The 72,089-nt window shown below is 32.6% G+C and overlaps 1 protein-coding gene across 1 annotated transcript; it reads left to right on the plus strand.

Annotated features, from left to right (window-relative positions):
• The first annotated feature begins 24,834 nt into the window (after positions 1-24,834).
• On the plus strand, positions 24,835-54,408 carry LOC107498648 (ADP/ATP translocase 3-like). The gene is made up of 2 exons (XM_036231050.1): positions 24,835-24,940; positions 53,429-54,408. The coding sequence occupies exons 1-2, from the start codon at positions 24,835-24,837 to the stop codon at positions 54,406-54,408; spliced, it is 1,086 nt and encodes a 361-aa protein (XP_036086943.1).
• Positions 54,409-72,089: the final 17,681 nt, after the last annotated feature.

Genomic DNA, 72,089 nt, shown 5'->3' on the forward strand with positions numbered 1-72,089 from the left:
GAGTAATTCTGTCCTACTTGTCTTTCCCTAATAACATGACAATTTTTAGCACATTGTTCTTTTTAAAACATGTTATATTATATCATTTCTTATTGGTTGATATTTAGAGAATTTCTAATTTTGGTTTGTTTTTGTTATTTTAAAACCATGCCAGAACTGAGTAGTCTCATATTTACATCCTAGCACACTTATTTGATTTGTTTTGTTTTGTTAACAACATGAATTGCCAGTAGAAATATTCCTGGATGAATTTAAAATATAATAGCTACCCAGTTACCCATCCAAAGACGAGGTCAGCAAAAAGAGAGGTTAAGGTCTGCTGTTCCTCAAATCTGACACCAGGACATACCTAATCTCTCCCCAGGAATTTAGAGACCAATCTGAGATGCAGATGAATGCAGGCGATGACTGAAGATTAAATTATTTTTAATCCAAATGAATAGTCTGAACTGAGAAATTAACTAATAGCATTGGCTTTCAAATTGGAAATAATTATGAACTGGAAGCAGGAATTTAGGAGAATTTATTTTTAATGTCTCAAGACTATGTCAAATTCAGTGCAGAATTAAAGAAAGGTTGAGTTTTTGTACCCTCAAGATTTGTAAAATTTTATAACAATACTTTTATACAATATCCCACACTTATTTAAATTTGAACCCTTTAATTATGAACAATTTGAGCCTTTCTTTTTCTGTTTGTCCACTTATGATCCATCATCTTATCCCCTATTCTTCCATAAAGTTGTTGGGTTTTTTTGTTAGTGTTCTACATTAAAAAATTGAAACTTTTTATTATCATTATGTGTAATGCAAAGCATTTCCCAATATTGTTGTTTGTATTTCACTTTCTTTAATCTTTTTATAAATAAATTTTAAACTGTTATGTAGTTAAATTTATCAATATTTCCACTGTGGTTTTGTAGTCTATGTCTGTTTTCAAAGTCTTCCCACTCCTATATTACACTTTTTAATTTTAATTTACTATTTTTATAGTTTCTAGAAGTGTTAGACCCTTCTAGACTTATTTGGCTGTGCATAAGTAATGAGATAGGTATACAGATCAGTCTCTATATATTTTTTCAAATGGCTAGCTAATTACTTCAGTAATGTTTATTGAATGAAACATATCATGAATTCTAAATTTCACATTCATTATTAACCAAATTCTGTTCTGTTCATCTGACAAAAATTATGTGGGACCAGTTATTTATCAAAGATTAACAATGCATTTTAAAACTGGTATTGGAAATTATTAGTACTCTCTTTCCAGAATTTCAACATTACAGGATTAGTTTTCTATATTATTTAAAATAATTGAAATAAAATATGTCAATTTTTCAAAAACGCCCCCCCCCAGCAGAGTTGCAGAAACTGAGATTCAACATTTTCATAATAATTGGCCTTTTCTATTTAAGAAGAACGTACATCTTTCCATTCATCTAAGTCTTCTTTAGTGTTCCTTAGCAGAGTTTAAAAGTTTTATTTATCTTGTTAATGCATATTTCTTAAATTTATTCTTATGTACTTTACTTTCGTTATTGTCTGTAATGCAAAATAATTGGTTCCCTTTTATATGTTCTCATGGATCAGTATTTGCAGAATTGAAAATGGTTTCCTATTATACTCCTATTGCATCTATTTCTCTACTTAATTTCACTATGTGGAGTTTTATGATTATTTTAATAATAATATCTAAAGTTATCATCATCAGCTTATTCTTGACTTTAATGAATATAATGCTTTTGATCTTAATTAGTGGGACTTAACAATACTGGAGTACCTAAGTCTCTGACTGACTTCATGATTAATAATTTAGGAATTAGAACTTTCAGCATAGTCCAAAAGAATCCCACAGAGAATGTTATTTTAACCCCAAACCCTTCATTTGCATGGCTTAGTGTGCTGTGTTGTGGATCTCTCTGAGCCTCTTCATTTGCTATTTTTCACTGTGAGCACTCTGCTTTGATGCTATAATCTGCCTTCTGCCTACACCATTTCATGGTATCTTACTATTTACATTACATAATATCTGATTATTGCTACTTTGGCCTCCTTGAACATTTAAATTTTATAAGGAACAATAGTTATGGTTATTTTAATCAAATTTCATATGTTTTTGGAATAATACATTTTATATTAAATACAGCTTTTAGAGGAGATACAGGTTTTACAAGCCTAGAAATTAGTTTTACTTGTGTAAATATAATTATGTATATTGATCTAACATTGGGATGTTAAATATTTTACATTTAAAAAAAGTTCTTGCTTGAGAAAGTGGGCAAAAATGGTGTAGATGATAAAGGCTTTGTTCATCCCTCTTGTGACCACATCAAAGTTGCGACAGAAACATGGAGCAAACAGCACATAAAGTTGCCTGGAATCTAGATGAACAGAAGCACTACAACTAGAGAAAGAAATAATTAATCAACCCGCAATGATTGAAGGTAGGATAGGGGTAAGACGTGAGAATGCCCAGTCCAAGCAGCTCAGTGAGACAGAGCTGCAGACACTTCTTAAAGGGGCTATGTCTGTGAGTATACTTTCCCTGTGACAGATCTGCTAGCTCTGAGCACCAGCACAGGGTGGGCTGCATGGGGAACACCAAGGACTTACAGGGAGACACTGAGTTGTTGGAGTGAGTACTGGAGGAGGGGCTCTCTCTCTGGCAGAAGTACTGGTGGTATCCATTGTTCCTCTGCTGAGCCCTCCTCTCTCCCAGGGCGTGGACTGAACTCTGCCATAGCTGAGATGTCATCAAACTGGATAATAGAGTTCACTCTGCCCAGAAGATTCCCTGAAACTCTGCCTCCCCCAACTTGCAGTTCCACCCAAACCACATCCAGGTGTGTCCTCGGTGAGTCCGGTGCCTCTTGCAGAGCAATGCCAAAACACACTGGTGGCAGCTGGCCTTGGTTTCTGGTGTGGCCTCTTGAGGGAACTATAAGCACAGCATCTGTGGGTTGCTTGCTGAATCTTAACAGATGGCCCCAGAGGAGCACGGGTTGGGACTAAGTGTGGCCTGCAGCTGAACCCCTCTCAGGACTGCGCCATTGGACGCCTACTACACAAAGCCATGCTAATAAGACCAGGAGACTTAAGAGATTGACTTAGTATATAGAAATAGATACAGCCAAAATGGGAAGACAAAGAAGCAGAAATCATAAGAGAAAACAGAACAGAGATCCAGAAATAATGGAGTCAAGCCATCTGACAGATGCAGAGTTCAAAACACTGATTATAAAGATTCTCAGTGAACTTATAAGAAGTATAGATGAATTCTGTGAGAACTTTAACAGATTAAAAAAAAAACATAAAAAAGGAAATGGACATTATAAAAGGGAACCAGTCAGAAATGAAGAATTCATTATCTGAGATGAAGAGTTCATTAGAGGGAATCAACAAAGTGAATAAAAAAGAGGATTGAACCACTGATATAGAGGATGGAGAAGCCAAAGATGCTCAAACAGAATGGCAAGAAATAAAAAGCCAAGACTATAAAAATAATTTAAGGAGCCTATGGGGCATGATTAAATTTAAAAATATCCATGTCGTAGGGGTACCAGAAGGAAAACAAGACATCGGAGAGCTATTTGAAAAATAATGATGGAAAACTTCCCTAAATTGGTGAAGGAAATGGACATACAACCTCAGGAAGCTCAGAGAGTTGGAAGAAGGAGGAACCCAAAAAGACCCACACCAAGGCACATTATAATTAAAATACCAAAGGTTAAATATAAAGAGAGAATTTTAAAAGCAGCAGAAGAAAACCAGTTAGCTATTAACAAGGGAACACCCATAAGACTGGCAGCTGATTTCTCAAAAGAAACTTTGCAAGACGGAAGGGCTTGGCACAAAATATTCCATGTGATGAAAACCCAGGATCTACAACCAATAATATTTTATCCAGCAAAGTTATTATTTAGAGTGAAAAGACAGATGAAGAGCTTCCCAGACAAAAATAAGCTAAAGGAATTTATCAACACCAAACCAATACTATAGGAAATGTTGGGGGGGACTTCTTTTAGAAGAAAAATATGTATCAAAAACATGAAAAAGAGTGGCAATAAGTACATTCCTATCAACAAGTACCTCAACTGGAAAAGAAGTGCTCTGACTAAAAGATAGTGGCCAAATGGAAAAGAAAACAAGACTCCTACATATGCTGCCTACAAGAGACTCATTTTAGATAAAAAGATACACAGAGACTAAAAGGAAGGAGATGAAAAAAGATATTTCCCTAATGAATCTAGAGAGTATTGCACTGAATGAAATGGGTCAAAGACAAATATTGCATGATTTCACATACATGTGGAATCTAAAGAACAAATTTAGCAACAACAACAAAAACAGAAATTAACTCATACATACCTGGAATATTCTGAGAGCTACTAGACGGGAGAGGAGTTGAGGGTGGCCAGTGAAAAAGGGCAAAGGAATTAAGAAGTACAAATGGATAGTTACAAAAATAGACATGAAGATATAAAGTGTAGCATAAGGAAAATAGTTAATAATGCTGTAACAAATATGTAAGGAGAAAGAGGGGTACAAGATTTAGTGGAGTGATCACTTTGTGAGTTATGTAGATCTCGAATCACTATGCTGTGCAACTGAAACTAACATGTTAACTACAACTGAAAAAAAACTCATTGAATTGTACGATGTAAATACAAGTAAATGTCTATTATATTTCTATAAAGCTGGAAAAAATAAAAAAAAAATAAAAATAGTTCTTGATTTATTTCACAACTGGTTTGACCCATCTACTCTAAAATCAAAGATCAACTTGTTAAGTCATAAAATAAAACATTTTCAAATTTTAAGCATCAATCTATTAGATCAAAAACACCTTTGTCATGAATTGTAAATATTTTCAATTCAAATTGAGTCCTTTATATCAGGCTAAAGATTTTAATTGGCACATAAAGTGAAGCTAATGAGATATTTAATTACTCAACTTGATGGCTTGATTCAGAAGTTTTTAGATCAAAGATGGCAAAAAATAGAGTTACAAAGAAAAATAACTTTGAAATAGTGCAATGGAATACAAGATCTTTTCAATAGAATTATAAAGTGAAAGGAATTTAAGATCTTCACCATAAGCATCCAGGGGTCAATTCTTTGTTACGGAATTTAATTGAAATACGATTTTCAATTGACCTCTTGGAGTAATCCAAGCACCCTTGTCTGTCAAAGCTTCATGGTACCAGACAGAAGTAAGAAATGTTATTGAAGAGAACCAATTAAATGTTCTCAAAGCAAGACCAAAGCAAACAGCAATGAAAGATAACATAACCAGCTTAACTTGAATTAGAATGAAAATCAGCATATACTTTCCATTGACTTTGTTCTCTAATATGCAGTGGGAGGGCTAAATATAAACAGTGCCAAATAACACATAGGCATGAATATAAACTACTGGTAAAGACAAGGTTAAAATGTAACTGCAACAGTCTCCATGAGATGTATAATTAAGATAGTACCCAAATGAATACCATTATTTTCACTAAAGAGATTAATCATAAATCCCACAGTAGAATACCTTGGCACCGTTATCAAATGAAATAGAAATATCCAAAGGTAGAGAACAGAGGATACACTACTGTTTCAACCAACCAGAGATTATTGTGATTGATAGCAGCAAATTCAAATAAGATATTATTCAGAGCAGTAAAATACTACTGGATTTTCATATCTTTGTTAACAAATAATTGGAATTATCAACATTACTATCAAATACTACCTTTAGAGGAAAGTCATTTTAATGACAACACAATATTGTACAATAAAAAAAATTATAACTGATATGTTTCTGAGGAATGACATTCAGTGTCAATACGAAATAAAGAATCTAAGTGTGTGGGGCTACAATTGAAAAGAAAACCTTCCAACTGATTGAATCCTGCAAAATAGATGAAGAGTAAAAGAGCTATTAATAATTATTGCAGGATTGTCTTTTAAAGAAGAAATAATATTTCCTAATTTTATTATGAGAACTGATTTATTGTGATATCAATATTTTTTGTTAAAAAAGTAAATATTTATATCAGTGATAAAAACTACTCAATCCTCATGGCAATATGATGAATAGAATCTAAAAATTTCTAAGAGCCACTAAATATTTACATTTACAAAAAGCAAACAATGTAAAACAATGGTAATATTTCAAGGGTTAGAAAAAGATAGCAAGTAGAATATGTACTTCTATTTATTGTTTATGAAAACCAAGTAAAGATACTTATTTGACTTTCATGCAAGCATTAAAGTATTCTTTTAGATCAAGAAGATGTTATACAGGGAACAGACATGTTATTTGGGATAAGGTCAAGTTATATATGTTACATCTAAAGAAATATGCAAGTATGTGTGTTTACATACTTTATTTAGATATTCAAACGTAGTTACTTATTTACATCTGAAAGTAAATTTTTGATGTAGTATGAGTTAAGATGGAAAAAACTTTTTATAACTGCTTTTAAGACGATAAAAACAGTTCAGAGTTAAAGATTCTGCCTGCTAAAGAATACATTGAAGAATGTTGATTATAATAGTATTATGTGCTTAAAGTAAAAACTGGAAATAGTTGGCTATCACACATACAATTCTACTACTTAGAGGGATAGAGATGTGTATCTTTTTATACTTTGTTTTGTAATGGAAGGCTGAATAATAGCCACCCCACTCCAAGATTTCCATATCTTAATCCCAAATCTGTGAACTTTACCTTACATAGTAAAGGGGATCTTGTAGGTGTGATTAAGTTAACGATCTTGTAATGGTGTATTACCATCCTGGATTATCCAGATGAACACAATGTAATCAAGAAAGATCTTTATTAGAGGGAGGCAAGAGAATCTGAGTGAGGAGTAGGAGATATGACAATAGAAGAAAGCAAGAGTTTGAAATAATTCAACGAAGGGACCAAGAACCAAGGAATGCAGATGGCTTCTAGAAACTGAAAAAAAAATCAAGGAAACAAATCCTCTTCCAAGGCCTCCAGAAGGAAAGTATGCCTGCGGATTCCTCAATTGTAGATTTCTGACTCCAGAACTGTAAGAAACACCTATTGCTCATAGAATTAAATATTGTATAATATTCCATCATTTATATGCATCATAATTTATAAAACAATTTAAATTTTTTGGACATTTAGGTTGTTTCCAATATTTTGCTCCATAAGAATTCTGTGACAAATAATATTATTTACTGAGGATAGACTTCTTAAAAATGAATTTCTAGATAAAAAGGCATAAACATTTATCAAGCAAAATTTATGCTGAAAAATTACTTTTAAAGGAAGTTGGGTCTCTCTTCTTGGCTCTTTTTATTACATCCTCATAAGCACTGAGTGTTAATTCTAATTTTATCTAATAATTTCTTAAGTGAAAGAGATGGTATCTTGTTGCTTTGAAATTGCATTTCTGTTTATTGGTGAAGATGTTTTTTATCACTTGTACATTAGTCATTTGTAGGTTTCTTCTGTAAATAATTTGCCTACCCCTAATTTTTGAAGTAGTTTTAATAGTTTCTAAGAAAAAAAAATATTGAGGTATAATTGACATACATTACATTAGTTCCAGTTATACAACATAATAATTTGATATTTTGATACATTATGAAATGATTACCATAATAGGTCTAGTTAATATCTGTTACCATACATAGTTACAGACTTTCTTTCTTGTGAGAGAACTTTTAAGATCTACCCTCTTAGCAATTGTCAGATATGCAATACTGTATTATTAACTATAGTTGCCATGTTGTACATTACATACCCATGATATGTTCATTTTATAAGTAGAAGTTTATACCTTTTTACTCCCATTTGCCTACCCCTAACCACCTGCCTCTGGTGATGGACACTATTCATCTTTTGATGGACAGTTAGGTTGTTTCCATATCTTGGCTATTGTAAATAATGCTGCAATGAACATAGGAGTGCATATATCTTTTTGAGTTAGTGTTTTTAGTTTTTTCACATAAATACCCAGAAGTGGAATTGCTGAATCATATGGTAGTTCTACATGTAATTTTTTGAGGAGTTTCCATACTATTTTTCTTAGTGATACACCATTTTATACTCCTGCCAAAAGTGCAGAAAGGTTTCCTTTCATCCACATTCTCACCAACACTTGTTGTTTGTTGTCCATCTGACAATAGCCATTCTAAAAAGTATGAGGTAATATCTCATTGTAGTTTTAATTTTCATTTCCCTGACGATTAGTGATGCTGAGCATTATTTTATGTACACGATGGCCATCTATATGTCTTTGGAAAAATGTTTATCCAGTACCTCTGCCCATTTTTTAATCAAATTGTTTGGTTTTTTTGTTATTGAGTTGTATAAGAATTCTTTTATATAACAAAGAATGTAATATATTGTCTTTCATCATTATTGCAAATCTCTTTCCAAATTTAACCTTGTTTTGATATTGAATAGCAAAAATATTTTTAAGTATTATATAATAAATTACGGCAGCATTTCTCTTCATGAAGACTAAAAACACATTGAATATTTCCTATCCAGCAAGCACTTAAATGAGTCCAATATCATCATCTTTGTTTTTAAATTTTCTAAAATTAACTTTGAAATTTATTTGAGTAATTAAAATAAATCAATACTCTAATATTGTTTCTAAATAGACACTTTACCTCAGCATCATTTATTATTTTATCTAATTCTTCCACATTAACTTATGATGTGTCATTTGTGATACTAATATAAATCTTTTTTATCATTTCTTTGTAATAAAATATATATTTCACAGAAAATATTCTACATTACTACTCCACTGTTCAGATAATTTATTTGCTAGTCTCAGATATTTTTTATTCCTGAGAAATTTTAGAATTTATACATTACCTTTATGCACACACAAATTTTTGATTGAGACTTTGGTTGAACTTATAATTAACTTTGAAAAGAAATGAAATGTTGCACATTCAAGGTTCCTGAAAAAGAAATATGTCTCTTCATTTATTCAACATATTTTAATCTCACGGTGTATTTTTTATCCTTTTAAATCTTAGGTGCAGTCATTTCTCATTAGGATTAATTCTAATGTTTAATTTATTGGTTTGATTTATTTCTCTTTGAAAAAATTTTTGCATTTTACTTATTAAATGTTAATAACCAGTATAGAGAACATTTTTTTATTTTTGTATTTTTTTAAAAAACAGCTATTTTTCTTAATTTTTAAATAATTCTGAGTTTCTCCAGTGTTTCTGAATATATAATTATTTAAAAACGGTGATATTATTTTTTCCCATTATTTGGCTTATAAGTTACATTAGCAAAAATTTTCAGAGTGATGCTTGTTATAATGATGAACTGGTGGTCATGTTTGTTCATCAAAGCAATGATCTTAGTTTCTCCTCTAGTTCTAATTTTTATTACTACTTGAACTAAATCTTCTAAAAAATAATTGTAAATAGTAATGATGTTAGAGAGTATTTTTAATAGTAATGAGAATGACAATAAAAATTAATTTAGTAAATTCTATTGGCAGCTTTAAGATATACCGCCTCCCATTCCATTTTACAAACCCTTCTGCAGGACTGAAAAATTAAATTTGTAATGCATTTTTCAGCAGCTATTAATTTTTGCATGATGTTTTTTAGCTGGATGCACGAATATGTTGTATAAGATGAATAATAGTCATATCTGCAAATATTTTGGATACTGATAGACGGTCTCAATATTTTGAAATTATAATTTGGATGTTCTAAGTTAATAGTCATAGGGTCATGAAGAGATATTTTTAATGAAAGAATTTTATCAATTTTTTTGCATTAAAACTTTAAAAACTTATTTTGAGGTTCATTGCATTATGTTTAAATAAATGTAAAAGATCCGTTTCAAGGTCATAGATGAGTTCTTTATAGATTTGTATTTTTTTCTTTTTTCACAGATTCTAGAAAATGAGAAATAGTCTTTGTAAATGTGAAAATATTAAATTTGTGTTTTGATTAGTCTTCTTCATGATATAACTCAATCGTGTATTTATGTGTTTCTTGTCTTCCTTATCTGTATTTGACCCAAATAAGGATCCTGTAGTCTTGCTCACTGGTGTCTTTCTATGTTCATACTGTTATCTGTCTGGCTGCCACAACCAGAGAACTCTTTTGTTCTCTGTGTACCCTAAGAAACAAAGTATGTCCATGTCATGAGCACTCCAAGTCAGGTGAGACAGAAATCCCCCAAAAGCTGGAATTATTGATACATGTTCCACTCTTCTCCTTTCTCTCTCAAGTGAGAAACCATTGGCTTGGCATTTTCTCCCAATCTCTGTGAGCTGTGCCAGTTTCTGTCTGCCATAAGGTCTACTGCACTTTCAGAAGCTGCTGAGCTCTCTTTTGTCTTTCATGGTCCCTAGGCATCCAAACTGTACCAGTTTCATCCATACTCTGAGTCAGGCAAGGTAGAAACCAGTCCCTTGCATAGTCTCTCCAAAAGCCATAATTTTGGACATATGTTTCACCACTTTTCTCTTTTTCTCTCAAGGATGAAGCTATGGTTTGGGCTTTTCTTCTCCAGTGTGATCAATACCAGCTTGGGGGAGATGCTGACATAGTTCAAATAAGATGTATTTTCTTACCCATTTCAATGCAGCTGTTTTTGGCTTTGAATTTGAGATATTCTAACTGGTTTCTCAAGTTTTCATAAAGGCTTTTTAGACTGTATATTGTAAATAAGTCAGTATATCTGGGGAACAAAGTGTAAGTTTCCTCTTCTACCATCTTTCTGATGTCACACTATTGACCTTGATTTTTAATTCAACTCATGATCAGTTTCATATTAGTGAAAATATCTCCTGGAGTCCAAACAGAAGTTGGCGACAAGATTCAACATTTTGTGCTTGTGATTCTACCTCTATATTGTAATATATATTTTTGTGGAAATTTTGGACAGGCCAAAGCAAGTATTGCTAAAAAAAAAAAAAAAAGTCTTATCAATCTACATGTCGAGAACTGAAAACAAATGTTATTACTTTAAACATGGTATTAGAAAATTATTATTCTATCTACTCTTTATATGTATTTTACTGAGAATCTTAAGAAAACATGTTCCACTCACAGCCTAGAATAAGCATTTAAGACTGTACCAATTTCATCCAACTGACAGTGATTAATTGCTGGTTAATCTGTATTTTGGTTAACAATCAAATTTTCTTTCAAATTTTGTGTTAAGAAGCAGAGACTACAGAAAGTCAGATGATATTAAAATATGTGGTATATCTATAAGGTCACATAGGGCATGGGGCTGCAAATATTTTTCATAATTTGACCACATATGCTGAAGAGTAAACAGAGAAATAATATATGTCATAAAATATAGACTAACAAAGAAAACACAAAAAAGAACAGGTGCATTTATTAGTCTAATTTATCTATAAGTAACCTCATATATCAGTGGATTATAATAACTATAATTTTTTTGCATGCCAGTATGCATGTGGTCAGTGATTCATGCCAGGCAGGGCAGGAGAGGCTGGGCTTCAGGCTTCCAGGCTGATGCTATATGTTTCCAGATGTGTATGTTTTAGGGCCCAGGATAATGAAACAGTGGCTTTCTGAGATGTGCTCTCCTCATGACAGATTATAACAGTACAAGAGGCCAAACCAAAGAATGTAAATTATCCAAACCAAGGCAACCATGCTTGTTTGCTATCACTTCATTGGTCAAATAACTCTTAAATCCAACCCTAACATTAATGGGGTGACAAATTCTACTCTGCCCACAATAATGGAAGAGAGTATGAAAGCATGTGACAATAACCCTTGATATAATATAGAAAGAATAAAGCCTTGGGATCAACTATTCAGTGTACTATTGGAGAAGGAGGAAGAAAGAAAAAGATATAAAGAGAGAAGACAAAACAAATACATTTGATGATTTTTTAGTTCATATAACTCCTGCATTTACCTCTTGTACACTAAAGAACTAGAGATCTATGCATTCCCCCTGGAGTCTTCCTATATGAATTGAAATAGATCTCTATTCTTTGAAACAAAAAGATTACTGAACAAAGGAGACATTTAACCTTAGCTAATTTTGAATAGGATATATGTTAAGCGCAAATTATTTTAAATCTTTCCTAAATTTAACTACCTATAAAAAAGTGCAAAACACAGAATGAGTTGATCACATGTTCCTCTACATTGTCTTAAATCTTATTTTTGATGTATTTGCATGGCAACTCCATATCACTCTTCAGTTATTATGAAATATTTTGTTTTAAAAAAAAGACGCCCCTCCTGCCAATTTCATCTTCACAAAACTCTCTGATATGCATGAAGAAAGGAAGAAAGTACACTCTATTTTTACAATATTCTAATTAAAAGGAATCTTTACCAATCTTTTTCATAATGTTTATGAAATAAGTGATAAAGAAAAGTCATTAAAATCTTCACTCCATGCACTTTCCTACCTTACAAAGAAAGAGCAAAGTTTGAGGTTTTCATTGGGTATTTTTCCAATAATAGTGAGTCACAAATACAGAAAATGACTTAGAAAAAAGTTTTGAACTTTCTTATGACTTCCTTTGAAACTATAAGGCAAAATTGAGATTTGACCTAAGAATACAATGACTTAAGACTGAAAATTTAAAAATCAATTGGCTTTATGAGGCAACTTCTATGAAATCCAAAATGTGGCAATTTCTAAAATGAAAAAGCTTAATATTTTAGTGTTCAATTTTTATTGGTTTTTCTAAACTCCTAAAACAAAAGCTATAAAGGAGAACATAAGAAACAAAAAGGTGCCCAACACAAAATATTAATACAGTAATTTCTTGCATTTTTATTATTCCTTCAGTACTCCAAGTGCTTTTAAGGCAATATTTAAACCTTATATCACTTTGAGAAGGGCTATTGAGTTAGTCGTTAAGATCTAATTCTTTGTTATGGCCTCTATAAGAAATCTTGTCTAAAATTTAACCATAATTTCATAAAATTAATCCCATCGAACACTATATATTCTCATAGACTATATTGCTTAAATATTCTCTACTAGAGAATAAAGTAAAACGTGAAATAAAAAAATAGAGTACTGCTGCATTTTATACAAAGGTCATCCATAGACACTGAGTTCCATGAACATGTTAATAATTTAGTAACTGAAATGACAACCTGCTACATGATTTACCTGCATACTACTATCCAATTTTCTTTAAGTAAGAGGTTCTTAATTTTTTTGAGATTGGGAAAATTTTATCATTTGATTAAGGTAAAGGATCTTATTCCAAGGAGCACTTGCACACAACCTACTATATACAATTTAGGGGAGTAATGAACGAACCTCTGAGACCAATCCTAGTACTCTGCAAGTCCTTGAACTTCGTGTTCAGTGTCCCAGCAAGTTCAACCAGTCTAATTTCTGTGTTTCCTTCACACTCTTTTTCTTGGTTAAAAAAAAATTAAAAAGTATTTTCCAGAACCCTAAAGAATGAAAGCTATACTTCCAAAGTCTGAATGGTATTTAATGTAACAAATTAGTTTAAAAAAAAAAAAAAAAAAAAGAGGGGCTAGGAATCTCATTATTTATGCATATGACCCCAATCAGGAAATATTAGCTCTTGAGAAAGAAAATTAATAGGATTTATTTTCTATGAAATAACTAAGATTAGGTTAATTAGAGATTTACATATAGCCACTGGGAAAGTTAGGACAAATATTCAAATCTTCTTTGTTAATAGAAATAACTTTTAACTCATTTAGATGAAGAAATTAACTAAATTAAGTATACACAATACTATATATACAAAGTGCTTTTATAATCAATGTCTTTTGTTTTAATTGTTTTAATAAAATGGTTATTTATGTAAGGTACATGTTACCATTAGCCCCATTTTGTAAATGAGGAAGGAAAGAATCAAGAATCAAAAGGCTAAATAACTTGTCTAAGGTAATTCAAATAGTATTCTTTAGAACAGGGGCTCAGATATTGTTCTCTTATATCATGCTGCAATAAGATAAATTTAAATGAATGAATGAATTAATTAATTAATGATGCACTAGAATCTTCAACTTACTGCATATCTGTCCTATTTCTTGAAAAGCTCTTTTAGAAACATCTCTTTTTTATTCACTTATAGTTGTTGGTTGGCTGTCTGATTTGTGCCACTGTGCTTTAGATGCTGCTTATGGTTGAGATACAGCCCCAGCTCAATTGCAGCTTATGGTGGCTGTGGGCTATACCATCATGTTATTTGTCTGCTATGACTCATTTAAAGCCAACATATCAGAAAACTTATATTTGAAATACAAGTGAAATCTCGTTTAAATAATCTAAATTATACAATCATTTAAATTATGATGCTACTTTGACTATGGACCTAAAGGAACACACTAAGTAGAAAAATGTTTTCTAAATAGGTTTTCTGTAATGGTAATGAGATACACTGATTCTTCCACATTCTCTCACCAGTAGCTTTTGAGAGGGTTCTCAGTTTTTAGATTGTAACAGAATGAAGTCAACTGGCACATACAAGAATATGTAAAATTTTGAAACATTAATTTTGTTAAATTGACTGGAACTTGTTCAAATATCATAAGATTTTATAATGATTTCTTGGACTGAAGGATTAATTAGGTATTGCTCCTGTTTAAAAACTCTTCTATTGAAAATTTGAAAATGCTTAGGGGTTTACTTAATAAATATTTTCAGGTGGAGGAGGGAGGCAGCAACAAGCCTGCTACTAAAATCCATTGTTAGACGTCCCCATTCTATCAGACCTACCACCCCAGAGTACCGAGTGCTTCCTTCCATAGACAAGGTTCATTGTTAAAGGCGCTCAGATCAAGTCCTAATGAAAAAATAAATCATTGTTGATAGATCTCCACTTAGGCAAAAAAACTTCAAAGTCTCGAAAGACAAAGTCTAAATTAATTGATGAATATATCAACATATCAGTTATTCTTAGACATTCAACCTATTAGCAATCCAGGGTCGCCTATAGTAAACAAAAGTTGAGAATTTTTTTTAATTTAAAAGATTTTGAGCTACTGTTATTTATTCTTGCATGCCTACCAGAACAAAATCTTACAAAAAAGTTTATGATGAAACAGTGTATGCTCTTCATAACCAAATTTAAATTCTATGGGCCTAGATTTAAGAAATTTTCTTAGACTTGTTTTAAGTGCCTTGAGTAGCTAATTTTTTTTAATACTCTTTAATTCATCCTTTGAAATGACAATTTTGCCTTTTAATAAGAAATCTTCATTTCTTTCTTACATAGGAAACACAATGTCCTTGGCTTAGTTGTTTTCCAAAGAAATAGATCTTTTTATGTGTGGTAAAGACACAGATTGTGGCAAATGAATTTCAGATGTGCCAGACTGAAAATCTGTTTCTATAGTAAAACAGACTTTGAGTTGAGTTTACCAAACCATATTCTTCAAGTAAATAAGATATTTTATGGAAGTGTAACATGATGTCCCCATCAGGGGTTACTCTTTCATTTATTATTCCAAGAAAACCGCTTATGCCCTAACCCCATGGATGTTGAAAGTCTGTCATCTCTCCCCCATATACTGAGGTCATGGTCATCTATGAAGGTTGCTCCATCTGAGCTCACCTTGGCTCATCTGTTCCTTCTATATACTGTTAAAGTCTGCTGGGTTTCCTCCACATTTTTGCTACAGGGAATTATAACCATGCCCACTTTATTTTGCAAGGCATGAAACAACTACAAAATGTTTGTTACATTTAATAGACTTTTACTGGTTGAAGGTAAGAGATTTATAGAACAAAATGTGAAACAACTTAACCTTGATCAAACCCTCTATTCCTATAGATCTTCAATTTTCTACATCATGGGAGGCTATTCCTAGCCATTTCTGTCCACAGTGTAGCCTGAAAGCAGACTATTGGAACCCAGGTTCTCCTAACAGATAGTTTCCTCATTTCTTCTCTTTTCTTGACATCTGAGTTACTAATGATTGATCTCAACTGTTTTCTAAGTTAAACTTTATTTTACTTAGAGTCTGTGGTTTATTATATACATTCTTACATGTTTATAATTTTTATGTGGTCAATTCATCCATAATGTTCACGTGTGCTAGAAAAGAATGCATGTTTTTATGTAGCAGAGAGTTATATTTAAAGATATTTGATCAAGTTGGTTAATAGCGTTGTTTTAATCTTCTGCACTTTAACTAAATTTTAGGGTTTTCCTAATCCATAACTTTCCGAGAGAGTCAGGTTAAAAATTTCCCAGGATAAATGTAGATTGCTCAATATCTCCCTCTAAGTCTGCCAGTTTTGCAATGCACAGTTTTAAGCAATGTTATAAAAATTCTAGATATTTGTGGTTGAGATAACTCTTCAGTAAATTGTTTTTGTTTTTTTTTTTACTATCTGATCATTTCTTTCTTTCTCTTTACTAATATTTTACCTTAAATTCTATTTTGTCTGGCATTCAAATTATGACACCCAATTTCTATTGGGTAATATTTGTGAAATATAGCTTTTCCAACCATTCAGTGTAATTTTTTCACTATGTTTTTTATATAGAACATATAATTGGAGCTTTAAAAAATTATATGGTCTTTGTTTTTTAATAGGTGAATTCAATATGTTCATATTTATTTTTATTACTGATATATTTGGATATATTCCTGTCGTGTATTTTGAGTTTTCAATTTATCATGTCTTTTTTAAAAACTTTCTTACTTCTTTTTATTTTTTTGTATTCTGGTGAATGTAAACTATTTCCTTTATATTCTATTCACTCCTTTATTATAAACTATAGATTTCATTTAATATTCAGTGTGTATCTCTAAATTTTTAACAAATCAATCAAACTGTATACTTCTGTAACAATTCTAAATTGAGTCATCACCTAATTCTTCTTACAACACAAAAACAACACAAAACAGAAAATTTGCATTATTAAAGTACCTACTGAAGTACCCCACCTATCTTCCTTTTATATTTGACAATTTTAATTTAATTGTCAAACATAGAAATTAAGTAGTACATTCATTATAGCCAATGATTAAAGTGAATATATTTGTTTCCCTAATATCCATGACAATGCATCAGTTGAAAGCCCTAAGAGTTGCATTGTAGGTTTATATAAAATAGGCTATTTAGCCCCTCTCAGTATTATTAGGTGTCTAGTTAGCCCAAATACTCAGTCAATGTAGCACAACTTATTTCTGGCACCCATCCTCTAGCTACAAAGCATGTCACATTTGCAAGGTACCCACCTTTAGAATGAAACTTAGACTGTGGATGGTTAAATTGAGAAATAAAAGAAAATGGATCCTTGATTAGATTTGTTGTAGGGCCACAGAATCAACCCACCCAGAAATTTATCTTCCTCAGCACTTTCCAATTAGTTGACACAGAAATTCCCTTATTATTTATGAAGTAGTTTGACCAGGAAGTCTGTTACTTACAACCTAAAAGTTGCAGTAGTTAGATATAACATTTTTTGCAAATTTCTTTGTTTCTTTTCTTGTATCCCATTCTTGAATAAACATTTCTTAATGTGGAAATGCTTCCTCCATGAAGGACCTATGAAATAAATCTATAAAGGATCTATTAAATAAATCTATAACATAAAGATGCATATTTGTATTGTTTCTGAAATAATTATTTGCCCTCATAAATAAGAGTTGATCTAAAAATTGAATTATAAGTTGTCAGTTATTTCCCCTTATTCTATAAATGTAACTCTTTGGGCCAATATTGTTTCTGATGAGAAGTTTTCTCTAATTCTGTCACTCAACTGTAAACCCTCATTCTTTTCCCTTTTGTAATTTTTAGGTTTTTTTTTTTTACACTTGTTATGTTACAGTTTCACTGAACTATATTTAGATGCGTCTTTATCTTTATTTTCTTAATCATAGAGCAAGTTCAATCTGAAATCTTTATGTAGTTTTCAGCTATTATCTTCACATATTGATTCTCCAGCATTCTTTCTATTTTCTACTAGTGGAAATTCATTTACACATATGTTTCAGAGTCTCAATCTGTTATCATTTTTCACTACTATACTTTTATATTTTTGTATCTATCGCTTTATTGTCACTTTCTGGACAATTTCTTGAATGTTACATTTCAAATTTTCTTTCTTCGACTATGTTCTATTTCATTCTGTCTTATAGGTACTAGCCATGTATGCTTATTTAAACAAATTTATACTAATTATAATTAAACAAAATTAAAATTTTAGTTTTTCAATCACAGTAGCTATATTTGAATTGCTTAAAAGCCGGAGTGGCTCATGGTAGCCATATTGGACTGTGCAGATACAGAATCTTTCTGTTATCACAGAACGTTCTAGTGGATAAGCCTAGAGTGGATTTCTTATATTGGTTCTTTAAACTTGATTCCAAAAAAGAATGTTTATATGCTATATTCTAATTGATTCTCTTCCATAGACATCTATCTTTGACAAATTGCTGCTTGTTTTCTTGTAATGATTCATTTACTTTTATACATGCCATCTTTTAACTTTTAATGATTTAAAACTATGTATCTTAAAGCTATTTCAAAGCTGTTATTTTCACATCAGTGTAATTATTAAGTTTATTGGCTCTAGTTTCTAGTGTTATTTTATTTTTCAGGTCTTTTGTAGTATTCACTTTCTGGTTCATCTAATTTTGGTTTGTTCTATTTGTTTTTCTCTCTTTTGTTCCTCAATGTATTTTTCTGTCTGCTCAATCTCCAGCTTAGTCAAGAAGTAGGTAACACATAAGATTCTTGGCAGGTGTCTCATGGTGACACAAGAAATATCTCAAAAACCACTAATGGAAACAGCAATTGAGTTGGTATATATCCTGACTGGTATATATCCTGCCTTTATTTCGCTTGCCAGACTAAGTTTATGGGTCACAGCTATCAGGAACAATTATAGTTATGCTCACCATCGTTTCATGGATGGAGAATATCCATTCTAGATCTTGATTTCATATTGTGAGATTGGCTCTTTCCAATCCAAATCATCCATAGGGGTTTCTTGGGTCAGTTACACTAGGAAAGGGCCCAAGAAGGCAGCATTTACTTAATTCTAAATTTAATGCCAAATATATCTGAGGCTTTGTGCCTGCTCTTTAATTTCTAACCTATAGTGATTATAGTTCTTGTTTTTGAGCATGGCTATATATCTTAAATACCCAAATATTTTCTATTGGTATCATTTGGGATGGATAGGTGTATTTGAAAGTGTCAACTTAAGATCATTTTTGGTGGAAACCTCATGCTTTTCTCTTGAGAAATTTATTATTTTTTAAAACTTTCTGTTTCTAATTTTCTGTTTTTCTATTTGAAACAACTGTCTTTAATTTCTGTGATTAACATATTTTTGAGAATATCTATCTTCTACAAGAAATAAATTAGAGATAAGAATATCATTATTTACATTTTTGAAAAAAAATTAAATGTTTTTCTAAATAGCTAGATTTTTATGCCTACTAAGACAGCTTGTATTTCCTATCTGCTTCTGTGCTCATTCTGTTGTCTTTTATTGTTTTCGTTGAAGTATTGTAAGATACCCTCACAGATATGTAGTTGGAAAGAGTAGGGACATTTTATTAGTTTTTTCAAATCATGGTGGTATTGTTCTTTGAAAATTTTATTATCAAACAAAACTCAAATGCTAGTTTCTTAAAAGTTGTTTGCCATATATAATTGGATAAAATATCAACACATTTTTCATACTTTGTTAAATTAAAATTCTTGGCCTAACTGACATTATGAGTGGATCTTTTTCTCACACATTATTTTTAACATCATTCATTGATAGTTGGATCTCTTCTCCCCTAAGTTTTATGTGAGATGAAAAAAAATCATTAAAATGTTATATCTGGGCTCGAGTCAGTGCAGATAGAGATTTAGATTTAAAAAAAAAAAAAAAAACCTAAGTGGCAAATGAAAAATTGTTCTTTGGAAGGTGTGCCTACTGCATCCTATCTGTTGGTAACTGAAAAAAAGAACTTCAACCTAGGTGAATATCCCTACTTGAGAATCAGCCATCTTCAGATAATAATTAATAATAATAATATTAATACATCTTATAGTGAAATGCACAGTTATGTTATAAAAGCAAAGCAGCAAAAGGTTTCTCAGATGCCATTGGCTAAGAATTGAAGATTATATTAGAAAAGACAATATTTAAAAAACACTTGCTTTTCTTTTCCCAGTATGTTAACATTTACCAATCATAAATACACTTAAAACTGAAAAGTGTAAAGTGAACCAATATGTACTGAAGCAATGTCTTTATCTTTAGAAGGACTTATATATAATGCAGCAATTGAGATAAAGTTATGCTCTCTACAAATGTTTCTGTCATGTTCTAAGATAGTGTTCTTGTTGGTCACAATAAACTTTTAAAAATATGATATCATTTTCCTGAAGACATCATAAAATATTATGTATAAAAAATTTATAGATATTGTTTCCCTGAATCTCAAACATCAAGCAAAAAGAGAAGCCCTGGTTAAAAATTACTATATTAAGGATGGAGAAAACTACTATATCAAGGTAGAAGTTTAAGAAAGCTATTTTACCTGGCATGTTAGATTAATTATACACTTCTTTTATATGAAGACAATTACCCTTTTAGAGCACAAAAATGAATGATAACCCAAGGCCTTGAAATGACTAGAATTATTCAAATACAGAATTTTTAGATCTTTATTGATTTAAAAATCTGAAATGCATCCATTACATTTGTTAAGCAATGTAATTTATTAAAATTTTCTGGCTTTACAATTTAACAAAAGTATTGTAATAGCAACAAATACTAGCAACAAATTAGACCCTAGAGCAATGCACTGTTGGCCATCTTCCACATCCCTTATGACAATACATCAGAGTGTTATAGTCAATGTTGTATTTTGAAAAAAATACACAATAATTGGATTGTAGAAGTGATAGAAATAAAATTACATGCATGAAGTCAGAATAAACTGAGGCAAAAAGTTAGGGAAAAAATTAATTTTGATACTCTACTATACTAATGAATAATGACTAATAGCAGAATGCCCAAAATTGGAGGGAAGATTTAGTGGATAGTGTTTCATCCTGTTAAAAAAATAAACTGAGGCATATTAAAAGTTCTAAGAGTTTATCTGAGCAAAAATTGATTTAAACTGTGTAGCACCAAACAAGGAGTTAAGAGTGTTCCACTGACAGGAGCCCAGTGAGAGACTTTTATAAGGAAGAGACTGAAGCAAAGCAAGGAAATTATCACTTAATGCTTAGTTGGCTATTTAAGATCCTTAGTTTTTATTTTGTAACCTGAAGCATTTACAGGACTTAGTTTTTGCTTGCTTACATAGAATGTCATGGTCATTAGAGCCACCACAATCTGATAGCCTCTTTGTTTAATTAACTTTCTAATCCTGACTAACAAAATTGCCATATGAGACTTGAATTTACCCTATAATCTTTTTCTTAAATTAATAGATTGCCTTTTAAAATAGTTTCAGATTTACAGAAAAATTGAGCAGAGAGTACAGCGTTAACAATAGTTCCTTCCCTCACTCAGTTTTCTTACTACTATATTTGTTACAATTAATGAACCAATGCTGACACATTATTATTAACTAAAGTCTATAGTTTACATTATGGTTCACTCTCTGTATAGAATAGTTCTACAGGTTTTGACATACATGATGTCATGTATCCACCATTACAGTATCATACAGAATATCTTCTGAGCCTCAATTGTTCATCTTCTCCTCACCTTCAACCTTGAAAATCAATGATGTTTTATTAGCTCTATAGTTTTGCCTTTTTTATTATGTCTTTTAGTTAGAATGAAAGTGGCTTCTTTCACTTAGCAATATAGATAGATTTCTTCCATGTCTTTTCATGACTTGATAACTCATTTATTTTTGGCACTGAATAGTAGTCCATTGTATAGATGTACCCCAACTTATTCGTTCACCTACTAAAAATCGTCTTGCTTACTTAACAGTTTTTGGCAATTATGAATAAAGCTGTTATAAACATTCATATTCTGGTTCTTGTGTGGACATAAGTTTTCAGTTAAATTTGATAAATACCTGTGAGGGAGATCACTAGATCATATGGTAAGACTATGTTTAGTTTTGTAAGAAACTGCCAACTATCTTCTAGTGGCTGTTCCCATTTTGTGTTCCTAACAACAATGAATGAGAGTTACTTTTGCTCCACATCCTTGCCAGCATTTTGGTGTCTTTGTTTTAGATTTTCACCAAACTAATAGATGTGTAGTGGGACTTGATTGTTGTTTTAACTTGAATTTCCCTAATGTCATACAATATTGAGCACTGTGTCATATACTTACTTGCCATTTGTATATCTTCTTTGGCAAAGTGTCTGTTCAGATTTTTGTCCATTTTTTAATGGTATTTGTTTTCTTATTGAGTTCTTTGTGTATTTTGAATACAAATGGTTGTAACTAATGTATTTTGCAAGTATTTTCTCTTAGTCTAAGGATTGAATTTTATTCTTTAATTGTGCCTTTGGCAGACAAGAAGATTTTAGTTTTAATAAAGGCTAATTAATTTTTCTTTTATGGATTGTGACTTTGGTTTTGTACGCACATAGACCAGGACAAACCTAATGTTACACAGATTTTCTACTATGTTATCTCCCAGAAGTTTTAGAGTTTCACATTTTACACTTAGGTCTATGATTTATTTTTAGTTAATTTTTGTAGGAGGTTTAAGTCTGTGTCTAGATTAACTTTTTTCTTTATTTTGCATTTCAATGTCCAATATTCCAGCAACATTTGTTGAAAAGACTATCCTTTCTTCACTCAATTACCATTCATTGCATCTTTTTGAAGATCAGTTGATTTTATTTGTGTAGATCTGTTTCTGAGTTTTTTATTCTGTTTCAATGATCTAGTTGTCTACTTTTTCACAAATACCACGGTCTTGATTACTATAGTTTTACAGTAAACTTCATAACCAGTTAGTGTCAGTCTTCTAATCATCATTTTCTTTCTTAGTATTTCATTAGCTATTCTTTATCTTTTGCCTTTCCGTTTATACTTTAGAATCAGTTTGTTGGTATCCACAAAATAACTTGCTGAGATTTTCTTTGGACTTGCTTTAAATTTATAGATAAACTTGGGAAGAATTGATATCTTAGCAATATTGAGTCTTCCTATCCATGATCAAAGAATATTTATTATTTTCTGGTTTTCCTCATATAGATTATGTACATCATTTTCTACATTTATTTTTAAGTATGTCTTCTTTTTCTTTTATGCTGCTAATTTGGAATTTTAAATTAAAAACACAATGCCTAGTAAACTGATCTCAGCTATGATTTTGTGTTTTGACTCTTGCCTCACAGATTTCGTGGTGATTTGCCTTGTGACCTCAATTCTCTGATCTAAGAAAAGTCATTTGTATTTAGTTTGTTCCAATTTGTTCTTGTTGTGAGGATGAGAGTAACAACTTTCAACTGTTTACATGGTGGAGCCACATCACACAACCCAATAGCAATCTTTAAAAGTTTATTTGTGGAATCAAAACTATTTTGGAAACATATTTTTCCTAATTATAAGACCAATATGTGTTCAAAGCACAGCACTTGGAAAATATAGAAAAGTAAAAAGATATGAGAGCTACACAGAATTTTACCATTTCAAACACTTTTTATTTGTCATATTTTTCTGTATAAAATGTCATATTTTTCTATATTCATAAACATTCATTAATCTCATTTCTACTGATTCTGTATAGCTTAATTATATTTCATCATAGGGTAATTTAACTCTTAATATAATCCTTTATTTTAACTCAAATTTTTATCTACTATTTTTATGGCAACATAAATATTGATATGAAAATTTATGTGTGAAATCAAAATTGTCAGGAGAATAAGTAATTTTTTCCAGTTTAATAGAGACGTTGAACTCTGTTGTCTCCCATCATCTACTTTTAATGTACTCTAAACCATCCTATTATTTCTCCATGATTTTTCTTTTTTCTCGAAACCATGACATCTCATTATATTGAAATTAGAGAAACATGCATCTATATGATCCATCAGATTTTCTATGGCTTTAACTTCTGCGTGCTACTATTTCTTTCAGAGTTCAGCTTCATACACAGTATTAAGAAAGTGTCAATTCTACCATCTATCAAATATTCTAGTGTCAATTCTACCATCTATCAAATATTCTATCAATTATTTTTACTACACAATGAATAATTATTGTTTAGAAGATTACCTTCATTATAGTAATAATATTCTAGTTCATAGATTTATTGATGCATCCTTTGTACCTTTGTGCTAATGTCACACTGTCTTAATCCTTAGAATTTTAATATTGACAGAACACTTTTAATAACTTTTTTGTGTTAAGAAGTCTTATACATTAAATGTCAAAAAAATATGGGAAAAATATGTAGATATGTATTTACATTCTCCTTCTATTCCCTGTTTGCCTAGTTTCCATCTTGTCTAATAAGTAACCACTATCATTTAGATGTTATTTATGCTTCTAGATATTTCATTAGTGTCAATATAAGAACATGGCATCTCCTTTTATAAACAACAAACAACAGCAATACGATGACAGTATATTATAACACTTTTCTGGAGAACTTTTCTTAGTATAGAAAGAGATTCTTAATTTATATTTATAACTTCTTAGTATTCCAATATGTGGTATCCAAAATAATTTATTTAGCTATCCCCATATTGACAGACATTTAGGGTTTATTATGTAATTTTTATGCATATTTAAACACAAATTCAGGAATATGTTCAAGTTACAAATATTTTTAGAAGTCTTTTTTTGTTAGAAGTCTTTTTTTAATTGAAGTTTTTATTTTGAGATAACTGTAGATTTACATGCAAGAGTAAGAAACCGTAATGAAAGCTCTCATGTACTCTTTACTTGGTGCCTTCAATGATAAAAGTTGCGAAACCCTTGTACAATATCACAAGCAGATTATTGACTTTGTTACAGTCAAGACAGGTATGTAGGTATGTAGGAAGGTATGAAGACAATTGTGTCATCTGCAAAGAGGAACAGTTTTATTTCTTCCTTTCTCATCTGTGTGACTGTTATTCCCATTTCTTTCCCTACTGCACAGACCAGGCTTCCAGCATCATGTTGAATGAAAGTGATAAGGACGAAGATTGTTTCAGTGCTCCCAATCATAGATGAAAAGCATTCAATTTTTCATCATTAAGTTAAATAATGGTAGAGCAATTGTAGATGAATTTTTATCAAGGTAAAGTCCTGTTAAGTTACTATTTTTTTTGTGAAATTTTTTTTTTAATCATGAATAGGTGTTGAATTTTGTCAAATGCCTTTTCTGCATCAATTAATATAATGATGGGAGTTTTCTTCACATCTTTTATCTGTTAATATGGTAATTTACATTGATTGATTTTCAAATATTGAACTAGACTTGCACCCATGGATTAAAACTTGCTTGATTATGGCATGTAATTTTCTTAAATATGTTGCTAAATTTCATTTACTAATATTATGTTAAAGATTTTGTGTCTATTCGTGACAGACAGTAGTTTGTATCTTTCTTTTTTTGTACTGTCTTTGACCACTTTTGATACAAGGTACTGCTAGCCACATAAAATTAATTAGAAGTATTCCTTACTCAAGCCCAATTAGTGATCATTGGTGTCATTTAGCACTTCATAGAGTTCAATGGGATGAGGCCCTATATTCCCTCTTGGCTGCTAGCTGGAAACATCCTCAGTTTCTTGCCTCCATAGGCCTCTCCTATACAGCAGCTTGCTTCATCTAAGTGCATAAACCAAGATGGCAACAGAGAGAATGCTAGCCAGCTAGAAGCCACAGTTTCCTAACTTACTTTTTATTATTCCATGCTACTTTTTAGTCTAAAACCAAATTTTTATCTATTATTTTATTTGTCCCTCACAATAATAAAATTATAAAAATGGAACAGACATATTATTCTTATTTAACAGATGAAAATACTCAGGCAATAAAATTTTATATGAATTGCTTGCCTAAGAAATTTAAATCTCAACCCTAGCCAGGATACATATACATTGTTTGTCTCTTAGAATTTAATGTAAGAAAGTAAAATAGGTATATAGCCTACTGAAATGCACAACAATATAGAGGAAAATTAAACAAAAGGAAAATAATTAAAATGTTCTGAGCCACTGCTGCTATATGCCAGGCACTTAAAACAATTATCTCCTCTAATGTAATGACATCACTATGAAATTGGAATTTCTATCTCAATTTTACAGATATGAAATTTGAAAGTTATTATGGTTGACTCTATTTTCCAAGTGCATTTATACCTTTGTGTAGTTCTCCTGACACTGAATCAAGTTTGGCCTTGTGTGAACAATGGAACATGGATGGCATAAGTGTTTAGGTTACATCATAAAGCACAGCAAGTTACTTGTTGAACTCTCAGAGCACTTGCTCTGGGGAATCCAGCTATTAGGTCATAAACACACTCAGACAGCCCCTACCAACAGTACCGTGGACAGCGAAGTAGAGATGCTGGTCGAGAGTTAACACAAAATTGTCCTTGTGTGTGAGCACCCTTGCAAATGGAACCTCTAGTCAAGCTTTCAGATGTGCCCTCGGAGACATCTGACTGAAATCAAATGAGAATTGTCAGGAAAGTATTACCAAGTTGAGCTTTACCCAAATTGCTGACTTACAAAACTAGAAGAGATTAAAAAAATAAAAAATAAAAATAAAAGATTCATGTTACTCTATACCATTATATTTAGGAACAATTTGTTACATAGTAATAGATAACTAGCACACTAAAACAGCATAATAAATGCTGAAGCTTAGATTTAAACCAAGGACTCCAAATCCAAATGTGGTATTCTTGAGACAGTGATACAAAATTAAATAATTTTCTTAAGTCATTGTATTTCCTATATAGTGTTTTGTGCATATTAATTAATTTCTTCTGATGTTGTCACTAAATTGAAATTACTAATAAATTTCTTAAGCTTAAATTTAGATATTAACAATAAATTCTACTTATACTCAATGTAAAAATTATGTGCGATAAATTATTACCTATTTAGAAAGAAGCTAAACTTTTATCACAATTCACTTTGCTTATATAATGGTTTTTGTTTTCTTAAAGTAATATCTAGGTATATTTGGTAATGTAAACACATACTTCATCCATGTTAATCTAGATCTATAGATATATAAATTTGAGCATAATATGAATTATTTAATTTTGCAAAATTTTTCTCCTTTTGCCTTGTATATCTTTGCAAATATGATAATTCTTGAGTACTTCCAGAACCAAGTTTGGACATAAAAAGAAAATGATTGTTTGGCATTACTACAAAATTATATTTCATTATGCAAAGATCAATTGTTTTATGGTATTTGAGAGGAAGGATATGTTCATTTATTTTGTCTTTTCTCTTACATAAGCATTTCATCAACAAAATTTTTCTATAACTATGAAACCGTGTTCTCCAATGTCAGCGATAATCCAAACCACAAACCTTCATGGCATTTGGACACAATTGACTTCTGTTTCTGGGATATAGAGCAGTAATGTGGAGAACTGTTTTCTTTTCCTTGGTACTTGGATTTATCATGAGAACAGATATTTAGAGCTATGGTTGTGTCCTTCCAGTGCTGTACATTGGATCTCAAGTGATAGACTGGTCCATGTGTTTTTTAAAATAAATTTTAAGTGTGTGTGTGTGTTGGAGGAGGAGGAGGGAAGAGGGCAGTAGGGAGTAGGAAGTGGGGAGAAGGAAAGGAGAAGATGAGACCCTTTACAACATAGGAACCTCTGAAACAAGACTCAAGTCAGAGGTCCCTGACACCAAAGGTATTGTCCTACAGTTTTGGGAATGTGTGATAATGACAATGCCGAGTTTAGTCTAAATAGATCCCAGAGCATGCAGAGGCCTTTGTGCTAATAACTTTGGCACTGAAGTAGCTTCCTTCTCTACACTAATCCAATTAGGTTTAATTTAGTAAAAGAGCCTGGACATCTAACTGTTAAACAGTCACATGACACAGATTTTCTCTGATAAAATAGGACCTGGCTGACTCTTCGCTATGTGAACTATTATCATATTTTCAGGAAGTCTGGATTCACTCAATAGGGTAATGATTGTCTGAGAGTCAGACAGTTCATGTGCAACTATTCTATTTTCTGGATGGCTGCCGTTCTTATCTGTTCCTAATGCAATGGATGTATGCTTAGTATTATATTTATAAAATCTTTACTTGAATTTAAAAAATATAAGCTCCCAACTATTGAAAAAGCTCAGTTGAATTTTTGCAAATTTTAATGTTTTTAATGCATACTTTTTATATATTAGGTCTCATTTATTTATGTGATTTTATAGTTTTAAAAATTAATTTGTTTTTAATAAAGGCTTAAAGGTAGTCAATAAAACATTTGACATTCAATAGAAATGCATTACTTACATATTATTAAGTTTGGTTGTCAAGGCAATCTGTTTTCTATGCATGGAAATGTATGCTATTGTTCATCATAACTATTTCTTAACTAAGCAGGTAACAAAAGAATTCGAAATCACCAGGTAAATTTTGTTACCTAGTCTTATTTTAGTTTTACAGTAGTGTCTTTGTTAACATTAAAATACATTAAATCATAAAATAAAATTTGCAAAAGTATAAAGTCACATGATAATTGCTGTTTTAGAATTTCAGAATAGTTTCTTTGTTGACTTCAATTTTTGCATTGGAGATACAACTGGATAATAATTACTGCCTTCTTTGTTTCTAGCATGGTGCTGATTGCTTTACATTGTTAATTAACCCATATAGTGATAATATATGTGATTTAATTAGATGTGTATTTATATGCAACTAACAGAAAATATAATATTAACTATTGTAGATTGCATCATTTGCCCCAATAGTTACCCCTTTCTGGATGCTTTGTCCTTTGTCATGTGACTTTGCAGTTTTTTTACCTAAATGGGGTAGAACGTATTTCCCACCTAATGACTAGGATTCAGTCATGTGACTTCCTTTAGCCAATTTATGGAGCATGCCAGTTCCAAGTCTAGGCCTTAAGCTGCCTTTGGATTTCCATTCACTATCTTGTGTTCCTGCCATTGATGTAAGAATTTGCTTGGGATATTTTTCTGGTCTCAGAAAAAGTATGAAAACCTTGTAGAGCAGAGCTACTCCTGTTAAGCCACACCAGCTGAGACTATGTCCTCAATTAACAGACCCATGGATACAAAAATGACAAATCTCTGAATTTAGGGGCGCTTTATTATTAAATAAAAATTAACTCGTAAGCTCCTTATTAACTTCGACAAACATTCTGTTTAGAAGAGGATCTCATGATGTCTCTTCTCAAAGCAGATTAGCAGATATTTTTACTTTATAGATGCTATAGTGGGGAAAACCAAAACAAAAATGTATAATTAATACCTTTTGGGGAATTAATCTGCTTTGTCTGCCACAATCTTTTAGTCACCCAATATCTATATACACCTTCTTATTTTATAGTTAATGTACTTACCTCCTCCCTGACTGACACAACCCAAAAGTATGATTCAGTTATAGTGTCCAACTTCAAGTTTAGTATATTGTGTGATGTTTAGTTTTTCTATCAGATACAGATGGAGCCTGATAACATATTAGCTTAAAAGACAAGTTGTTTCCTTTTGCACATTCAATACATAGTAGTAGAGAACCATGGGATATCTGCAATAAAAATTCTATTTGAAAGAGTAGATAATGGGAAATAAAAAACTATTCATAACCATTACCAAATTCTGCTTTTTAGGAATAGTGACAACTTTACTCTGGTGATAGAGAAAATACCTTAGTGATTCTTTGATTGTTTTTAGGAATACCATGCTTATCTCTTACCCTCTTAGGTGATATCTGGGATGATAATACCTTCACTAGAGGCCAGAGTTTTCTCAAATTATCTTCTATTGGTCTGAGTTTAAGGGCCTGAAATTTGTTTAGTTTTAAACATTCACTGGCTCTTGAGATCTATATTTGGGGATTATTTGACAATTCAGTTCCAAGATTAATAATTGCTCAGTCAATTTGTGTTTGGTCGTATCCATGAGAAAGTAATCACAGATATTATTCCTATTTAGTCTTTAAACCTCAGAGGTTTTAGTTCTTAGAGGTTTGCCTTTCTATCTACTCATCTTTCTAGTCTTTAGTTCAATGTAATTTCTTTAATGCATTTTTTAAATGTAGGAACTTTAGTTGGGTAAAATTCATAATTCCACTTTTTGTCAGCTACTTCCAAAACTTTTGAGTGGAAGAATATTAAACCAGGTAGAGAAATGCGAGAAGTCCAGTCTTGCTTACTGTAAGGCTGACTGACACTACCTGCAGTGTCTAACCTGTTCAACTACACAAGACTGTTTTTCCGACACCCCCATCCTGAATCTGAGTTTTTCCTTTCAATACTTACAATATTTCAAATCATGGGACTATCAATCAACATGAATTGAAACAAAGAGCATCTCTCTTCAATTTGCAAATTGCCATCCTTTCTTGTTAGGATTGAACAGTAAATTTTTCTTATTATTTTCTTTAATGTTATGACCTGAGTCAGCACGTGGTCTCTAGCACGCTACAGTTATACTGAGCATTTTTCTCCGTATAACCAGAATCAATTTCTTCCTACTCAGAAATTGTCAGGAATTTGCCTCTCAGGATTTCATCTCTTTTGTACTTAGCAGTCAATATTTTTATTTCCGTGTTTTTAGCACCCCAATTTCAGGAACACATTTTGTCTGTTAAAATTTTGTTTAGATGCAAATTAAAGCAGGTTTAACAACTATGAGATTTTTGTATCCCACTGAATAAGAATTCTGGAGTAGCTATTTAAATGCAGATTCTTTTACTTTCCTGATTTCCCATCCTGTGCATGGATCTTTTGATACTAGTCATGGGATGATTTTGTTTTCTTAGACATTGCACGTACAACCATATGGAGAAGGAAGAAAAACAAAAGACTAAAGGGCTAACAGGCTGACATAATCTGTTCCTTTAAGAAGCTTTACTGGAACCCTACTCAGTTACCTTTACTGGTATTTTCTGATCATAACCGATTCTCATGTTACATCCATTTTTAAGGTGGCCAGGGAAATGTCATTTACATTTTTAACCTGTTTTTTAGAGAAAAAAGAAAGGGAAATTATGTGTAGCTAACACACGATGTCTATCTTATTTTTCATTAGATTAGGAACTCAAAGCTATATTTGTCCTTAAATTATCCTAAATTGTTTACATTTGCAATTGTGAATATATTTTCTAAAAGAAAGGGTTTTTTTTTAATATTCAGAATATTTAACACAAGTCTTTTAAATTTTCTTAACCTCACAATTTGACATGTGTTTAAAGTCAATGAATACTTTTAGTTCAGTAAAGATTTACTAATAGAAGTAATTAGCATCTTAATAGAAATAATAAGGCTCTCATATTTAGAGTGCCAGGGAGAAAATTTCCTGTACCCTTCTAGGTTTTTTTAGTTGGTCTAATAATTAAATATACATTAATTATTTACTGTTTAACTGGAGAAAATCAAATTTATTTTGTGCACATGGGAACGCCACATACATGAAAGAGTCGAAGACCCCACAAACATGAGAAGTTCAAAGACACAAAAGAAAAAGAGGTATATATGAAAATTCTGAGCTGAGGAATGAGGTAAGGACCTGGGGCTTCAGAGGGCAAGAGAGTAATGCACCACAGGACAATAAGAACAGATTTTCAGTAACTAGAAGTTTGCCCCTCCACAGAGATAGGTCATAAAGCATTATTTGTAGTGATAAGTCTCATTATGGGCAAGCTCCCCAATTTCAGTTCTTTAAAAAAGAGGTAAAAGTTTCTCTTGAGCCTTCGGGGTCTTGACTGCCTTCAGCTCAAAATAACCCACATGCCAAAATAGCACATCTTGAGGTGGCCTGCTTGAACCTCTTTAAGAGTGTTATGCCATATGCTCAATATTAGCAAGACTTGCTGAGGTTTAATGAAAAGAGCAAAGGAAATGGCATTAGAAAATTCATCTTATGTCCAGATACCTAAGCTCTTCGAACATCAGAGCCTTTATTTCAAAAGCAAAATTATATCTATTTCCCAGGAAGTTTGAGATGTAATTAAAATGTCTGTGAAAACAGTTTGAAGTCTGATGCACTATGTATCATGACTACTAATTACAAATTAACTTCGAAGTAAAGAGATGTTAGTTTTTGTCAAATAATTTTCTACATAATGTTAAGAGGGGAAATTTTCAAATGGCCAACTACTGCTTGCTTGTTTAATGTTTAACCAGAGTATGGTTCTAGGAGATATTCTGTGCAAAGATATGCTAATGTTAAGAGTGTAGTTAGCCTGTGCAAAGATATGCTAATGGCTAACTCCTGCTTCTGTAAACCTGCTTGTTTGTTTAATGTAATTGTGGGCTTAATAAGTGACCTCCTCTGAAAGCTCAGGGCTGACTCTGTAGTGGGGAGAGTCAGTCGCCCGGCCGGCTAATAAAGGCTCACAATTCATCTCAATTGGCTCCGCAGGTCTTAAATTTGATCGCGCCACAACACAATGGGCTATCACATGCACAGACACAGGCATACACACATAAAATATTAAGATATGTAGACATCACGTTCATACAAAACTTTTCTTCTCATCTTACTCGAAAATTTTTTAAAGTCCACCTTATTGAAATTCTCTAAAGTCACAATTTTCTGCTCTCTTAGTACTGTTGTGGTACGATCAAATCCAAGACCCACGGAGCCAATTGAAGTGAATCGTGAGCCTTTATGAGCCAGCCGGCGACTAACTCTCCACCACGCAGGTTTAGAAGAGATCAGCCCCAAGCTCCCAGAAGAGGCTGTTGATATAGCCACCAGCACATCCCTGAGCAGATCACCACGCCCTGATTAACAGTTGGTCATTAGCATCTCCTTGATCAGATTACCACACCCTGGTTAACAGATTCAGAAGTAAATATTTAATACTGGCTTACTGGAAAATTGTCCACCCATAACAGTACCATTAGCTAAAGACAATTAATTTGAGAAAGTTTTACCCTTTCAGGTTAACTTAATGTGAGTGCAAGGGTGCACTCTTTGAGGGGTGCTCTTTTCTCAGTCAATGTCCCCTTTCTGACTTAGATGGCCTGTCATTAAAGAAAATAACAGGAATGATTTTTAAAAGCAACTCAGGTGATTCATATCACTGAAAAAACAGAGCGTAGAACAAAACAATGACTATGTTGTGTTATCTAATATCGCTCAAAAAATGACTACATTACCAGTTTTGCAAAAATGTGTCTTCATTTCCATCTTATTTTACTCCTGTGAGAACACATGAATCTCATCCTGAAAATATTGGCATTAAAAAGTACATACATTTATAATAACATGAAAAGAGAAAAGAAAATGAAAACAGTTCAGTTAGATTTATGTAGGATATAAAGGCAATAGTGTTAAGGGTGGAAAATTTTCAAATGGCCAATTTCTGCTTCCATCATTTAACGTTAAACAGGGTGTAGTTTTAGGAGATATTCTGTGGAAAGATATGCTAATGTTAAGGGTGTAGTTATCCTGTGTAAAGATATGTTAATGGCCATCCTCTGCTTCTGTAAACCTGCTTGCTTGAGAGGGTTTGGGGGCTTTTAAAGCTATTCCTTCTAGAGGCTCAGGGCTGATTCTCTAGTGGGGAGAGTCAGTCACTGGCTGGCTAATAAAGGCTCATAATTAATCTCAATTGGCTCCATGGGTTTTAAATTTAATCATGCCACAACAATAGAAGATATTTAATCTCCTTCTAAACAATCAATAGATTTCCTAAAGAATTCAACTCCCAAATTCAGAAATTTTAAAAACCTTTATCATTCCATTTGAAATTTCGAATCTTCAGAGCCTAAATTTCTTCTTGATTTATTAACACTCTGAATTTGGGGGATAATTTAATAAAGTATTGAGGAAGAAAGGAATTCAGAATATGCCATCTCAAAATATACCGCTTTGGTATATTTGGTATATTGGTCATTATGAGCTGAGGGTACTTAAAAACCAGCAAATCTAGGGAGAGGGTATCTCTGAACTCCCCTCAACTATCTAAAGACGGTTCTTCCAAAAGGAACTCAATGGTTATAAATACTTCCCCCAGGAGTTTCTTCAACAAGGCAGATTGATTCTTATCACAGGAAAGGAGACTAAAAGTCAACAAACTTTGTAACAAATTATCATACCAACCATCTATTCTTCTAAGGGCCCATTCATCTTTCCTAAGAATAATTTACTCTTCCCTGAGTAACTTACTCCTTTATTAAGACAACATATTTCTGCTTTTTTCAATGTTCACTCTTTTCCCATAATTCCCTGTGCATGCAATATTAAAAAATAATTTTGTATACTTTTTCTCCTGTTAACCTGTCATCAATTTATTTCAAAGACTTAGCTATAAAATCTAGGAGTCTAGAGGGAGTTTTTCCTCCTTACATACATATGTAAAATAAAATGATTTTTGCAAATATGTCTCAAAAATGAGTGGTTATTAAATCTACTTCATTATAATTAAAATTATATCGCAGTTTCTTTTCATTTACAATCAATAACATCTATTAAGTGTTAAGAATTTACAGGTACGGAAGTATAATGGTTGGTTGCTGGCTTACAAGGCAATTGTATAGACTGCACCAACTGACAAGAAGTCTCTGAGCTTAAAGTCCTCATTTTTCTCATGTTGTGACTCACTGTTTATTGCCAAAAACATCTAATAAGACTAGTATTGCTTTCATTTTATGGCTGTTCTTATGAGGCTAGGAAAAAAGTAAAATGGCAAGGCCAACCTAAATCACAAAATCTAATATAGTTATTGAAATATGACAGTAGATACCTAGCTCTGTGACATTTAATACTTATTTTCCACTAATGTTAGTGATGAGTTAGATTTACATAAAATCATTTTCAGCTCGAGATAATAGTCAGACTCCCTCTGCTTCATTGTCATGGTATTGGTCAAGTATGTGCCATTCCTTTCAATTTTTTTGTAGTCTGTGCAACATATTATGGACTATTTAGATATTTTATTGACAAACTGTCATTTTCTCACTGCAAATTATATATCATGGAGATATTTATTAATAAATATCGAGATCATTTTAATAACAAGATTGTTAAACTCTCTGAACAAAATCACCTAGAACAATCTGTAAGGAAAGTACATATTTTTTCCTTGCCTACAATAGTATACAAATGAGAAATTTTTCTGCAATTTGAAAAAATCCCTAAAATGATTTTGAAATCTACTTGCCATAAGTTACATTTGCTTAATGTTATGACCAATTTTTAATACAGTATTTGTAAATAAACTTATTGTTTTCAGGATGATAGAGCTCAGATTCCTATGAAACATAGTAGTTTATTGATCAGTCTCTATTTTTCAAAGATAAAAAGTTAAATTATTTCACATAATGGGTTATTACTATCGTGTGAATACATTTCAAATATACTGAAAGTTTGGGTGGCTATAGGGAAAAAACAAATGGTAATAAATCCTCAATTAATATCCTGGGAGGGGGCATATATAACTTAATATTAATGTTACCAGAAAGTGGAGTCCTCTCCTGGTGCATTGTCCAGATTCTTGATGTCTCAAACAAAGGATTGAGCAAGACACCAAAATATAGTAGGAAAGAAAAGTTTTATTAGAAAGGAAAGTACAGATTGCCTGAGCAAGAGACGCGTGGCTCAAAAGATCTAATAACAAAGACTTCAGGGTTTTTATCCCTTTTTGCTGTGGGTGGTTACTTTTCTTAGAGGAGTGGGCTTCCTCTATTGACAACTACGATTAACAGGACTCAGTGATTCATCATTTTGCTTTCTGCACATGTCTGTTTCCAGAATTCAGTCTGTTATAATGATATTAATGAACTTCCAGGCATATGCATAATATTATAATGATGGTATAATGAGATTCAGGTGACTTGAAGGTCATTGGGTTCTTCATTGGGCAGGTGCAAGTGACTGGCTTAAACTGGTACCTAAATCTCTGCCTACTGGTTTCTTTGTGTGAGTTAAAAAAAAAATGCCTTCTGGCTTGCTTAATTGTGGAAGGATTAGGGTGAATCCCTTCTAAGATAGGATGACCTCTGTTTTTTCAGGCAGACCGGAAACCCTCACAAACTGTACTGCCTACCTCTTTTCTAAGAGTCATGAACCCCCTTAGTATTAGTATGGATGGAGGTCTCTTCTTCAGTATCTGCTTCCTGCTGAGAATAGCCGTAGTCCTTGCCAAAAGGTGTTTCATGGAGCTCTTTCCCTTTCTGCCTCAGTCAGGGGGGCTGGTCTTGGGTTTCCTGCTGAAGTGCCACCTCTGTCTCTAGACAAGGAAAAGAAAATACAAACTCATTTAAATCATGCATCTATTAATTTCTGTTATTGATTAGACTGTTAAGTGAGTAAAGGGAAATAGACTTGGCATGTGTGTGTGTGTCCCCCCCCCCCCCCACAAACTAAGGGCCCTGCCTGGCTTAACACCATTTCTACTTAACAATGGACTGATGACCTTTATCAATAGCCAGAGGATCTGAGTCCCAGGGCAATTATCAGGATTTGAGGGAGAGGGCCTTTTTCCCAAAGAAAGGAGGGAAGAAAACTTAACTAGGTTTACTAAAAAGATTAACTCTACAAGAGATGTCCCATTTCATTTCTTCCTAAAAGATTAAGAATTTTACAAGTGATATCCGGTCTTATTAACATTTGTTGGTTTTGAAAATGAGGAGTTCTGGAGCAGACTAACTCATTTGTCTTTTTTTACCATGATGTCACAATTTCTAGAAACCAAATAGATAAATACATTTCTATTAGAAATGGTAGAAAGATCTCCATTTAAGAATAATTTTAGTCCCAACCATGGTTACTATGTCAATCAGCTAACATTTTTTAAAAATGTCTACCAAGTGTCAAGTCTTGTGAACTATTGGAGACAGCTGAAGATGGCACAGCAGGAATCTGTATTCACATAAGGTTACTGATTTTCATATGTTAATTGTATAACTTACCACTTCACAAAATTCACTTATGCACTAGTTCTTCCACTTTCTGAAAATTTCCAGATATCTTATCATTATAAGAATTATATAAAAGAATTACAGCAATCTCATGACACCCATTGTTTAGTAGACGAAGGTGGATAATCATATAAGTGTCAACAATAGAAAAATACAAAATATACTTTATGAGCCTGTAAAGAATATGCCTTAGTAAGCTTGAGGGAAGGTAAAGAAGCTTCATGGATGAGGAATCATGTTTCTTTTTGTTTTGGTTCGTGGTAGGCAGATTAATGGCACCTCATAATGTCTACATCCTAATGTCTAACATCTGTGGATGTTTTACTTTACAAAGTAAAAGGAACTGTATATATATGATTAATTTAAAGATATTGAGATGGAAAGACAGTGATCTGCTGAAGAAAATACAAGATTAACATAAACCTGGTATACAGTTTGTAAGGCCAGCGCTTCCGGAAAAGGGCCCAAGGACTGCAGGTCCCCACCCCTAGCTCCCGCCTGTAGCCACCTGAAGCCCATAGACCAATCCGCGGGTGCCAGGACTACACTTGTGGCGCCAAAATGCTGCGCCAACTAAAGAGCTCCACGCTGTGCTTTTGCCTCTTTTGACTCTTCCCCTTTCTGGACGTGACCCTTAAAACCCTGCTCTGACCCCGCCCGGGTGCAACTTTTCTGGCCCCTTTCCTCGGGACCAGAGAACCTCGCAGGGGACCGCTTGCCTTTCAATAAAGGACACCTGTTAATCATGAGTCAGACTCTGTTGAGAGGCCGAACCTTACACAGTTGATCTAAAAGCCATAGGTATTATATCTATTTACTGAGTAGTAGTGACAAAAAAAAAAAAGTCCTGTTTTTCTTGGAGGAAATTGAGTAACTATGTATACATCAACTTGAGCCAAGTAGTGGAGTAGTGACAGCATATTTTTTTTTGGATTGGTATTTTATATGAAGTATTTGACTACTATCAAGAAATGAAAGTGAATGGCCCTCTTTTAACACTTCACAAAACTTTCAATTACGTGTAAGTGGAAATGAAATTTATTTAGTTTTTTTTTTTTTGAGTAGTATTTAATAAATTAAGCCAGCTAGCATAATTGCGTGTGACATTGGCTGTGGAGTATAACATATTGCTGAAACATTTTTATAGAGAAGGCATAAAGAGAGGATGTTGAAATATATATCAAAAATTATGCAGATTATGATACTAGTAGGGATGGAAGGATACTTTACAAAGAAGTAAAGGAATGAAATAAAGTACTAATCTGAATTTCAAAGTTTCTGCTTTTACTGGCTTGAATTTTGGACTTTCAAGGTTTAATAGAAAACAATGAGTTAGAAAATTAGGTTAGAAGATCAGACAAGTTCAAGTAAGAAGCTTAAAAAAAAATTACCCGAGAGATAACTTTATTCTCATCCTGTCTCCAGGGAGCACAGTATAAGACAAAAGAAAATGAGTCATACTGACACGAAACAATTTCAGTGCATAAATAAGAATAAAGTAGCATATTAACTACTTAGTTAATTAATGTTGCATTGAACACAATTCTTTGACAACAATAAAAATAATATCAGTTCTCATCCTTTTAATTTCACCAAGTTCATCTTTGGTTCTCTAAATAGAAGTTTTCCTATCCTACAGTGTTCTAAAATCTATTAGGCACTCAACTATTCTTTTTATTCAAAACAATAGTTCTCAACTCTATAAGACCAAATGTTACTGCTTTATACTACTGAATTATCAATGCACAAACTTTGAAGTTGAAGATAAGAATTTAAACTTTTTAAAAGTTTCCTCATAGTTTTGGTGTACAACTATTTATAGAAAACCCAGAACTAGGGAACTTGTAGCAAGCGCAATCTCTAATCCTTTCCACTGTCTTCTAAGCATCGTAGTTTGTGCTGCTAATCTACTGGGACTGTTTGTGAGTCTAGCAAGTGTCATTGGTTGAAATGTCAAAACAAAAGAACAGAGAATTCAAGGATCTTAATATAAGATTACAATAAAATGAGGGGAAAAATTGGAAATCAACATAGATATGAATAAGGCTGAAGAATTTATTAGAGCCAGAGTTTTTATGCTACTTATTCATGTTGCTGTTTCAAATAAAAAGAAAGACTGAAAGATGGAAGGTAAGTAGTGGCAATGGCTCATAAGTATTGGCAATGGCTCACAGTTAATTCATCAAGAAGTTCCAGAGCATAGCCAAGGCTATCCCGAGTTTGGGTAGGCACATAAGTAGGGAGGTACGGCTGATAAAATATTTTAAGCAAACCAAATCGAACTTTACCTAAAACAATGCTCAGCCTTGGGAGCTTTGAGAAGTTTGTCTAAGATTATGCAGCAAGTTAGGTTCAATTTCTTTCAGAATTATGGTTTGAGTTTCCTGATATGGCTTCCCTCTTTTCCACCCACACCACTCTTTCTGTTCTTTTCTTGGGCTGTGCAAACAATGAATGAACTATAAACTAAACATGAGTGAATATAGTCTTATGTCATAAATAAAAATTGATACCTGAGGAAACATGAGTCATATTTACTTTTTATATTATAGTTGTAGTATAACTTGGTAATTAGATACAATGAGAAATACGATGCACAAATTTTCCCACTTCTGTTCCTTTCAAACACCACCATGCCTTTCATACATATATTTCATACATATTATTTCATAAGGTTATATATTCTTTATTATAGCTTCCTAATTTCCTAGTTTTTTGAATGTGCCGTAATTTGTTCAACAAGTTTCCTAGTGATAACATTTTGTGTTGTGTAATAGAATAAATTATAGTCCCGATTATTTACTCCCTTATAGTAATATTAAATACACATCCTGCTCTCATGACATGTGATGTAAACTGACCAAACCCTGGCTTTGGCTAGGTAATTTACTTTGGCAAAGAGTATATTAGGAGACCTGATGCAAGCTGAGTCTTGAGAAAAATTTGTGTTTGGACTTGTTCTCTTCTTCATCTGTTCCATGTAGCCCACTGGTCCCAAGTAAATAACAGCATAGGCAACTGATTTATACTCACCTGTGATCTGGAGCCAAGGCCAGAGATGTCTCTCTGAAAATAGCAGAAGGCTGGAAAAAAACAGGAGCAAGGAATAAATGAGTGCTTTTATAAGCCACTGAGATTTTTGTTGTGGTTCGTTATACAAAATTATTGTGACAATAGTTGAATGACATGGGATGTCATCTAAAAGTGGCTTGTTACAATTAACAGCATTGCATAAACTTTTTCTGCATTTTCCCCAGTGTACTTTAGAATGGATCTCCAGAAGTGAGATTGTTATGTCAAAGAGTAAATGCACATGGAATTTTACTGATTATAAAATGTTAAAATTTGTTTTAATTTTTTACTTGCAGTGTCTTTTCTGCAGAGCTTCATCAGTTATGCTGTTTTTCAACTTTGATTTTTGTTTATCCTTAAGTGAGAAACAGTATTTAATGAAGTATTGATTTCCATTTTTCTAATTATAAATAAGATTGAGCCTCTTTATATATGAGTTTAATAACACAATGTTTTCTGTTTTAATATAAGAAGACTACTGATTTCCACATATTAATTCTATAATTTACAACTTCACAAAGTTCATATATTGTGCTACTTTTCTGTTTACTTTTTGGAATTTTTCAGATATATAATCATATCAACTGCAAATATGGTTCATCTTCCTTTTCGATTCTTATGAGGTGAGACCATTTTAAAATTCAGCCTTGGGTTTTGATATCAATGAATATCTTTAAATTTTATTTCTGAGACCTAAGTTAAAAGAAAGTCTTTTATTTACTCACCTCTTTGCTTACTAAAAAAATGTTATTACTATCTTCATTTTCTTACATTCATTTTTAGCTGTTTATGTAATTAATAAGAAAGTAGAACTCATCTGACATTTTGAAAAATATTTTAATTAGTCACCTCCTGTTCTTGATTTGAAACTTGAGTACATTCTTAATAGACAAAAGGAAATGCTACATTCTCTAGAGATAGAATTCTCTACTCTTCTTATTTTTGTTTCTAAATGTGCATTATCATCTGCATTCATCTCATAATAAAGAATAATAAAAGAAAATGCCCATGGATATTTCAGTTTTTAATTAAATGGTATGTTGACAATGTTTCTATTATCCTGTGAGTTTTAATTGAAGTTTGTTACTTTCTCTTATATGATTTGTTATATGTTTTCTAGAGCTATAAAACAATAAGACACAAGGAGTCATATATTTTTTAAAACTTATTAGCATTATACCCTACTTTTTAAGGGTAAGTGTGAAAATTAAACACTTTTAGAAATCTATCAATCAAGAAATAAATAAATTTAATATATATATTAATTTTATAAATTTTTTTTTTAGAATCTGGATTTCTCAAACAAGAGTTTTCATAATATTAGGTAATCAAGAAGAGAAAAGATTAAATGAGTGGCCTGGATATCTGAACATTTGAAAACTGTTAGAATGACATTTGATATTTTTGGTCATCATAGGCTAATTATAGGACAGTTCAAAATAATTCCAAGTTTTAAGTTATCCTCATACTCCCATCTCTGGATCCCTTGTTGAATAATTTTGCCTCAAGGACTATGTTAAGAATAGCATGTGCTATAAAATACTTTCCCAATTTATTAATATTTTTTTTCTATAAGAAATTTCCTGAAGATTTCAGAAACCATATAAAAGTTCTCTATTCTTCCCCTAAGATTTATAAGTTTCTGTCATTCTCAATTTTGAAAGAAATTATTTCAAAGGTAAATCCTTTATTTTCAAGGGGTCTATTTGTCTTTTGCAACAGTCCTAATTTAAACTATATGCTTGTTCTCCCTCCTTATAAAGTGTAGTGGGGCCTATAAAGAGGCTGTTTTGCTGTGGACGTGAAATGGAAGCAGCAAGTCCTTAGGTAGAAGATGTAGATTTTCCTGCATCTAAGGTCTGTATGAAATAGCCCCTACTATAAAATCTTGGAAGAGGGACTTTTGCAATTCTTTGTGCCATGTCACTCGAATACTCTCTTTAATAATAGTTAAGATTGGAATTATTTTTTGCTTTGTTTGATAGAACAATCTGATGACTCATTTGAGCTTAGAGTTGCCACTGTAGTAATAATTTTGATGACCATTTTGATTATTTTTTATGATTTCAGGACTATTCAGATTTTCTATTTCTTCTTGATGATTTAGGTTTAGTCAATTTTATTTTTCTGGGGATTTTTTTGTTTCCTCTGAAATTGTCACATTTATTGTCATATAATAGTTTATAATATTTTCTAATTATCTTTATGATATCTAGCTACAGCTCTAGATCCCTTTTCATTACTGACTTTATTTATACCTTTATTCTTTTCATTTCAATTGTATAAGTCTGTTCAAAAAACCAACTTCTGGTATTTTGATCCTCTCTACTGACTATATTTTATTAATTGCTACTTTTTATTATTTTTACCTTTTTTTCTACTTTCTATAGATTTAATCTATACCATCTCACAGGTATTAGAATGGCTATCATCAACAGAACATGTAATAACAAGTGTTGGAGATGTTGTGGGGATAAAGGAACCCTCACACACTGCAGGTGGAATGCAAATTGGTATAATCGCTATGGAAAACAGCATGGAGTTTCCTCAAAAAATCTAAGAATTAAATTACCATATGACCCAGCAAACCCTCTTCTGAGTATTTACTGAAAAAACTGAAAATATTGATCCACACAATATATGCACCTTGACTTTCGTAGCAACATTATTCACGGTGGCCAGGACATGGAAGCAACCAACACGCCCTATGATAGATGATTGGATAAAGATGTGGTACATATATACATTGGAATATTACTCAGCCATAAAAAAAAAAGACGAAATATTGCTATTTGTGACATGAGTGGATCTTGAGATAATCATGCTAAGCAAACTAAGTCAGACAGAAAAAGTTGAAAACCATACAATTTCACTCATATGTTGGATATAAAACTGAAAGCAACAACAACAACAAATATGACAAACAGAGACTCATGGACACAGAAAGTGGATTAATGGTTACCAAAGGGAAGAGGGGAAGGAGGATATAGATAAGGGTAAAAAGGCTTAAATATTTGGTGATGGAAGGAAATCTAACTTTGGGTGGTGAATACACAATGTAATATATATATGACATACTGTTGAGATGTATACTTGAAACTTATTTGATTTTATTAACCAATGTCACTCTGATAAATTTTAATTAAAAAATCATCTTAAAAAATTTATTCTGCTGGATTTTTTTCTTAACTTCTTTCAGTCTTTCTCCTTTCTAATGTAAACATTTAAGACTATAAATGTTTTCTTTAGTCTGGATTGTTTAGAAATCTATTTCTTAATTCCCAAAGTTATAGGAATTATCTATAGTTATTTTTGCATTTTAATTTATAGCTTAATTAAATTTCTAGCTAGAAAACATATTAACTATGAAGTACACTTTTAAAGTTTGCTGAAACATGTTATATGGTCTAGTATATGGTCAATTTTTATATGCATTTCCTATATGTTTGAAAAGATGGTGCTCTACATCTGATCAAGGCAATATATTATATACATTAATTAATCAAATGACAGTTATGCTTTTGAGAATTTCTTTATGTTTACAGATTTATTTTGGCTTCTTTTATCAATTAATGAGACATGTATTCGAGTCTGCCATTGTAATTGAGAATTTAACTTTTTGTCAGCATTTCTTATATTCGAAGTTTCCTTTCCAAGAGAAATTTATATAATATATAATATATTTGATTATATTATTATTATGGCATTACCCTCTTTATTTGAAATAATATTCTTTTCCTTTAAGGGCAATTTTGTTTACTAGCAGTATAACAATACTAGCATTTTTTGAAAATATGGCTGCTGATATATAGATTGGTTTTTTTTCCACTATTTTTCTTCTAATTTTCTATATTTTTATGTTTTACCTACATCTCTTGCAAACAGCATAGAAGCTTTAAAATATATTATATAAAATTTTAAAAATATCTTCAATTACAGTAAACATTCAATATTTTATTAGTTTCAGGTATATAGCATAGTGCTAAGACCTTTATATAACTTACAAAGCGACCACCCAGGTAAATGTGATGCTCACCTGGCATCTTACATAGTTATTAAAATACTATCGACTATATTTTTTGTGCTGTACTTTATATCTCGTGGCTATTTTGTACTTAATCCTTTTACATTTAAATATATGAGCTTTCAGTGAGTTCTGTAAGTCCTAATTGATTATCAAAACTGAGAGTGGTTTTGGAACCTTAGCAAATTATAGCTGCTCTCAAAAGTGAGGATGATCTTCTGAAAGACTTTGGCTCCTCTGGATAAGACCCTGGATTTATTTGAGAACAAATCATTTGCTAGGCCTCCCACCTTGGTCATGCCCTGGGTTTAGACCTTTTTTATCTTCCTTCAGCAGATTTTGGATACCAGTGGCTTTCTCCATTTGACAATTGCATCGAAGATGACAAGCTGCTGTAGTCTTTTGCTTCTTTCTCATTGTTGTCTTCACTTCTTTGCTTCCTGAAATTGTATTACTTTCTTGCTAGTTTAACAATGCTTATTAGACTTTTACTTGTGTTTTTTGTTAGTTTTAAAATATTTTTTCTAGTAGAAGAGTCAGTCCAATTATCCAGCTAACCATGTTACTGGAAATGGGTGCTTATTTCATTTAAAATGTTAGGTTTAAAGAACTTTTGGATAAGCAGAAGCCAACATTCAAATAGCTGAAAATATTTTTTTTTTTTTAAATGTACAACTAGAGCTGAAGAAGGAGTTTAGGAATGGAAAAAATAAAGAAAAGAAGTTTCTTTGTTTGTTTGTTTTTTTACTAGTGTGTAGATGGCTTTGAAGCAGAGGGAGAAAATAGGAATATTTCATACAAGAAAAAAGAGTATTTAGAAAATATCTCAAGAACGAGAGAATTAATAATTATGATTTAAACAATAAAAGTCAGAGAGTTTAGTGGAAGATAAGAAATGAAGCATAGCAAGTAAACTAAGAAAATACAATTCACAGAATTAATAAAATTAACTCAAATAGTATTCTAAGATGTGTTATAGTTATAGCGATTTCAGTTCTATGTAATTAAATTATTTCTAAAGAAAAATTATATTTATCCTCTGTTCAGATATATTAATAATTAAAACAAGTAATGAAATATTTGAATCATATTTCCATAAACATCTGAACCTAGTAGTAAATTGTTGGGATTGGCGTTCTAAAAGGTTTAATCTATAATTGTGAAACTATAATCTATAATGTGTACATAAAGACATCATAGAGATACTTATCAATGTTATGCTGAATTGTATTTTCTTGTGTTGATAGTGCATCAGCTAAGAAACTGGGATTGATTTCCTGAATATCATCTCAAGGCTTGAAATTTCACTATTTGTAAAGTAAATTTTAAAAGAATTTATGGGATTTAATAATATATGTTAAAATATTTTTAAAACTCAAGCCAACCACATAAATCCTGTATGTAATTTTTGCCAACAACGAAATGAAACAGATGGCAAAAATTCCAATCTTCTTGAATTCCCATAGAGTCTGATCCTACTATACTGGGCTCTAATTTATCCAAAGAAGGTTAAATCAGCTTTAAATCACCACAAGTAATATTGGTAAATCAGCTTCTCAATGTAAAAGTTGTATAAACCATGAGAATATGCAATAACAACTGCAAAACACAGGAGTGGAGAATTTAAGGCACAAGAATTGAGACATAAAGACAATCATAGAGCTGAGCAGACATAAAAAGCGACCGTCAATATGATAAAGAGATTTTAAACAAGGTCTTCCTTTTTATAACCAATTGTACACTATTTGATGATATCTAATTCAGACACAAGCCAAATCCATTTTTTGGTTTAATTTTTACTATACTAAAAGATATTTTTCAATAGTTTAGCATGTATTTACTTGTTTAACTTTGGGCTTTGCATCATATAGGACATAAGGCATCAGGTTTTTTGTTATTATTTTGTGTGTTGGTTTTTGCTTTTCTGGTAAAACCTTGGCTGCTCTGTGCTCACACAAGGCTTATGTGTTTAGGTGAAAATATTTAGGTCAGTGTATTGAATATTGGCCTCTAACTATGTAAGTTTTTTGTCTGTCCTCATGACTTTCAGTTATACTGACTGTACCATTTGGACTTACTTTTTTTATAATTGATTTGAGGATGACATTAATTTTTTACAAAACTTTTGGCTCAAGTATTGCTATCCTAAACTAGACGAATTTTGCTGATCACAATTTGTCATCTAACACACTCATTGTGCTTTACATGAGGCACAGTCATTTTATTTTTTCCTATCATAAATGGCTATGACATAAGGTACATTCTACTTTGAAGAGAATGATTGAAGCTATCTACATACATAAAGCTCTTTGACTGAAAGGTGCTGTATCCCTAAAATGGGTTTTCATTATTTATTGACACACTACCCTATAATGATTTTTCTGAAGCACTTTTGTTCTGTTTAATAAATATTGTGTTTTCATTTCAAAGTATTTAGCATGCTGAAAAAATTTCCACTTAAAAAAATTATCATAATGGCCCTCCAAAGAAGGTTTTTTGTTTTTGTTTTTTGTTTTGTTTTGTTTTTGTTTTTGTTTTTTAATAATCAGTGATAAAACATGCTCTACAAGGCAAGTATTTAAGAACAAGTCATGGCTTGTTTGTGATCATTGTTAAATTGGTTAAAATAGCCAAAGAAATAAATATACACTAAAAAAAAAAATCAATGGTGTTAAATTTGGGAGAGGAAAGGCAAGAACATTTACAGTCTAAAATTTAACCTTTGCTTCGTCAAAGTAAGGATGTCAAAAGAAGTTTTTAATATGACACTAGGAAGAGGAGGTTAATTTTAAAATTCTGTTAACGATAGCTAGGTACATGACATTCAATAAATCTCTGCTGAATGCATTAGCCTATGAATACTTTAATTTGTATTGTCTTGGGGCTGGTAAATAAATATTCTTTTGATTAAAAAAATGAACAGAATAGTACTTAGTACATAATACATAGTACTAAAATCTGTTTCATGATTTAACAAATTTAAAACTTATTCTCTATCCCACAGTGACCGATTTATGGTTGACTCATTTCTTAAACCCCCTGGACTCATGTATAAGTCCTTGATGCCCCTGTTCTGTCTTTCAATTCTTATCAAGTCTTGGAGTTCTTGTGACTAGAGAGCGTATCTCTTTGAAGGTCGCCAATATTTTAAGAAGAGTTCATACTTAGCTAATCAGTGTGTTCTTGATATTCAGTTATTCTTTTCTTGTTAAGTTCTACATTTATTAATTCAAATGTCAACTTCTTTGAGCCAACTTCTCTGAATACCTTATATAAAGTAGCCACAATACCCCTGCACTTTATTATATACTTTTTAAAAAAATTTCTTGGGGCTTAGTGTCATCTAATACTGTCATGTTCATTTATTTGTTCACTTTTGTATTTTCTTTTTCCCCTATCTAGAGTGTAAGTTTGCTTATCTTATTCACCATTAGATCTTTAGATGAATGTTGGCACATAATAAGCACTAAATCAATATTTATTAAATATATGCCTAAGCTCTTAAAATGTGCAATCGCCTGTAAGGAAGAAGGAATAAAGCACATTTCCGCAAGGAAGGCATCTTTTGGTATTCCTTTTTCTGCCATATAATTTGTAACTTTTCTAATAAGTTTCTGACAACAACAGAATGACTTTTTTTTAATGTATATAAATATTCTTCATCTTTATTCTAGTAATTTCAGTAGGGAGATGCTACTTCTGTATAATATTTAAACAGTGCCTTTGAGGAACAGTCAAGATTCCACCAATTAGAGAGTAGTTGGGAACTGCCTCTACTTGGGTGGAAAGATGTTGTGCAGTCTGAATATTGAAAATATTTGGGGATGGAAGAAAATTATTTTATTAATGTGGCAGTAGCAAGGAATTTTAAAAGGGGTGAAATTATTCTGATGATCAAAATTACAGCTTACAAAACTAGAAGCAGACTATTCAATATAAAGTGAAGCTAAATAAGTAAAAGTGAATATAATAGCACATTTAATAAGTTTGTTGTAATGAATGAAAACTGAAGAACTTTTTAAAAAGTATATATATATATATTTTTTCTGAGAAGACTTACCAGCGTGAATTATCACCAGACCCATTTAATGATTTAATTCTCTTATTAGTTATTTAATTCATATGAATTTCTAGATGGTTTGTAAGAAATATTTAGCAGATTTATACAGTGAAATATTAAGAAATGGTTAATATTGAGTTAAATGATCCTTGGATTTGACTGGCCAATATTCGAAATGTTATTACTTTTGCTAATAATAAATGGGGTTGGAAAAGATGAATCGATTGGCAGGAGTTTACTGACATTTTAAAAAGTCATCAAATTGTTGCCTGTTAATAAAAAAAATCTTTATTTTGTGTTTACTATAGCACGTGAGATAAACTGCTTAAGATGGTTTTGAGTTGGTTGTGATATTAGGTGAGTGAGATGAATATGTTTTAAAATGACAAGTCATATTTCATAAAAATCCTCTTGAGTTTAGCAAATAGATTGTTTTGTTGATGAACTTGTATTATTGTACTTAAAAGGTTAATGGGATAAATAATTTTACTTGATGGAGAGAATTGTTAGGTTCCTAGAATTCTTTCTTTAGGGTGATAGTGAGTGACCTTTAACTCGGGTTCCACCAAGATTATTAAAAATGGCCAGTTATGGAAAGTGATTATCTTTTGAATTAACCATTGATTATCAGCTAGTTACATAGAATGTCAGTTTCAGGAAAATAAATAGATAGTAATTTGTTTTAATGTCTCCAACATTTACAGAAATGTCCAGAGGCTATTAATCTCTGCAGTGTAGAATGTCTCACATACTCTACTAATTCCTCAAGAGATTGAACTCATTTGGAAATAAGGTCACTTTGAAATGTCATCTCTGAACAAGTGGCTTATGGTGAACTCTTAAAATTATGATTACTGCACTCTCTGCCATTTTAGTTACATGGGAAGAAATGAAATCATAAATATTTTCAATAGTAAAAATCACAGTATTTTTGATGATAGAGATGGGAGCAATATAAAATAGTAAGCAATAGTTATATAAATAGTAAAGCAGTATAATATTAGTTTCAACATGTTTAGTGCCCTATATTGGCTAGGTTCTTTCACACATAATATCTAGTTTCACCGTGATCTTGAAAGATAGGTAAGATTATCCAAATTATTGGAGTAGAAATTCCCAGCTCAGAGAGATTTAATATCTTGTCTTTTGTCCCACACTTAGAATGTGGCAGAACTAGAATTTTAAACTAGGTCTCTACTCTAAATGATGTATTCTTGAAGATTAAGTATATTTAATGGCTATGAGCTTTAGTTTCTTCATATGCAAAATTTCAATATTAATATATCTTTCTTAGAATTTTCTTAGAATTCAATATGAAAATATCTTTCTTAGAATTTTTTCTTAGAATTAAGATAAAATCAAATGCATATAAAGTACTGAGCATAATGTCTTCCCATAGAAAAACTGAATATTATTTTTATTTTTATTATTCTGATCATTTTTAATATTCTGTTTTAAAATAAATCAGCTATTCAAGTTTTAAATCTACGTCTAACTTTTGTGCTATTTATTTTGAGGGACATTTTACTGATTTATTTGAAAATTAAAATTTTTCTAGAGAGAAAAATATATAAGTATATTAGTGCTATATATTTTGTTTCCTGAGAAATTTATATTTTCATGAAATCTTTTAAATGTTAATATATTTTATTGATTTTCCATTAAATATAGTTTATCAAAATTACTATGTTGTCATACGAACACATGACATTCACCACAGGAAATAACAAAGTTCGGGTGGAAGAGAAAGAAAAACTACAGAGATGATCCCCATCATTCTAAATTATTTTATATTCTCAGTAGCTTTTTGTTACTGACAATACCTTTTCTACATGATTTATTTTTCTTAATTTCCCTCATTTTCTCCCATTGTTATGAATTCATCAAAATAACTCTTATTAAAGGAAATATATGGTGCTGGATGGTGAGCCCCTACTCAACGACAAAACACAAGACAAATTGAAATAGAGCTTATTACTCACAAGTCTTGGAGAAAGTACCAGGCATGCCTTGAGGAGCCACATGGGGGAGATTAAGGCAGAATACAGTGAGAGAGAGAGAGAGGACGTGGGATACCATGTTTTTATTAGGGTCTGTGGGTAGAGTGCTTTGGGGGTTCCCAAGCTAAGATCGATTTCAATTCAAAAGAGCGGAATTTGGATAGGCTCCATAATGGTCTCATCTAAGGCAGCATAAGGCAAAGTTTGTGGGAGGCAGGGAAGGCTGTTGATCCCAGGGGCTTTGAGAGAAGTCATATCAGAAACTAACAGTTGCTTGTGACTCTGCCTGTTGCTATCTAGGGTATGCACTTACATGAGGGACTAGTGACAGATTAAGGTCACTGCAGAGCATTGGCCAAACTGGATTATGAGGCAGCAATACTATGGAGTAGTTTAGCTAAACTCTCTACCCTTGCACATTACTTATGTTTTTCCACAGGTGCATATAAAAGTTTACATAATTGGTTGTTGCTTATGTAAAATAAATTAGAGTTTATAAAGAAATTAGTGGACGGCTTTGAAGTATTCAATAAGATTCATTAATTTACAAAGATTTAAGTTCTTTTGGAAACCACAAGCATCATAAATTCATTTAAATGATAATTCAATTTATAACACTTTAATTAACGTTGAACCACCAATCGAAGTATAGTAGTGTAAGCAAAGTGGAAAAATAAAAGTAAAATTGTTTAATAGATTTTCTAGAAAAGTCCAGGATGCCACAAGTAATGCAAATAGCACTGTAATTAGACTCTAGTTACTTATTATAACATTACCTCTGTTACTAATTAACTGCCTCTAACTTAGGGAAATCATTCAACTTCAGCTTCCTTATCTGAACCATGAAGTAGGTGAATTAAATGTGTGGTTACCAAATTATTAAGAATCCATAATATACTCTTCGGAATTATTCAGACACTTGCAATAAGTACTGAGGTGAGATTTTTGGATTTCCAAACCCTCCTGTTGAATTTATACAACAACACAATTCCAACTATTCCTGTTGAATTCACATAGCAACATGAATGTCCTGATCTATTGAGGATCCCAGAATATTTTCATTTGTAAGGAAAGACTTACACTCCCAGTAGCATTTGAAAAACAATTTGATTTCTAAGGTCATTTCTAATACCAAGGTTCTCTTTTCCATTATCCTAAGTGGGGAGATTGACTCAAAGAGTATATTAACTTTGAGAACATGTTTTTCACTTTAAGAAAATGATTTATAAGGAAAATAAACTTCATGCAACTGTTTTGCATAGTTATGAACATTTGAGTATTTAGAGGGTCAAAAAATGTGCCTTTTTACAATTTTTCCTTCATATATGTGGTTGGTTTTTTTGCTGTTTCAAAAATGACTCATATTTTAGAGATTCATACTGAAATATTTACCTATGAAAGGTGTTATATTTGGCATTTGTTTCAAAATAACTAGGTATGTGGCTGAATGATTTTGGTATAAATAAAACCAGATAGCTCAGGAGTTGATAATTGTTGACATTAGATAATAGAAATAAAATTTCACTATATTATTGTAACATTTGCATATGTTTGATTTTTTTTATAAGAATACTTTTTAGAAGAAGATTCTACTTGAGAAGAATTAATTTATTACAAGAGGTTTCATTCTATAGCCAGGAGCAATTAATAATCCATTTAGGTATCGCTGAGCAGACCCGTTCCAGGTGATTTAACTATGTCTCAGATGGAGTTTCTTTTTCTTTAGCTAAATTATATTGCACCTTTTACGTTCACTGTTAATTTACAGATATGTACATAAAGAGGTTTTAGAAGACTGTCATTAAAATCCTTTGTTGCTATCACCTTGGCTCATTCCCCACCCAGACACATATGCTTTTAAGTTAGTTTAACAATTGACAATTATTTTATCAGTTTAGTTATAAACATCTATACATTCTTTAAAGCAGTTTTAATAGTGTAAAATGGCTCTTTGTAAACCATTAGACTCTGCTGTATTATTTTCAAGCATTTAGAATTACTGAATAGTACACCCTTTACTTTTACTGAAAAAATAAATTTTAGTTTTATTATGGTTCTGGTCTAGAATGTGATGTTCCCACTTGCACAGTTACTAAATCGGTCTTCTGTCAATTCAGAAATCTGGGAAATTGAAACCATTTTGCCTTTACTTTTAAACATTGCTTCATTTCTTTTTCATTTTGAACTGCTCTATTATGTGTCACTGTTTAATAGATGACCAGATGGTGCTATTTAAAAGTTTCAATATATCTTAAAATCCAATTCCAATGAAAAGAACATCAGGAAAATTTATAGTACAGAAAGTTACATTTTAAAAACTTGGCATTATATTTACATCAGGGATATTTGCAAATCATCTTCATTATTTTAAAAATAATTAAAGGAAATTTTCACTGAACACAACTTCCCTGTAAATTAAAGCAAACATGCAATTATATATCCCTATTCATTATGAGAGGATGCATTTAAGTCATTAATTGTAAACTATCTTTTCATATTCATGCTATATAACTTGTAGATTAAAATATTCATTAGTATAGAATTTAGAATATTTTAATATATCTACATTAAGTTTGAGAAATACTATACTTGGAAATTGGACAAAGAAAGCTGACACCCATGTCATACACCACTATTACAGTGATGTTTCTACCCCGGCTCACATCTATGGCCTTATAGTTCCCTTGGGACAAGAAAACAGAAGAGGAAAAATGCTGAACTTGGTTCATGGATGGGTCAAATTGGTGTGTAAATTCAAGCCATATCTACTTGAATGAACTATTACACTACAGTTCTTAGGGCTGACTTTGAAAGAAAGTGGTGAGGGAAAATTCCCCCAGTGGATAGAGATTGTAAGAATGCTCTTGGTTATCCGATTTATATGAAAATAAAAGTGGCCTGAGGTTAGAATTTATAATGTTTCATAGGTCTTGGCAAATAACTTGATTGGCTGTTCCTGGACTTGGAAGAAGAAAGATTAAAAAATTAAAGACAAGAAAGTCTGGATAATAGGCTTATACATAGACTGATAAGACTGGGTACTAAATGTGAAGCTCATGTATCACATGCTAGGGCCTACTGGATTACATTCTCCATAGAGGAGTAACTCAACAATCAAATAGAATGACTTGGCTAGTAGACCTCAGTCTGCTTCTGCCATTAACCACTCACATTCTGTCACAATGGGCTCATGAACAGAACAGACATAGTGGCAGGCAATAGCCGTACCATAATGGGATCCCAATCACCAAGACTGGTTAAATCCTTTCAGTCTCAGCCTCAGTAGCGTTGAGCCAGTGGCGTCCAGCCCTCGTTCTCAGCGCCTTCACTCTGCTCGGCGCCTGCTGCGCTGCCAGCTGTGCCACCATAATGGAACAAGTCTTATCCTTTGCGGAGGACTTTCTGGCCGGAGGCATCACTGCAGCCCTCGCCAAGACGGCCGTGGCCCCAATCGAGCGGGTCAAGCTGCTGCTGCAGGTGCAACATACCAGTAAACAGATCAAGGCCGACAAGCAGTACAAGGGCATCGTGGACTGCATCATGCGCATCCCCAGGGAGCAGGGTGTGCTGTCCTTCTGGAGGGGCAACCTGGCCAACGTTATCTACTACATTCCCACGCAAGCCCTCAACTTCGCCTTTAAGGGTAAGTACAAGCAGGTCTTCCTGGTGGACGTGGACAAGCACACACAGTTCTGGAGGTATTTTGCTGGCAACCTGGCCTCCGGCGGGGCAGCTGGAGCCACCTCTCTCTGCTTTGTCTACCCCCTGGACTTCGCCAGAACCCGTCTGACAGCCGACGTGGGGAAATCTGTAACCCAGCGGGAGTTCAAAAGTCTGAGAGACTGTTTGATCAAAACCGCCAAATCTGACGGCATCCGGGGCCTCTACCAGGGCTTCAGCATCTCAGTGCAAGGCATCTTCATCTACCGGGCTGCCTACTTCGGCGTGTACGACACCGCCAGAGAGATGCTTCCCGACCACATCGTGGTGAACTGGATGATCGCCCAGTCTGTGACGGCCGTGGCCGGCACCATCTGTTACCCCTTCGACACCGTGAAGCGGCGGATGATGATGCAGTCAGGGCGCAGAAAAGCTGACATCATGTACAGGGGGAGCATCGACTGCTGCCTGAAGATCTTCAAGGAAGAGGGGCCCAAGGCCTTCTTCAAGGGTGCCTGGTCCAACGTCCTCAGGGGCATAGGCGGTGCCTTTGTGCTGGTCCTTTACGATGAGGTGAAGAAAGTCATCTAGGCTCGTCCCCTCGCCTAGACACAGGGACCAGGAGGGTCGTGTAGAATACTGCACTATTACGGATCACTGACCTTCCAGAAATTCCAGTGCCCTTGCCCGACCATATCATGTGTAGAGGACTAGTGAGGGCTCTAGAACGAGGGCATTGTGATCGTGATCACTCACACCCTGGTTCCATGCACTGATTATAGGGGGAGGGGAATCCCAGCTTCTTCGTGGCAGTTTCCCTACCCTGCTGCTTGTATGACCGAGCTGTATTTAAGTGTTTATTTAAAGAAAATCATGTCTCCCATTTGTACTTAAGCACTATACTTTTATGCACAGCACATTACTTGCAATTACGTTCTATGTTGAACATTCTGCTGCAAACAATGAAAATGGGACACGGGTGGGGGTGGGGGGAGGAAAGAAAAAAGACTGGTTAAACTACTGCTACTAAATATTCAACATGCTAGCTACCAAAGACCAAAGCTGAGACAATCATTAAACACCATCCCCCAAGGAATCTCAAGAACCACATCGTGGCAAATTGATCCCATCGAACCACTTTCATTCTGGAAGAGATTACATTTCGCCTTGATTTGAATCAACAGGTTACTAGTATAGACTTGTCTTTCCTTCCCACAGGGCCTCATCCAGAGCACTATTCCAGCCAGAGTTTATAGAGTGCTTGATTCAATATGGATCCTATCTAACATCACATCAAACAAAGGACCCCCTTTACAGCTAGGACAAGCAAAGACACAGCTAAGTTTTTTGCTTACAAATGATATCCTGAAGGGATATAGTGACATCTTCCAGAACACAGTATTAATTAATGATTGTACACCATAAATTAATATCGGGTCCTGTAGATATTGAATAGATGGGTATAGGAAACAAGGGTAGAAGCTGGAGTGGCCCCACTTAGCATTATTCACAGTGACTCATGTGGAGAACAAATGTGCTTTCCATCCTAGAGCAGCTCTAGGCTCTAATGTGTATGTGCATACAGGTTTCTACAGAGGAAAGAATCTCATTAAACTTTAAGCTATAGTTGACACCTAATCACCAAGAAATTAGTAAGCAAGAAATCGAGTCATTATCCTGGCCAGGGTAAGTAACTTTGGCCATCAGGAGAAGGTAAGGCTACTATTATAAAATGTGACTGGGAAGAAATGTTTGTAGGATTTGGTATTGTCCTGGCTAATTTAGACAATAATAAACAAGTGCAGCAGTCACAGCCTCAGAAGGACATGGTTATAACATTTAGAGTCCTCAGGGATGAGATCATGGATTGTCTATCAGGTAATTAACCTAGACCAGCAGAGGTACTAGCAGAGAAAGAAGGGAATCAGAATGAGAGAAGAGATGAGCGATGATGAGTATGTACAAGAGATGTACTGTGGTCCATGCTAGGGTGTCTGACTCAGATTCTTTTTCAAGACTGAGACATTTATTCTTTCTAGGAGTGTCGGCAGTGGATGGATCACAACTAAAACTTTCCCAGAATATTGGACTCAAACAATGGGCAAGAAAATAAGAGTTCAGCCCTTCGCTTCAATTCAGGACATCTCTGTGGGCCAGCTTTAGAGCTACCCATGGCTGCTGAGGCCTTTTTTGTAACTATAGCACAGTTCAACTCCTCTCTTTGCTCAATTTTCTTCCCCACACTTCCTTGTGGGTGTTTCTTCCCGCCCCAGGAGTATTTTCCAATAGAATACTTGTATGGAAATCTTCAATTTGGAGTTGGTTTCCTGGGAACCAGATCTACTACAAGAGATAGTAATTATAAATTAATTTTGATTTATTACTTTAAAATAACTTAAACAGTATTATTACTCAATCACTAGTTTTATTTTACACACAGTAATCATATTTATATTATTTCCCAATTTATTAAACATTAACCTTTGAATGCAAATGTGTATATATATATATACATATATATGTGTATATATATATATATAATTCTGTTTTAGCTTCATATGCTCAATAATCCAACTAAGAAATTGAAGGGAAACTTCAGTAGGTACATGTGTTAACTCCAGAGTGTGTGTGCTTATATATATATATATATATATATATATATATATATATCACACATATATACACATATATATGTGTATATATGTTTCAATGGAAACATGTGGGGTTGAGAAATTGGTGTGTTAAATATAGTACATTGGGAAATGTATCCTGATATGTATGAGAATTTAGCAAGTGACAAAGTTGACATTTCAGATTAATGATTAAAGATGGACTATTTTATAAATGGTTTGGGATAACCAGCAAACCTTTCTGGAAGTGGCTTTGAAGAAGGAAAGAAGAAAGAAAGAAGAAAAGAAAGAAGGACAAAAAAAGGAAGGAAGCTGCAGAAAATAAGTTATTTAATGTGTAATTTGCCACACAAAGATTATGTGTGTGTGTATGTGTGTGTGTGTATACACACACATATATATACAAAACCATAAACAAATAAATCAAAAATGAAAAGAATTGAGTATATTTGTAAACACAAAATGACAGAAAGTTAACTTCCATAATAAAGTACTATTACAAATAAAGAAATGATATATCTGTTAGAAAAAAAGGTAAAGAAAAGGAATGTCACAGAAAAAGAAATAGAAATACCGAAATATGAAAATATGTGACCATAAAAATGCATGAATGATACTGCATTAGAAACTCTACTGATATTACTTTATTAAAGATTAAATTTAAAGAAAGTCACTGCTATCATAACAATAAATACTGATAAAGTACTTTATAAAATTTACTTCTCATTTCTGATGAAAATATTTCACCAACAATGAATAGGATGAAAGAAAATTGATTTAGGAAAATATTTCGCCAACAATGAATAGGATGAAAGAAAATTGATTTAGTGATTCTTTCTAAAATCTTCGGAAAGCAAAATAAATTGCTGTGAAACATTATAAGTATTTCCAATAAATTCAGTGACATTTGAAAGAATACCACAAGATGGCAGGATACAAGATCTATATATGAAAACCAAAGCTCTTAAAAGACAGTAATAATTAATTTTAAAATGCAAAGAAAATATATAAACCCCTTAAAATGGCAGCAAATCTATAATGTGTGCAAAAGCTGAATCTGAAATGGACAAAACGTATGTTAAGAAAATTATGAAAGTGTCTAAAGACATTAAAAGAAAAAATAGAAATATCCTATATTCATGGATACTAAATAGGGTAAAATCATCAGTTCTCAAATCATCCTATAGATTTACTACAACTTTAGATAAAATTTATCTAGAGATTTTTCATGGAATTTGATAAACTTATTCTAAAATTTATACATAGAGTTAGCAAGATCAACAGTTAATGAAGAAAAATAAGAACTTGTTCTATCAAATATCAAAATATCTTTTAAATCCAGAAAGTTTTAAAAGTGAGTTTTAGATGTTTTATATACAAAAATTAGATCTTTGTCTCACATCTTTTAGAACACTGACTTTATATATATATATATATATATATATATATATAGAACACATAAAAGGAAAAAATATATTTAAAATGTTAAGAGAATAATTTAAAAATTATGATTTTAAGACATGAAAGGCCATTTTGCGTTCCAAAAAAAGCAACAGACATGAAGGAAAATATTTTAATTGACATCTAAAAATAAACTTCTGTATGCTAAATGACTTCATAAACAAATGTCACTAAAAAACAAAACAACAAAAAACCTACAAAAAGAAAAAGCCAAAACCACACAATAAAAATACAAGCTACAGACTGTGAAATTTTATTTGAAATGCATATAACAACCAAAGGAACAGAGACCAGAATATATAGTTTCCTATAGATTCATTTTTAATAAAGAGAATAGTATTAAAAATGATATAGGGCCAAAGATATTAAGAGGAAATTCACAGGAGAAAAAATCCCAGTGGCCAATAAATAACACAAATATTGTCAATTTCTCTAATATATAGAGAAAGACAGTGATGACAATGTAGGGAGGAGGCAAAAAAACTAAAATGTTAAATCAAGCTATAATTAGAGACGGCAATATGCTGATCAGCCTTGCAGCCAGGCCACAGAGGACACCTGCAGAACAAAGGAAGATTCCTGCTGGGATTGCTAACAAGCCATTTCCCACACCTGTGAAGGGGAAACAGAAAAATAGTCTTTAAGTGGCTGCCCTACTCAAAATTCTTCATTCTTTATGGCTAAAACCATAGAGAACCTATGGATTAAAGGCTAGGAACTGCCAACAGGCCTTGTGTGCTACATATTCTTATCTTTTCAAGCTGCATAATCTTCCCCTTCCCCTTCCTTACTATATGTCCACGTCAAAGGTAGTAGATAAACCAAGTCTTTAAACTTAACTCACAAAAACTAAAGAATGATATATAAATCAAATTCCCAGAACACTTTGGGTCCTTCTTATTGCCTTCACTCTGTCTTTCTCACTGTCCTCATCTCTCTGGTCTCTGTCCCTCTGAGTCTCTCTTAGGCTCTCTCACTCTCTGTTTCTGAGAGAAGACCACGCTCGTCTATGAAGCATTACTCCTTCTCCAATAAACTTTCCTTTTGACTAGCTGGCGTGTGTGTTGAATTCTTTCTACATCCTCTTCCTAAGAACCCTCTTCTCTCAGTGGAGGGCTTGGTCTCCCCTGACTCAGGGAAATTTACCCTTTCCTGCGTCAATAATAACAAAACGTTAAATTTTATAACTAGCATATATGAAGTTGTGGTGCAGTTGATACCTTTTATACTCCTATGAGTGTGCAAATTTAAAAAGCCGCTTCAAAGGAAAATGTGGCTGCATGTATTTACATTTTGAATGCAAGAAAATGAATAACAATTAGATTTCCATTAATGGGAGAAAAACAATTGGGGAAATTAATTCACTCAAGTAAATTATGAACAGCTAATTAACTATATAGCAAAATTACCAAAAGTCAATCATCAGAATAATCAGTTTGCCAAATTTAGATTTTAAAATTATGTCTAAAGTTTACAACAATGTATATTGCATGAGACTTTTAAAAGCAATTGGATATTTAATATTTTTTAACAGCATTTTAAGGAATGTCCAGTTGTGCTTCAGTTACTCCCAACTGTAACAGAATGAGTTAGAACAGGGATTTCCAACCCCTCGGCTGCATACAAATATGGGTCCTTGACCTGTTAGGAATTGGGGCACACAGTAGGAGGTGAGCTGCAGGTGAGTAAGAAAAGCTTCAGCTGTATATACAGCTGCTCCACTGTGCCAGCATCACTGCCTCAGCTCCACCTCAGATCATCAGGCATTAATTACATTCTTACAGGAGCACCTGTCCCTGAGCCAAAAAGATTGGGTACCTCTGAGTTAGAACACACATAGAGAGAACATGCTGCCAGGGACAAAATGAAGAAAAGAGTCAGTAAACAAAACAGCCCAGGCTGATGATACCACAGATCCAGATGAGCGAGGGGTAGAGCGAAGAAGAGCTTGAAGGGCACATTTTCAGAATATGACCCCCACCTTCTGAAAAATTGAATGTTTTTAGTTTTTAAGCATGTCAACTTAATTTTTACAGAAATCTACAAAAGCTGGATAAAACTACCTTACCTCTTAACATTGTTGTAAGTTCTAGAAATAGTTAAAATATAAAAACAAAATATAGAAACAAAATCATTAAAATATATAAAACAGATTTTTTATTTGACAAACCTATCATTTGGTAAAATGGTTTTCGTGGAATTGGCTTTTGGGAAATTGGTTAAATAAAGTTCCAAATTCATACGGAATAATACATTATAGTTTACAAGAATGAGCTCACACAGTGTTATTTATTAAGCAAAAACCATAGTAAACAAAGTGATACATTTATATAGGCATAAAGAGTTAGGATAGATATTCAAATAAAAAAATAATAATATTCCTGGCATAAAGGACTTTAGCCCAAGTCTTAAAAGTGAAATTTGTTAATACAGTGCTCCAATAACTCAAGACAAATAAAATTTACATTTATACATAATGTGAAATTTAACTTATGTCTTCTCCTTCTTTAGGGGTTTTGGCTAAGGCCCACTTGCTTAGGACCATGACTGCTAAAGTCTCAAACATTCTAAAGTGAGATGTTAGACAATTGGGCTTAATAAGAGATAACATAACAAAAATTGTGGTCTTTGGAACCCAATTGCAGGCCATAAAGAGTTGAAAAAAATCAAGGAAGCATTTAGAAGAGTAAAGTCTATAAATATATATAGCTTCCAATGCCTTGTGAGTATGATGATCCAGAGAGTTCTCCCAAATAATGTGACTAGTGTTCTCTGTGCTTGACTGAAGAACCTATAAACGTTTCTTGAGAGATTCCTGTGATAAGCAGAACAATACTCTCCTCCCGCAAAGATAACTATGTTCTAATCCCTGGAAATTTACAGGACAAAAGAAACTCTTTAGACGTGATTAAGTTAAGGCTCTTGAATGGAATAATCACAAGAGTCCTTGTAAGAGACAGGCTGGAGTGTCAGTGAGAGGATTGATGTGCTTTGAAGACGATGGAAGGGACCACAAGACAAGGAATGCAGGAAGCCTCTAGAAAGTGGAAAAGGAAAAAAAAAAAGGTTCTCCACTAGTAGCTCCAGAAGGAGAGCAGCCCTATCGACGCCTTGATTTTAGTCCCATAAGATATATTTTGAACTTTTGACTTCCGTAACTGTAAGATAATACATTTATTTTGTTTAAGCCAAAAAAAAAAAAATTATGGAAATTTATTTCAGCAGCAGTAGGAACTAGCACAGCTACTGACTTCAGGTGACTATCATAATGATGTATATATCCTGCCATCTCTCCTCCTTGCCTACTCTGAGTAAAGCAGATGCAGAAAAAGAAAGAGGGAAGAAGATAAAACAACAACAAAAGGAAAACAAGAGCAAAAAAAAAAAAACCCAAAACAATAACAACCCATAGTAATATGATCTGAATGTTTGTTTCCCACCAAATTTCATGTATTAAAACTTAATCTCCAATGTGTTGATATTTGGAGGTAAGGTTTTTGGGAGGTGATTAAGTCATGGGGGTGGAACAGTCATGAATGGAATGAGTGCCCTTATAAAAGAGACTGGAGAAGGGTCTCTTATCCCTCTTTTTGTGTGAAGAAGCCTGCGACCCAGGAAAGGCCCTCATATGACCGCGCTGGCATCCTGGGCTTGGTCTTCCAGCCTCCAGGACTGTAGGATATAAATATGTCTGTCGTCCATAAGCAACTTAGTCTATGATTTTTTTTTGTTTTTCTTATAACAGCCCAAACTGATAGAGGAAAAAAAAGGAAAAGAATGGAGGAAAAGGAAAGGGGATAGGAGGAGAGAAGAGGAGAGGGGAAGGATAAAAGTGGAAAGGAGAGGGGAGGAGAGAAGAGGAAAGAGAAAAGAGACCACACCATTTTCCACTACAGTTTCTCTAGCCCATATCACTCTGGAGCTCAAAAAAAGCAGAGAATTTTTGTTACTGAAACGTCTAATCATTTCAATATAATATTATATATACATGCATATAGTTTGTTAGAGAATGAATTAGGAGGTAAAGAATAAAAGATTTCCACATTTACTTCATAGAAGTAACTGTTTTAAAATTAATTTAAACGTATGTTCTGTTTTTAAATGATCATATCTATTTAGATATAGATGTGGATATTGGTGACATGAAAGAAAAAGCACAGTTTTCTATTTCAATCATCATGGGGCAGAGAAACCCACAGGTCTACAAGAGATGAGATATGAGAGAAACCAATAATGCAGTTTAAGCAGGAAATGATCAGTTTAGTTTTAAAAAATTATAACATTCCTGATGTTCCCTGGTAATACTGATATAGGTATGAGAGAGTGATATGTTTCCTACCACTGAAGGAAAGCAATTTAAGTCATTTTTATTTAGATATCCTAGAGGAAAGATGACCCCCTCAAATCTGAGTCCAAATTCTAGATGGAAAAGTTTGAGTGTGTGTGTGTGTGTGTGTGCATTTACTCATATTACTCTATCTGTGTGATAATCCTTTAGACAGCTTCGGAATGTACTAGGTGTTCAAAAATTATTCAGCTACTGAAACGCTTAAATTATTTAGACTACCAGAGAATAAGGCTGTTTAGAGTAAATCATTAATTCTGTGGTGTCAACAGCAATTGCAAAATAAGAAGGTATTGGAGGTTTGCACAAGCTGAACTTATAAGGAAAACTTCAGTGAAGATGGGAATAGCATGAGCTAAGACATGAAGGTGAAATGATACAGCTGAAATTGTGGTGTTGCTTGTTGTAAGGTGAAGACAGCCAGTCAGCCGATTCCTTCATATCAGCCCCCCGCCCCTCCACCACCCCGCTCCCCGAGGATAAATGTCCTCTTCCAGATAAGTCACTAAGTGGAGAGAATGGACTTTTCATACATTTTTGTCATTCACATCCACATTCATATTCGCATAGACTTCACACTTGGTTTGCTTTCTTTTACAGAAGAGAAATTCCTCTTGTTTAAAAAATCTAAAGTTCCTAAGGCTGGGACACAACTATCCCCTCACAATACCAATCTTTTATAACCCATTATTTGTGGTCACAGCCTGATTTCTTTGTTTCCTGGCAATTGTGAAGAGACTAAAATTTCAACAATCATTGGTAAGAATTGCTTAGTCATGCTTCAGTTGAGTTGGCTGCTTCAGAGTCTTAGCTGAATGCTTACACGTTGAGATAAAATGTGTTATATTTGTGATATGTCTGGTATCTGCAAGCTAAAGGAACAGAAGACCCTCAGGGAACTAGAGATTCCAAGAGGATGTGGGAAGATTTGTGGAAGAAGACTGTGGGCTGCCATCCATATGATGAGAGGGAGAGATTTCTCTTATATTATTAATAAAAAATAGCAACTGCAGATAAAGCACAAGTCGTCTTCCAAAATGAGATTTTGCTACAGTTTTCCCCCAAATTTTGTGTCATTTAAAGGACTTGTTTGATTTCCTTCTTTGTAGGTGCTTTGGACTCTACACTTTCCATTTCAACAGCAATGTCATGATCTCTGCCAATCAGAGGCATTCTATTTCCATAATTTACTGGCATGTCTATTAAAAATAATGGACTAAATTGCTCAGCACTTAATTTATATTAATTTTGAGGAATGCTTTTCAATTTTCAATATAGATGTTTAAGTTAAGGGCGGAATATCCTATCAAATAAAAAGATTTTATTATCTTTTGCCAAAAAATAATCTTTTGCAAAAGAATAGAAAAGACTTTGAAAGAGCCTCAGTGTCTAAAACTCTTTTTAAATGAAATTCTCATAATTCTCATAGCTTAATGGGCACTATATGGCAACATTGCTTCCAGAAAACTGCCATTCCTAAATATCATGACATTTAAACATGGGACAAAAAATGTTTTCTGACAATTGTACAATAGATTGTGTACACAAATTGAGGTAATGATAGCTAGGTGTTTTTACTAATGGATCCGTTATATTGATGCTTGGTATGGTGAAACGTAGATGCTAGCTCTCTTTTGCTCAGTGTTACAAACTATAGTTATGGTAATTACAAAAAGTTGCATTGAAATAAAAAGTGAGACTTTGTTAACTTCTTATGGTAATATTTTCATTCAAATAAACTCAAATTTTCATTGAAATTCAATATGAGAATAGATATGATTTTTGCGATTGTAAATATGTGAGAATCAGAATTCAATCCTAGCTTTGTTCCATAAACTTTCAAGCTCAGTTTTCTCACTGACACCAATGACAATCACAGAACCTATGCCTCTGTGTTATTGTGACAATTAGGTATTATAAGAACTTAGCATAATGTTTGGTATTTAGTCAGTATGCAAAGGTGATTGTTAATAGTGTTATCATCATCATTATTATCAATTTTCCAATAGGCTTCAGACATTCCTGTAGACTTTCTGTATGTTATTTTTCAATTGAAGTTTGGCCATGTATCTGTTAGCTATTGCTACATTACTGATCATTCCCAACATCAGTAGATTTAAACAACAATTACTTAATATTGCTCACACACTGAATAGAGGCTAGGATTTGGCTGATTTTGTTTGGCCTCGTCAGGGTGGCTCTGCTTCTTACTGATGCTTTTGGTTCCCCGGGTCATCCTTTTTCTGGGCATGTTTTTCTCATGGGGAAGGGCAGATTTGCAAGGGATAAGTGAAATGTCATTTAAGCTCAAGGCTCAGAATTTGCACGACATCACTTCTACCTCTCTTGGGCAAAGAGGGCCAATCCCAACATCAAGGAGCAGTGATGAATACTCTACACTCAAATGAGACCATTGGGTGGCTATGAAGGGGCAGTTTGGGGGTGTCAGTAAGTACAGAAGACAAAATTCAATTCATTTCAACTAATACTCTTCAAGGGAAAAAAAAAACTGAGATGAAAGTGATTCCTGCGCAAACCATAAGTCATATCGAACTCTCCAGGAGGCCAAAATAACTTATAAAACTGTCATATAGAGCTGTCTACCTCTGCCTAAAAGGACCTAAGCCATGGTATTTGCCCAAGTTGCACAGCTCTCATCTTTGTCCATCTAATCTTGAAAATGAAGAAGAAATACATTTGTATTTACTCAGATGGCTCTAGAAATGAGTCCTCTTCTAAAACTATCTCTTGTCACTTTGTTCATATATATTAATTTCTGCTACTTTACTTTATTCATGTTATTATCCTTCCGCTTATTAGAATGTTCTGAGTGATTACTTTGTGTCAGTTTTTCTCCATTTACTAATTCACTAATTTATTAATTCACAATTTATTGGCTATCTACTATATATAAGAACTATTCCTATGCACAGTTGAATGAGTTGAATGGTTGAATGAGTCACACTGAACCCCAGCTTTCTTAAAGCTTGCTTACATTTTAGCAATGAGAAGAGATAGTTTAAAAATACAAACTTGCCCAAATAGATACTATACTGCAATTGGAATAAATGCTACATCTAAGAAGTAAAGAGTGTATTGAAAGACTACAACAAAAGGAACTGAACTTGTCTGAAATTTACTATATACTCTTAGCAAGATCGACAGTTGAACTACATTCGAAAGCACTGATGTCAAATAAAAACATAACTCAAGTCGTGTATTAAATTTGAAAATTGTAGCAGCTATATTAATTAAAGAAAAAAGTAATTGTAATTTATCTTAAAGATATATTTTTTAATTCACTAGATACAAAATGTTATCATTTCTATGTGTGATCAATATAAAAATTAGTTATAAAATACTATACATACTTTTTTCATACTGGATGTTTGAAATATATTGTATATTTTAGCACACCTCGGTTCTGACTGGCCACATATCAAGAGCTGAATAGTTATATAGCTAGTGGCTATTATATCAGCCAGCACAGCTTTAGAGCCAGGCAAACTAAGAAAGGGAAATTTTTCAGAAAGAGAGAAGATTCCAGTAAGCGCAAAATCTCTGAGACAAAGTATCAAAGTTCATTAGAGAGGCTAAAATAGCCTATCTTGCACAGAGTACAGATTTTAGGCAAAGTAGCACAAAATGAAGTTAAATCACACAGGGTCTTAGAGGCCATGTTAAATAACATTGTGTTCTTTATTCTAAGTGTTATGACAGGTAATTGAAAGATTTAAGCAGGGTACACATAATCTGATTTCCATTTCAAAATGATTGATCTTGCTTCTGTGAGGATAATTGATCAAAGTGGGTAGGAGTGGTATGGAGGAGTTATATTTAGCACTTGCTATAGTCTAAGCAAGAGCACATGGCACCATGGACCAAAGAATGCTAGTGAAAAGCAGTCAAGATATTTAGGAGATAAAATGAATTAGACTTTTTTTTTTTTTCAGTTTGAGTTGAGATGACTTAGAAGAAGGATGAAGCATATTTGCTTTGTTTCTGGCTTCTGCAGAGAGGTATTCAGTATGCTAAGTTTGAGGAACAAAATTGATTAACTCTGAATCAGACATATGAAGTTCCAAGAGCTAATTGAATTATTTAGCTGAATAACTAGAGATATCTAGTAGGGGACTAGATATGTAAGACTTAGGCTCTAATAAGTTGTCTGGACTGGACTTTTGAATTAGAGAGAGACCAGTACTGATCCTTGCAGATTGTCATTACCAAGATGCAACTCAACTTTATATTTTCAGGATTTAGTTGCCCGTCTTATAACTCATACTCAGTAAATGTTTATTCAGTGTACTTTATTATGATTCTCTCTCTTCTTGTGATAAGGTGATAGGTAAGACTAAAAAGCCAGACAGCAAACTTTCAACAGTAACGGATTGGTGAGATTGTGGATTTTTTTCCTACCTTTGCACTGAACTTTGCCTTAATCAAGGATTCTGAGCTTGGGCCATGGCTTATGCAAAAGCATTAGTGAATTCAAATATGTTAGTGAATTCACTTTTTTTGGCATGATTATTAAAGTCATGAATGCTTTTAACAAATCACTTTGAACCTAAAGGGTAAAAAATTGGGATAACAATTACTAAAAATGAAATTACAAATTGCATGATGTTAAGAGAATATAATCAATCTCAATTAATTCTCTCAATAAAATTGGATCAATACAATTTTTTCATATGATGTCTTCATGGTTTTAATCTTGATAACACTGATAACTGCTAGGATTTTACAAAGAAAAGCCTGCTCAGAGCTGACTGCCTCGTCCTACTAAATTCTTCTTATGACAGTTACAGTCACAGTTTTGTTTCATGCACATAGCAATAGTAGAATATAACATCTTAGATAATAAAGCGTGAAAAATTTCAACTTCGCAAATCAGTCTAAGACACCTGAATATCACAATGGTATGAAAGTCAGGGCTCCCTGATTCTAATTACATTTTACTATAAAACAATATCAGTGCATTAAATATACATTAATTTTAGGAACTATCAACCAATATTATTTTAAAGCATCTACAGTCTGTGCCTGATACATCTCTAAAAATTTCAAGGAATAAAACAAGTCCATATCCTCAAGATACTGACAATATGATTGAGAAAGCAAAGTGAATTAAATAACGAATTGTTCATGATAAAATATGTGATATTAGCTAGGGAAGTTAAGCATATTTGGAATGAATAGATAGGGAAAAGTTTTGATAGGAATGTTTTAGCTTGTTATTTTTGATTGAGGTGAGAGTAGAACAAATTAGAAAGTGAAAGATTAAATTTTCTTCTTCTAGGTGTTTGTGCTATAAAAATTTTGGTGGGATCAGAATAGAGTCCTGTGGTGAGAGGTGGTCTGTGAAGACTTTGCAAACAGATTGATTATAACAATGCCTTTAGAGATATATAAGAGAATTGTATTAAATGAATGAGTAAACTGAAGATGTAGCAGTAATTTATGTTTTTGTCACTTTTTGATACTAGTTACTTATTTTCTTTCTAAGAGAGTAAATTTTGAAATTAATGATGGATATGTGATAAGCACTATGCTAGATATTGAGGGCACAAGAAAGAAATATGAAATAGTACCTGTTCTCAGAGAATTTATTTCTAGTGCCATTTTCTTATTTTAGGCCATTATCATCTTTCATTTAGACTTCCAAAATAACTTTCCTAGTCTCCTTCCTCATTCAATCAATCATCCACATGCTGTCAAGGATAGTTTTCTAAAGTACAAATCTAATCGAGTTACTGTTCTGCTTAAAATTCTTCAATGATTTCACATTGTATATTGGATAAAATCCAGGTCCTTTAATGTGACAAGAAGTTTTTTTTTAACGGTTTGAATTTTTCTTGGTCATGCTATCTGTATTGAAGCCATACAGAATCACTTACTGTTTCCCAAATATATTTTGTTCTTTCATGGATCTGGGTCAAGAAGACTGCATTAAACATATTTCATTGTAATATAAATATTTTATAAGTTTTCTTCAACTCCATTTATTCTTTTGTTGTGGAGATGATGCTTACTCTGATGCATCATAGGTTCAGGTTTCGCACTGTGATTGGTAGTGTGGATATCAGCATGTGATACCTGATGGTATAGAGATTTGACTGTCAATCTAAACATTTGAACTTTAGTTTGTCAGTAATGTATGGCTGATGAAGCTTAGATATTTATTCTGCCATGTTTATTTTCTACAATTTACTGTGAAGAGTGTTTCAAGGTGGTGGTATCAATTGGACCAATGTTAGACTGGAGAAGGAGGAACAATTTAGGAGTAATTGCAAAAATCCAGATATAAGTGATTATATCCTGTACTGTGGTGGGGTATAAAGAAAAAGTAAAGACAATAAAGAGTATGGTCATCTATCTGGGAATCTAAATACAGGAAGTATACAAACAATAAAATTATTCAAATTATTTTTATAAAATCAACATTATAGTTTGAAAAAATATAGTAATAAGTGATTTGTCCTAATAAGATGGTGTGATCTAATAGCCTCTATGAAAAGTTGGTCCAAGCTCCCAGAGATGACTAATCTATACAATATAGGTGGGTAGTCCATAACATAAATGTATTGAAAGGCCTCTCTCAGAATAGTTCTTGATGTGAAAATCTAATAAAATCAATGGAACAAAGTTGCTTATTAACAAGCAGAAGATATCTTAATAACCCCATTCTATAAGAAACTGAAAAGAAATTAGGAAAGAAAAGACACCTAAAGAATATTATCTTTATTTAAATGTTATTTTATGAATGGTTAAAGTGTTAAAGGAGACCATGAAAAGAAATAATTATTTATGTTATATTATTCTAATGCAATTTCTTTTGCCAATAACTGGTACATAAAACAGAAATAGAAAATGTCTGTATTTTCCTGTAATTGTTAAGAATCATGGTTTCATAATAGTTGAATTAAGTTAAAAATAAAGAAATAAGATTTGTTACAATAAGTATCAGGAAGTTTTCACTTTTCTAGGATGGTATCATATAGTTATCTGCAACTTAAATTTGAAGGGAAGTCAACTTCTAGTCTCCTGTTCTGATTTTTCAGTATTTTCAAATACATGATTAAATTTAATTTAGGGATCAGTCCTTTGGATTATATTTATGAGTCTCTAGGAGCCAATAACTGGGCTTTGGGGTCCTGTGCTTACAACATAGAAAGTTCAAGTGAAGAGAGGTTGACTGAACAGGAGACAATTTGAAGATAAAAGGTAAAGATATGAAGAAATGACAGATATAAGGAACTATTTGATAAAGAAATATTTTAGACATGAAATGTCAAGGGGGCCATGGCATTATATTTACCTATGGTTGGCTTAGAGATATCTTGAGATTTTTTCAATTAACCTCTACTTACTTGTAAAAAGTCCTAATTATTATATTACGAAGTCTTAGAACCACATCATATAAAAGATGAATAAACCAGTGAAATGGACATTTTCAGGAAATGACTCAGTACTTCATCTATCTTTATTAATGAAGTTCTCATTATTCAAACTGATTGCAATGCTGAACTTGACCTTGTTATCACAGTTTTGTTATGGTGCCAACCATTTTGTAGATTATAAGCTCAGGAACATCAAATGAAGGCTTATGTTCTTAGGCTAGAGAGTTGTGTAGCTATGCTATTTATCGTGAAAATCTGTTTATTATTTCCCTTTCAAAAAATGAAATCATAATCTGCAGCTTTTCTTCTCATGTAACCCATCTCAAAAGAACAAAAAGTGCTGAATTAATAGTTTTCTCAATGAAAAATTTACATAAAATTATTACATAAAATTCTAAGAAATCATACCCATATACATTCTATTTAACTTACATTATATTTTAATGCAGAGAAAAGAGTGATTTACATACACAATACCTTGTTCTATTAAACTAATCTTTTATTAGATACCATGTAAAATGATTCTTAATTAATGATTACTGTGTGCTTCTCTGTGCAAAAATTAACTATAATAATAAGATTCTATTTTATAATTTGAATGGGAATATATTTCCATTTCAAATACTCAGCTTACAGTCTTAGGTGAAGTAGATTTCATACTTATCATAAATCAATAATCTGATGAGCCCCATAAAATATTTTTGTATTGACATTTTGTTTCTATCAAGTATTTGGCAGACTGGGAGGGAATTTCTATTTCTGTTTTGAGGGTAACTCACAGTTTAAGGAGGTACGAGCTTGAAATTGATAATTTGAATTCTATTACAGAATTCAGGTGATAATATAAATGTCTTGTTTAATATCCTGGAGCTTTTCAATAAAAAATTTATATCATCTTTACCAGAACATCTGTAAAGAGAGAGAAGCAGGAAAACTCAATTACATGTGTAAGAGAACATAAAATGTATGTATGTATAGGAAAGATTGCTAGATGCATTAACAGCATCCATTCTTACTGTCTTCTATGGGGATAAAATTTTTGGCTAGACACATAGATGTGAAACTAAAGATTATTTTTCTGGCCATTCTCATAATTAGATATGGCCATAGGACTAGTTTTTGGCTAATGAGCTGTGAAAGGAAGCTGTGTGTGCTATTTTAGAGTTACATGCTTAAGAGAAAAGGAACATACTCTTCCTTCTCCATCTCCATTGTGAATTTGTTGGAATATGGACATGACGGTGGCAGGAGTTGAAATAGCCATCTCAGAACATGAGATAAAAACTGCATGAAGATGGCAAAGCATCAAGCTAGCAGTAACAGTGATCATCTGATATCACGGAGTGAATTGGTTCCATTGAGACTGTTTTCAAAAATTACATATTTACGTCTTGCTTGAGCTGCTGTTACTTCTTTGTTTATAGCAGTCACATCACAGTCTAAGTAATATTATCAATGTCTAACTCTTTTTAAGAAAATACCCAAATCTTCCTGTTGAAGAAAGAGTTATAGAGTCTAAATTAGCCAAATAAATTGTCTGATAGAACATTCTGTAATGATGTAAATATTTTTCACTATCAAATTCAGTAGTTGCTGGCCAGATGCAGATATTGAGCACCTAAAATATAGGTAATTTTACTAAGACATTGGATTTTTAATTGTTAAATTTTAGTTCATTTAAGTTAAATAATCACACATGATTAGTGGCTACTTTATTGGGCTGAGATTACAATAATATATTTATTCATTATTTTGTTTGGTAACACAACTCATAAATCATGCCTCTTATACTCTTTAGTTAGAGGGATGGTGTTATTAAAAACATGTCACAGAAAATGCCTAGGAAATGTTCACTTACCAAGTAAATTACTACTGGCCTGCAGTTCTTTAATTTATGTTTCAATAATTATTTAACTTAAGATTTTAGGGTTCAAATTGTCATATGTATGTGTTTTTATGGAAATACAAAATAGATGCATATTTTCTTACATATGCTAGTTGTGTAGTCATGCATCCAGCTGACATCCATCTCTTATATTTCCAGGAAGATGGCACAGAGATGGTGGACAAACTTAAGCTCTTTACTCCTGGTTAGGGCTTATCACCTATTATTTAAAAAAATTGCCCTTTGTCTGTTACTCTGCAGTGCTATCTTTGTTTAAACTCAAGTGTTTACAATATGCCCATTCTCTAGACAAGGTCTAGGTCTAGACTCTTCTAGTCATTGTCTGTCAATTTTCTGTTGAGATAATTGACATATTATATTATATTAGTTTTAGTTGTACGGCATCATGATTTGGTATATGTTATATGGCATCATGATTTGGTATATGTTATATTGTGAAATATATCATATGCCGACTTTGATTTGGTTAGATTTCTATGGTATAATCTTTTCCATTCTTTTATTTTATTTACGTGTTAGATAGCTTTTAT

Source organism: Rousettus aegyptiacus, unplaced genomic scaffold (genome assembly GCF_014176215.1).
Source record: "Rousettus aegyptiacus isolate mRouAeg1 unplaced genomic scaffold, mRouAeg1.p scaffold_m13_p_13, whole genome shotgun sequence".
NCBI lineage: Eukaryota > Metazoa > Chordata > Mammalia > Chiroptera > Pteropodidae > Rousettus > Rousettus aegyptiacus.

Coding starts and splice junctions, on each gene's coding strand:
- LOC107498648 (XM_036231050.1), top strand. CDS start 24,835: ATGAAAGCTCTCATGTACTCTTTACTTGGTGCCTTCAATGATAAAAGT. Junction 24,941..53,428: donor CTTTGTTACAGTCAAGACAG/GTATGTAGGTAT, acceptor AAATCCTTTCAG/TCTCAGCCTCAGTAGCGTTG.